We start from the raw sequence: 64,111 nt of genomic DNA on the forward strand, positions 1-64,111 counted from the left end.
ACCCCGCTTCCTACTCTCCAAGTCCTAAACTCTCTCATCGCCGCCAAACCCTCTTTCGTCCCTTCTCTCACCAACTACAACCGCCTCATCGACCAGCTTTCCTCGGATTCCCACCCTTCCGAAGCACGGGACCTCATGGTCTCCATGAAAACCCGTGGCCGTCTCCCGAATGCCGTCACTTTCACCGCTCTCATCAATGGTTTCTCTCGATGCGGAGAAATGGATCATGCCCGACACCTGTTCGACGAAATGCTTACGAGTGGCGTTTCACCCAATTCTCTGACATACAGTGTTTTGTTGAAAGGTGTTTTGAAGCAGCGACGAGTTGAACAAGCTGATGAGTTGATGCGCGAGCTCTGGTCAAGGATGGCAATGGAGAAAGACTCTTCTATCAATAGTGCCGCGTTTGCCAACTTAGTTGATGCATTGTGCCGAGAAGGGTTCTTCCATGAGGTGTTTAGGATTGCAGAAGAGATGCCACAAGGGAAGTTCGTATGCGAGGAATTCGCATACAGCCAGATGATTGATTCTCTCTGTGGAGCTGGAAAGCATCACGGAGCATCGAGGATTGTGTATATAATGAGAAAGAGAGGATTTTTTCCAAGCATTGTATCATACAGCTGTATAATTCATGGATTAAGCAAGGAAGGGGAGGGAGGTTGTATGAGGGCCTACCAGTTGTTCAAAGAAGGGATTGGATTTGGGTATTCACTACCAGAGCCTACTTACAAAGCCCTCATTGAAGGCCTTTGCCGACAAAAGGATCTCGATAAGGCTAAGGAGGTGCTTGAATTCATGTTACAGAAGGACGGGGTAGATAACACAAGGATTTACAACATGTTTCTCAGTTCTTTACATCTTGTTGATAATCCTAGTGAGCAGCTGAATGTCCTTGTTTTGATGCTTCAAAAGCAATGCCAACCGGATGTGGTCACTCTAAATATTGTTATTCATGGCTTCTGTAAGATTGGGAGAGTTAATGAAGCTATCAAGATTTTAGATGATATGTTATCAGGGACTTTTGCTGGTCCGGATGTTGTCACGTTTACTGCCATTATCGGAGGCTTGCTAGAAATTGCTAAGCCAAAAGAAGCAGTTGATTTATTGCGTAGAAAAATGGCTGAATGTCAGTGTACTCCGAATGTTGTGACATACAATGTTGTCATTGGCGGGTTGTGTAAACTTAAGATGATCGATGAAGCAATGGAGATTTTCAATGAAATGGTGGCTAAAGGAGTCATTGCTGATTGCACCACCTACACTGTGATCATAGATGGATTATTCAATGCCAGTAGATTAGAGGATGCAAAGAAGTTCTGGGATGAAACAGTATGGCCTTCAAAGTTGCACAATGATTATGTTTACGCTGCAATCTTCAGGGGGCTTTGCCATTTAGGCGAACTGAATGAAGCTTGTGACTTTCTATATGAACTAGTGAATTGTGGTGTTACTCCTGGCATTGTGAGTTACAACATCCTCATTGATAATGCCTGTAAGCAGGGTTTGAAGAGAGAGGCTTACCAGATTATGAGTGAGATAAGAAAGAATGGGCTGGAACCTGATGCTGTGACATGGAGGATATTAGGTAAGTTTCATGAGAAGGAAAGGAAGGCAGAGGATTCAGGTTCAGAATCCTCCTCAACAATGCGTGAAGATGAGGAATGTGACAATAAGAACGAACAATGTGCAGATACTTTGGAAGGATTAGTGGATCCATCCTTATCCAATGCCCTGTTTGAAGATAACATTGAGGATGAGAATTGTAAAGCTAGTGAGGGAATTAGACAACAGACTCATTCCAACCAAGAACAAAGAGAACCTCTGTCAAGAATTGCCAGAAGAGTGTTTGGTTTGTTGTAAGATATGAAAGCTGGTGTGCTGATTAATTAGAAAGGGCCCTTTGATATTCATTATTCATTTGCAATAACCTTGCAATTTTTTTGTAGATTGTTCTGATTGAGACTTGTATTGGTATCAAGAAACAGTTAACACTACAAAACAGTTTTTTTTTTTTTCGCTTCTTAAGACGAGATCTCTGTATGATGCTTGACTTTCTTAACTCGAATTTGAATGACGTCAATGCTGATGGTGTAAATGTTATCCAATTGTTGTAACAGTTGACTTTATTTATCACTATGAAAGCACAAGATGTCATTTTATATATCTTTTTCCTGTCGAAACTCGTCCATCTATATATATATATATTGTCATTCTATTTACTTGATAATGTGGGTTTGAATATCTGTAGCAAGTCTTAATGACAAGGAGGTTTTATTTACATGATGAATGGATTATTTACTCTTTTTCTCATAGGCAACCTACTCTGTATATACTTTATTGGAATATCAAATTGAAGTGCACCACTAGACAATCAAGTGGATCACTCATCACTCATAAAAATAAAAATTAAAAAAAGAAAGAAAAAAAAAATTTAACCTTCAAAAGATCCTTTCAAAGATGAAGCCAGATAGCAGCCATATCTTATATTATAACCTTCATGGCTGAAAATGGAAGCATACTTAGCTATCAAAAATAGACTCAGTGCTTTCATTCTAATTAATCTCATTTCTTATCCTTAAGTCATTGTTATTCCTATATCACTCCACAAAGACTTTGTCACTCACCTCCATTAGCACAAGATCAGGATGAATTGAGACCAGATCATCAAGATAAGGTTTTCACTGAAACATAGTATCTTTCATTGCTTTTCTTTTCCTTTTCTCAACAAGAAAAGAGAAAGAAAAGAGAAAGATAACCTTGAAGTTGAACACACTATCTTACATGCATGTGTTAGTATATAATCAAAACAGGAAGATCTAAAAACTCTGCCAACTTTTTATCTCAGAAAAAATCATGATTTTCTTCAGGAATGCTTTCTAAAGTTGGCTTCCAACTCATGCATCTCTCTTTCTCAATACCATCTCTTCTTTTTGTTATTCTCTGAAGCTGAGACATCATGTCATCAAGTGAGACTATTCCTCCATTCTTTATCAACTCTTTCAACTCCTGTTTGCTCAAGACCAACTTAATTCTAAGCACATCATCTGCATGTCCTGTTTGAGCTAATGGTTTTGTCTCAGGTGGAATGAGATAGTAGAGTTGTCCTGCTGACAAGTATGTCTCTTGATCAAGATGGCAAATGACAGGGAATGCACTGGAGGAGATTGCATATCCAGGGAAATCTAAGAGCACTTGCTGAACTTTTAATGGTGGTTGATAACTCAGGATCTTCCCATCTTTGCTCATAATCTTGATCTCCTTCTTCTCAAGAATCAAACAGTTTCCCATTTTTTTTTTTTCTCTTGTGGAATAGAACTGAGGATATAGGCAGACAGGCATGGAGAGTGCAATGTAATATGAGGGAAGGGTACTTAAAGGAAAAATTTTAAGATATTGACCCTCTTTTTCTTAGAAACTTCAAAAATACCCTTATAGGATACATTTCTCTGTTGTAAACTTTAGTACTTAAATGAATTGGAGTTTATTATTATCTTGAATTAATAATAGTCTCTCTTCATTGCGCTGAAGCCAAATATCTATTGAGAATTTGAAAACTATCAGATATGTTTGACTAAGTATACTATCAGACGTATTCGGAAAAATTCAAATGATGTTGACTGCTATAATGATCAACATTGCTAGTACTTAAATATGATTAATTTTATAATAGTAGGCTTTTACTCTCTTTTTACCAGCGGTGTAAAAGTACCCATAAAGAGAGCAGGATGAAAAAACATGTGTGATTATGAATAACAAATTTTTACTTTCTTTTTACCAGACGTGTAAAGATAATAATAATAAACTACTTTCCAATATTTTACATAATAAAAGAAAAGTCACCTAACTCAAATATTAGAGGTGAAAAAACATGAGTGACCTGTAAAGATTGATTCATATGCTAAAAATTTGGGTTAGTAAGACAAATAGTTTCAAGTTCAAATTTTTATGTACATAAAAAATACTTATTAATTATATGACTCTACACTTCGTCTATAATGATTTAGAGCTCGTAGCTCCTAAAAAACTAATGGATCAACGACCTAATAACAAACATTAGTAAAAAAAATAAAACTTAATATAACTAATATATTAAAATACATGAAAAAACTACATGTTAAGCTAATTTACCTTCTCCTACAAGAGATATATAATTAATTAACCTAATAAGAAATGTAAAACTTTTATTATTATTATTTTTTTGTTAATTTATTTAGGTTATGTTTGAGGTTGGTAAAGGAAGGAGGATAGCATGGAAGGTGAGATCATGAGGTTGCTTTATATGAGACAGGCATGATTCATTGGAGAATTTTGGAAGGATGGAGCTTGGTGGGTGGTAGAATTATGTTGTCAACTCATTCAACACGCATGCTGTCTCATAGCTTCTTTCTCTCTCTCTCTCTCTCTCTCTCTTCCTTCCAGAGTGGATGAAGAAAGCGATTCTTTTGGTTTAACTTATTCTCTTTTGTTCTCCTAATTTTTCTCATTGGTGATCATCTCTAAATGCTAGTGGGATCTTCCATTAACCCAACCAAATTCCCAAAGGCCATTTGAATTTTTCTTCAATTACCATAAAATGCTTGTTTGTGGAATTATATATATCATAGGCAAACCACCAGAAACATTCATGCTATTTAAGTGCAATGGATTATTACTTGAATGATGAATGAGTAGACCCAAAATCGAATTTTTGGATCGACAGTAATTTATAATATTATAATAGTATTGTTTATTCAATGTTCATTGAATCCTTTGCAGAAGGATATTGTTTTTGTCATTTTTAAGACTGTATGGAAGAGAATTTATTGATTTGATTTAGTTCCTGAAAATCATCTGGATGTGCACATAATAAGACTTCAATCGTCTGCATCACCATACATATCTGCCTCTTGATAACTTTTTTTATAGGATGGCACATGTCACCTTTATTTAAAAAAACATTCATACTATTTATACTTCAATTATGTGTTGAGAGGGATTTTAACCGTTCAACCATTGAGATTTTTATAAGTATCATCTTGGCTTATATGATCAAACCCCAATGAGTAAAACATTGGATTGTTTTTAATGTAATTATGAATTCAAGAGGAAAAACTAACAATATATATATATATATATTTACTTTTGATCAGGGACAAGTAATGTTGTGTTTAACTCGTTTTGTTTACCAAATTACCCGTGTTACTTACACAATGCTCTTGTGTATAATTTTGTCTCTCCCTTCACTAAAATCTCCATTTCTCATTTTATTTGATTCTCCACTAGTTCATGAGTTGGTGAGAAAAACAAGTGACATTAAAAATGGGGTGCTGTGGTGCTAAGATGTTGATACAATGCAATTCAATGGAGTAAAGTGTCACAAAAAAAAGAAAATTGTGGAAAAGCACATCACCTTTCAAATAGAGTTGAAGTAAAAAAGTAATAACACCTTGGAAAATGAGTAGATGAACACCATGGCAATTGGCAATTGGCAATTGGCAACAGGCGACACTGAATTGGGACATTGGAACTAAATAATTTGTTGCCCATGTGACATTATATGATTGGACAATTAATTTGGAGAGTTTAGTGGGCGGCTCCGTCAGATAATGTTTCTTAACTTGGTAGGGATCTCTGATTAGTTGATGAGATTTACCATGGTCTGTTTCCGATTTTCCGTTTTCAGTTTTGACAAATAAAAAAATACTCCACTAAGTAGTTCATGATAGATTAAAGAAGTCACTCTTGTAATTGTTCAGCAGTTAAAGATAATTGACTGAGTTTACTATAAAAATAAAATAAAATTTAAAGATAGTGTGTTGAATTGTAATAATATTCTTACTGTAAAATTTTCTTGTTTATTTTTTTAATAAAAATGTTACACATTCTTGTAAGTGTAAAAGCTCTAAGTTTAAAAAATTGTAGTTCATTATCTCATGTTTGTTAGTCAATTTTGTAGTTCATACTTTATTATTTTTTCAATAAATTATAGTTTATCCACTTTCTATTGAAGAGATTATCAAAAAGATAAACAAATTTAAATATGCACTAGTTATGGTGGCTTACGAATCTCCTAAGAAAATTCTCTATTTTACAACTCTTGAGAGGTGAAACCACTGTTTCTCCCACAGAAGACCCCTACACTCAGATTAAGAATAGACTTATGCTTAATATTGGACCTGAGTGTACAATGCATGAATATTACAGACATAGTACTATCGGGAAAAATTTGAATTATTGCTTTTTCTCTTAGCACTTTTGTGTCATACCATTAAACTATCCAATAATTGGCATAATTTTATTTTATTTTAATAGATATCATTATTTATTTTTAAATAATAACAATAATAAATTAATAAGGGTTTAAAAAATGATTTGAATTTAAGTTGATTAATTATATTTATTGGAAGCGAGAGAGAAAACAAGAAATGTGGATGTGGTATTTGAATTACTAGATATATTCTTCTTTTACCAACCCATTTGCTCTAGAAACAAAATAAAAGCAAAAGATTCTTCATCTAATCAAAATGTTAGTAAAGTTTCGTAGAAGGCAAAGAGAATTTTGTGGCCAATTCACTGCCATTTTTGGGCCTTTACCTCTCTTGACTCTCCCTCACGTTGTCAAACACAAACACGCCTTCACACTGCTCTACCCTCAGCCTCAATGGGTTAGGCCATGCCACACCATTCATCTCTTTTACCTCATTGTTGTTACCCACTCAATTAGTGTGTGTATATATAGTAAAATAATCAAACAATCAAATTCTTTGGGTAAAACAAATGCTTTTAATTTTAAAAAAATAATAATAAATTACGGTTAATTAAAAAAAAATTTAAAAAAAAAGTAGAAATGAACAAATATAACAAATAAAAAAAATATATAAAAACAAATACCGACAAACAACTGAACACAATCCACTAGAGGTGGATCTAAACAACAAACAAAAACACAAAACCCATGACATGTATTTTTAATTATAACAATATTGTCGGTCATATATTTAGCATGATATACTGAATTATAAAAAATTACCTTGTCAATGAGTGGAACAAGCAATTGGTGATGACAAAATAACTGATTTGTTCTTGTTTTGTGGCTTGCAATACTCTCATTATGTACCTCTACTTATTTCTTTAATATTTTGTTATTTTATTTTAAAATATAAAAATAAATTAATAAATCTGACTTAAAAAAAAAAAACCTTACACATGTGATATTTAATATTTTATATAGAATTACCGTTGCAATAAACAAGTGATAGTACTATTATCTCACATGTGAAAGATCGAGAGTTTAACTCTTTTGTAAACATAATTAAGTATTTGAAAGTGATGAGTAGAGTAGCTTGTTTATATTGTAAAATAAATAAATAAAATAATAGTAACATGTATAATATTAGACTTTATGTTGTTTTGTCTTTTATTTTTTAATAAATTATGATTTATTTATTTTTTATAAAAATATGTATGTATATATATTAAGCTTTATATTACAATGTTGCTGCATTTTTAAACTCAACAAAATTCAAAAGCTTATATCTATGACCTAGTCCTGTTTTAAAATACTACAGTTTATGTTTTTTATCCTAGTATTGTATATCATCATTTGGAGAGAAGCCAGCCCATTTGTCAATTTTTTATTATAATTAATTGAAAAGAAACTTATTTCACTAATAAAACTCTTTCTACTATTTTTTGTCTGTAATGTATTTGTGATTTATTTATGCACAATATATATATCTGGAAATGAACAAAAAATCCCTCCAAAATTCGGTGATTCACAAAAATTCCAAATGACTTTTGAGTATTCTAAAGATCCTTCTTTTTCCGATGAGTTATTTTTCGACCTTTCCGACATAAAAGTGATTGACGTTGACATAAAGGTAACGTATATATTAACCCGGGCCGACTCTCGCTTTTTAAGTCGAAAATACCAAATTTTGAATCGATGAACCCATAATTTTAAGCGGAAAAGTCAAATTTTAAACGTAAATGTAGTTATATGTTAAGTGAAAACTTATGTGAGTTAAGCGAAAAACACCAAATTTTAAACTGAACTAATAATTTTAAGCGGAAAAAGTCAAATTTTAAATGCAAATGTGTTATATGTTAAGTGAAAATTTATGTAGTTAAAACCAAAAATACGAATGTTAAATGGAAATTATATATTTTTAAGCGGGAAGACGTATGTCAGAAATAGAATAAACTAATAGAGTAAGCTGCATTAATTGAAAAGTACACTATTAGGATTGAAAAATAAGCTGTCATCGAAGAGGGATTGTCTAGCAAATCTAAACGTCGGAGGGTCATGCGGGATGCTTTTGAAACTTTCAAGAACTACAAAATAATTTTCCCTATATATATATATATATGAAACATATCAATAATATATTGTTTAGATTTTCTATTTTCTATCATGGATGATGGATCTTCTGATGCTTCTTTAAAAGCCCAAAACTAATCAACATGCAGGCCAAAAACCAACATGGGCTTTATTTCAATTTAGTTTGCTTCTGATCAATAATAAGGAATGTGATAGCTACCTACAAGATTAATGAGAACAATTCAACCTTCAAAATCATTCCTTGTTAGCCAATTTTTGAGGATTCATTCCATAAATTAATCAATCACAATGAAACACACACACACACCCAGATATAATTCAAACCAATGACACAGAGAGGAAAACAGAGTTCCCAAAAAAAAAAAAAAGACTTGAAGCTTCTAGTATATCCCTACATTCACTTTTAAGAGTGAAGGAAAAACATGGTTCACTAGTAGTGCTTTGAAAGTTATGGTGCTCTTTTTTCCATTAAAAAGGAAAAGTGAGGTTATGGTCCCTACAAGGTGGATATCACACTTGATTCCTTGAGTTGACAAATAAAACAAGCATGTCATGCTTACATTCCCTCACACTTGTTCAGCTGCTTCTGGGGAAGGTCTATATATATAGATAGTATATATATTATATAGAGTTGACATAGATACTATATATAGAGTTGACAAATAAAAAAAAGCATGCCATGCTAATATTACCTCTCACACTTGTTCAGCTGCTTCTGGGGAAGGTGTATATATATATGGATAGTATATAGACAGACAGATAGATATATGCACAACTTTTTGCTTATCATTGAGAGTTTGTGTGGCGCTTTGAAATGAATGAATTCTAGTGTTTGAATATGTATATGTCCTCTTGTTTATTAAGTTTGGCTCTTTATATCATCAAAAGATTTTGAACTTGTTTTCTTATCTTAAATGAAGGTATGTATATTATATTTATATATTATATTTATAGTATAGTACATTATTTTCGACCCAAAATCTGTCCATTCATCATTTTCATGACATTCCACAACACCCAAATTATAATATTATCGTGAAACTCATTGGCATAGCTTTGTTGCTTGTTCTATTTTTCTGCCCATCATTGGAAGACTAATTCAAATCATATTATTTTCAAATGAATCCAAACATCTTGTGGTCTTCATGTTGGAGCATTCAAAGGTTTCTTTTTAACTTTTGTCATTCTCTTTAGATAGGAGATTGAGGATAAGGAATGAAAAAGGAAAAAAATCATATCATTTTCTATCAATCAATCAAATACAAAGTTAATAATTTCCACTTTTTATTTTAGCTTTTATTTCGTGTGGTTTTCAGCACTCCCAACACAACCTTCTTTGGACCTATACCCATTAATCTAACTTGCTTATTTCTAAAATCCTTGAATTTAATATTACTCATGATTAACATAACATAAAATCAAAGTTAATGAAATGTGATAATTTTCCTCTGAATCTGTCTTATATATAATAAAGTTATGGTTTATTCACCCTCTCAAAAAATAAATAAATAAATAAATAAAAATTATGATTATTTAAAATTTTTTTTTTTTATTTGTCTTCACAGATGCTTACCCTATATCATCATGCTTAACAACATATAACCTGCTGGAATTCACAATGATCTTATTGTTCATTGTGATCGACGGCATTATATAAAGTACAAACACTAGAAGCAAGAGTGTGTATTAATCAATGTGGAATATATGTCCTATTTCAATCACATAATCCAAACCTAAGAAGACTATATATGTAGAACATTGATGCATGTTTTTTTAATACGAAATTTACAGTTAACCACCATCTTTATTTTGGCCATACCAAAGTTATCATACAAGAAAAAAACTTCATTTGGTTGACTTAATCAACGTATTATGCCATTTGCTGCTGTTTACTGCATCTGAAGATCAGTTTCATTCTGTACATATATACATCTGTGAAGTATATATATATTTTAACTTAATTATTGTGAAACTGTGATGGATAATGTGCAACATCATTATGATAATCTTCCATGTTTTGTGGGGATAATTAAACATTGCATATATATATATTTTAGAGTTTCCATAAAGTTATGGCTATAAATAATGGCTACAAAACTGCAAACCTGCAGAACTGCAAACTCTTGTGAGTAATATACAGACTCATTCTGAAGAGGTAGAGATAACAACATTGAGAAAATGAAGGCAATAGCTGCTTTTGGAAACATCGTCTCTTTGTTCATAATACCATTGCTTCTTCCTGATCTTACCGCCGCATGTGGCTACACCGGGGAAGAAGGTGAGTGAATTGCCTTCATCTTCTTAATTTCTAATTCTCAGAGAAACAAAGTTGGTTCTGATACTTTTGTTCTGCAATGATGTTTTGAAGGTGTGATATTCAGTTATAGTGGAGCAACAGGGCCTGACAAATGGGGAACTCTAAGTCCACAATTCAGAGCGTGCTCAAATGGGAAGCATCAATCTCCAATCAACATTGTGAGGAAACAAGCAATCTGGAATTCAAACTTGAGACCTTTGGAGATAGATTATACTCCCACTAATGCAACACTTGTCAACAATGTTTACAACATCATGGTCTGTTTTATTTCTGAACATAGGACTAGTTAGTTCACAGAGTTGATTACAGTTTGATCAACTTTGAACTTCTTTTCTGCAGATACAGTACAACCAAAGTGTGGGAACAATGGTTGTGAATGAGAAGAAGTACCACCTCAAACAAATGCACTGGCATTCACCTGCTGAGCATACAATTGATGGTGTTAGGTATGCAGATGGCCTTCATTTTTTTATTATTATTATTCAGTGAATCAGTGTTTTCAATTAGATTAATCATGAATTGCCTATTGACCATTGGAAAAGAACAGACATCCAGTGGAACTTCATCTGGTACACTACAGTGATGATGGAAACATCACTGTGATTTCAGTCTTGTATAAGTATGGTGATGAAGATAAGCTTCTTCATAAGGTAGTGTAGTGTGTTCTTTATTTTTTTTTTTAATTTCTAGTTATCAAACAATTCATATATCACTAAGAAAGATACACTGGATTTTCAGATCAAAGACAAAGTTGCTGAGTTAGCTAAGGGAACTTGCTCGATAACAGGCGAAAAGGCGACACATATCCCACTTGGAGTCATCAACCCAAAGTACTTGAAGCATGGAAATCACAAGTACTACCAATATGTTGGCTCTCTTACAACACCTCCATGCACTGAGAATGTGATTTGGAACATTGCCTACAAGGTGTTTTATTTGTTTGAGAACAGTTTGATTTCAATTCCAAAGAGTAATTTTTTTTTTGGCACACAAGATTGAAACTTATTATATTGTGTAGGTGAGGGAGATGTCTGAAGAACAGGCAACTGCACTTAGAGGACCACTTGATATCAAGTATAAGCATAACTCCAGGCCTCTTCAGCCATTGAATGGAAGGACTGTGGAGTTTTTTTCACAGAAAAGAGGCTAACTGATACCAATTGAACATTGATTGAGATGCTTTGTATAATCAAAGCTATCGTTGTTGTGTTTTTTGTTTTTTTTTGGCTTTTTTTTGTTATGATTTTGTTTATGAGTAAATTCCTTGCTTGAATGTGTAATTGCTGAACTGCTGCACTTCTTTCCTTTTAATAAATGTGAGGTTTATCCTTTGTATGTCTTATTGCTTGTTGTGAATATCATATCTAATACCACCTACTCACAATTTTATGAATATTATTATATAATACCATCTTCCTTTATTCATAGGGTAACTAACTAATATGATTCTGGTGTTTTCACCATGTTTTATGGGTACAGCATTGCATATATTTTAAGTTTATGAATAGGCTTTTTATGGTTTTGTTTTGGTTATATAAATAGCTGCTGCAAGCCACTAACCAGCATAAAACCAGCATAAAAGAAAGCCTCTAGCCTTTTTCTTCCTCTCTTTTTTTAAGGCCAAAGAGATAAATATAGGTATATAGAAAAGTATATATATCCCAGCATTGGGAGACATAGAACCCACCAAAGAGAAAAATTCAATAACTCTTGGCTTATCGGCATCTGGCCCTTGTGTAGGCTAATCATATCCTGCCAAAAAAGCAAGTTCAAATCTTAGCTTACACAAGATGAGAGCGCGGGTGTTTTGTGGTATTAACTCTACACTTGTGCGCGCCCCTCTTATGCCTCAGGCCACTATGTTAAAAGAAAAATCCAGGCAATGGCTGCTTTCCACAACAACCTCTCTTTGTTCTTAATTGTATTGCTTCTTTCTCTTCTTACTGCTTCCAATGGCAGCAACAAAAACAATAATGGTGAAGAAAGTGAGTATGAATTGTTTTCATCTTCTTTAATCTTTAATTTCTGTTTTATGATAAACCAAATTCTGATACTTTGCTCTGTATTTTTGTTACTGCAATTCTGTTTTGAAGAGGTGGAATTCACTTATAGTGGAGAAAGAGGGCCTGACAAATGGGGAACTCTAAGTCCAGACTTGAGAGTATGCTCAGAAGGAAAACATCAATCTCCAATCAACATTGTCAGGAAAGATGCAGTCTGGAATTCAAACTTGAAACCTCTGAAAAGGAATTACATTCCTGCCAATGCAACCCTTGTAAACAATGTTGTCAACATCATGGTCTGTTTTATTTCTGAACTTTGGACTAGTTAGTTCACAGAGTTGATTAAAGTTTGATCAACTTTGAACTTCTTTTCTGCAGATGAAATACAACCAAAATGTGGGAACAGTGGTTGTGAATGAGAAGAAGTACCACCTCAAACAAATGCACTGGCATTCACCTGCTGAACATACCATTGATGGTGTTAGGTATGCTGATGAACTTAATAAAAATTTGTAGTCATTCAGTTAATTGTTTTCATTTAGATTAATCATGAATTGCCATCCACAGACACCCAGTGGAGCTTCATCTTGTTCACTTCAATGATGATGGAAACATCACTGTAGTTTCAATCCTGTATAAGTATGGCAATGAAGATGAACTTCTTCTTAAGGTAGTGTACTTAAGTGTGCTCTTTCCTTTACTTCAACTTTTGTCAAAAAAATCACATATCATTAAGAAAGGAAGACTTGATCATCAGATCAAAGACAAGGTGGATGAGTTAGCCAAGGATAAGAATGCAACACATATCCCAGTTGGAGTCATCAACACAAAGGCCTTGAAGCAAGGAAGCCAGAAGTATTACCGATATATCGGTTCTCTTACAGCACCTCCATGCACTGAGAATGCCATCGGGAACATTGCTGTCAAGGTATTTTTACCTGTTTGAGAGCATTTTGATTTCAATTTCAAAGAGTAATTTTTTTACACAAGATTGAAATATATTATATTGTTGTAGGTGAGGGAGATGTCTGAAGAGCAGGCAGCTTCAGTTAGAACACCACTTGATGTCAAGTATAAGCAAAACGCAAGGCCAATTCAGGCATTGAATGGAAGGACTGTTGAGGTTTTTGACATAAAGAGGCTGACTAAACACACTGAATATTGAGAAGATGGTTGTTCACCACTGCAAATTGTATAATAAGAAAAAAGGCTCTAAGATATTTGTAAAAGTTAACTGCTTCTATATAAAAGTATGCCATTGCCTGGTTTTTCTGAATTTTCTTCTTGTTGTGTTCCTCAATCTGATAAACTACTCATGCCTCTTTATATGCCTACAATTGCATGATGAGTCAGAGATCCATGAGGAGTGGGTATTACTTTTCCGGGTCTATATATATAAATCCAACAAACTAGGTCCATAAAGGAGTATTATAAACGCACCACTCTCTTCCAAATGACAATATCATGAAGGAAAGAGAAAAAATTTATTGATTCCTAAAGCATTTAATTGATAATGACAGACAAATCATAAAAGACAGAGACCCCAGAACAAATGTGTTCAGGATAATCAAGTTTGAGTAGTAAATCTGCCATTGTCCAATATTGTCCCAGTCTTTTGATTCTGCCAGCATTTCAATACCAGGACATGAAGAAGCAACTTGACACTGGGTTTGCAACCCCTCAGATCAATATTTTTATCACAAGATCCATTCTGGATCCTCTATCAACATGATCAAGTGATCTATTGTTAGCTAGGTTCATGTTAAAACCCTTTTGTTCTTATTCGTTGTCAGTATCTCTATTTTCACTTTTGAGAAATATTAGTCCCTCCTCATATGATTGTCTCTTTTCCAAGACGCTGATGATGTGGCTCCGCTCACTTCTCAAATTATAATAAAAAAAAGCATTGACTATAATAATAAAATCTTATTTAACTTTGAAGGAGGAGGACTGACATTTTCTAAATAAGAGAGCTGACATTTTCCAAATAAGAGAGATTTGACAGTGTACAAATTATATTATGGAGACTAAAGTGATAAATTGACTATAATAAAATGCCTAAATAGGATATTAAACCAAAAAAATAATTAATATCAATAATTATAGTAATAATAAAAAATAAAAACCTTTTTGATCAATCAATTGTTTCTATTCTAATATATGTCAAAAGAGAATTATATCACACAAAAGAGTCAAGAGGATGTCAATATGCAAACTCTAATAAGCTGTAAATTTGAGAAAGAGGGAGACAACCACGGATTATCTCTATACGCAAGTTTTAGCTACAAAAAAGGTCCTTATTTTGGATATAACAGACCAATTCCAAGGCCTTTATTTAGCATATAAAAACTTAAAAACAAACCACACTTTCTAATATAGCACAAGAGGGAAAACAATATAAAGAGAGAAACAAACCATGGCAGCAAGACATAAATCAACACCCAAGACGACAGCAATGGCTTCTCAGGGTGTCATTTTTGCATTCGGAGTAGCATTGCTCTTTGCCACTCATGCCGTAGCACAAGTTAAAGGTATGTTTAAATATATATATATATATATGATGTTATCTTATGTATTTCTAAAATCTAATATAATTCTTCTTCTTTGTGTATGTGAATGATATAGTGATTAATTTCGGGTATAGTGGAAACTCCGGGCCGGACAAATGGGGTAGTTTGAGCCCGGATTTTGCCACATGCTCACAAGGAAAAAATCAATCTCCGGTGAACATTATCAAAGAAAACAAAGGCTCGGTGGCGTATAAGAAAATGGTGCCGGTCCAAGGCGATTACATTGATCCTAATGCTACGCTTGTCAACAATGGCTTCAACATTGCGGTTTGTTATATAATTCTTTCTATTATATATTAGCTCTGATAACATGTTAGATGATTTTTATTTTTTCCTTATCAGCTTCGATTCGATAAGCCAGTGGGTTCCATCTTCGTGAACCAAAAGAAGCACAACTTAGTCCAAATGGTTTGGCACACACCTTCTGAACACACCATTGATGATGAAAGGCATGCTTCATCTGCATTCTCTTATTTCATTATTAAACAAATTAACTGATATAAATATATACTGAATAATTAGAAGTTGTTAATAATAGATTCCCTGCGGAGCTTCATTTAATCCACTTCAGTGATGATGGGGACATAGCCATAGTGGCCATCCTTTATAAGTATGGAGATGAAGACAAGGTACTCCTTCAGTTTAAGGACCAATTGTCCCAATTGGCTCAGCACACATGCTCTGCAGATCAAGAGACCCACATTCCCATTGGCGTTCTCAACACCAAATCCTTGAGACGCCAATACACCAAGTATTGGAGCTATTCAGGCTCTCTTACCACCCCTCCCTGCATCGAAAACGTTACTTGGTTCATTATCGGCAAGGTATTATTTATTATTATTATTATTATCTAATAATAATCTTTAATTACTTATTTATTTATTTGAATAATTTATAATAATTATATGTATATAATTTCAGATAAGGGAAATTTCCGAGGATCAAGTAGCTGTACTAAAAGCACCACTTGGAGCTGATTACAAAAATAACTCAAGGCCAGTGCAGGCGATTAATAAAAGAAGTGTGTTCCGTTTTAATCTTGAAAAAGAAAAAAGGATCGCTAATGGCTTCTACGATGATGACTAATTTTTTTTTTATTAATGCATGATGCACAGATAGATGAAAGAAAGAATGAATGACTTTGTATCTTCTCATTTGTTTGTGTATTCTTATTGCTATAATTAATGAATGGGAAAAAAAAGTAATGTATAAATTATATATAATGTATAATTCTCGCAATTTCACTCTAGAATACAAACAAAGTACAAAGCAAAGAAGAAAAAAAAAAGGAATTTCAACCCTGTAGTTTTTACACAAAGCGTTAAAAAAGAGGAACAAAAAGTCTACGTATCAGCCTCGCGATTCGCGTCATCGATCGACCCAACTGAACGGCGGATCCGAAACCCATCCTCATCGAACGGTCCAGACCACTCCACGTGTCCATCTTCGTCTCCACCCCACGACGCGGACCTTCTCCCCGATTCGAACCTCTTCATTCCCGCGAGCCCCGGCGCCGGCGCCGCCGCCGCCATCGTCGTCGGCAAAGAAGACGGTTTCCTCCACGACGAGGCCGAGTGTTTCTCCTCAAGGAACTCAGCCGACGACCCCCGATCCCCGCCGGCGCAGCAGAAGAACGACATCCAGAACCCTCTTCCGCCGCCTCGCTGCGGGATGGTGCCCCGCTGCCTCTCCCTCTCCGAGCGTACTTTCCCGAAGCACGAGACCTTGGGCGATCCCGGCTCCCGCTCCGCCTCGCCAGCTCTCCGACCCTTTTTGATGAAGGTCCGACCACTGGCCGGGCGGCGTGAACTCCTTCCGAGATAACCCGAGTGTTGGATCTTGTTAGGAAGAGCGATGATGGGGGCCTTGGGTTTGAGATTCCCGGAGAATCGTTTGGAATTGGAGATCCGGTGATCGGTGGTGGCGGTGACGTTGGAGTGCTGAGCTTTAGGATTGGTGTTGCCCTTGGTGGAGTCATCGCGTTCGTACACAGCGTTGAGATCCACCCACTCGATCTCGTCTCCGAAAGGGATCGTGAATGACTCCGGCGGGAAGTCTGGGTCCTCCGCCATCACTGCCGCCGTCGTGTCCGGTGGCGCTCCGGCTATCACGGTCTCGCACGCGACGCGCCCGCTGCCGCCGCGGACGAGGGTTTCAAGGTCCATTTGTAGCATTTGATACAAGAGAAATGATGGCGTGCGAACGAGGGAGTGGTTATCTTATATAGGAATTTATAGGGGTATTTTGGGAATAACACTGAGTGGTATTTTTTTTTTTTCCTAAAACATGGGAACTAATTAAATTGATCTGGAGTAGTTCTTCTCTATTTGCTGCTGGACAGGCTTATATCTTCAGCCGATCGGGCTATTACTTTATATAGGTGATTAATTAAATTGATCGGTAGCCTTTGCCGATCTAGCCTATTACTTTATTCTTGTTGTCCCTCTCTACGTTTTTATTGTTCTGTTCGTTGTTAACCTCATCTATTTAATACCGTTTTTATTTCTAGTTCTTCTTGTTGTTTCAGACCGCTGTATTTCTCTGTACTCTTCTTATTTTAATAAATTTGTGATTTATCCACTTTATTAAAAATAATAATAATAATAATTAATATTAATGAAAAAAATTGAGAATATTAATTTCATATGATTGAATTAGAAAGTGTGGTGCAAGGAAATGTTATGAAAATGATGAATTAGTAGATTTATGGTTAAATTTTTAGATTAGTAGTACTATTACAATTATAATATTATTCATTTATATATTATGAGTCCTTTGTAAAAGTATGTTATTTTTTTTCTTATGATTATATGGTATTTGTATTTATTAATTTAGTTTGGTGTATGAAATATCTTCTGTGCACATAATAGGATTTTAATGGCTTTATATGACATTTGACCAAATTAAAAAAAAATTAAGTATGAAATTGGTGCATCATTGTATCTACATGATCTTTGATATCTTTTTGTGGGGTGATGTTAGCTTGTTGTATTTGTAAAAAGTATTTGTAAAAAGAAAAAAAAAAAATACTAGTGCATATGCATGATGAATTAAGAAAGTGATTAAGAGGAGTGAAGTAATTAAGAATAGTGATTTGCTTTTGATGAAAGAAAAAGAATGGGAGCAATACAAGTCATGAGGTTGAGCACGTTAGTAAGCGCCCACGGAATTGGTCCAAGGCTGGAACAGAGCATACAACCGGGAGACGCCATTGGTGACCTATTACACTTATCTTTAATTCTTTATATAATATATATATAAGAAAGAATCTTGAAGTCACATCGTACACTTTGATAAATATTAAATAAGGGTCTACATTTGAAAACGCCATCGACTTGGTTTTTCTCTCAATGGGCCTTGTGATGTGACTTGGTTAGACTTGACCTTCCCCACAAAGTTACTGTGGGGTAGATGGGGATCAAGGGATTAAATCCAGGAGTGAATTAATTGCTTAAAAAAAGTTTTCCCATTAATATTTTTCTTTATATATATTTTATAAATAGATAAATCACATAGTTGACTTGGAGTCGGAGATAAGGTTACAAATCCTCTTTCATAGCTGTAGACTTTTGATATTAATACATTCGACGCATTTCAAATTGAATAATAAAAGACCCCAAATCAAGTTTTAGACAGTATAACTAGTACCGTTGCACCAAATTCTCTTTGATTTCCATATTCTCATTATGTATAGAGATTTTTAATATATATATATATATATATAATATTTTATTTATAATTATTTTGATAATAAGTTTATTTATACAATTATTATATTTATAATACTAGAAAATTTTAATATAAATAATAAAAAAAATTAATCTAATAATTTATGATTAATTACCAAAGTATAATATTGGCAAAAATTTTAGTTCTTCAAAATATAAAAAAATAAAATCTTTATAACATCAACGGTAGAGGAGTTATCCAAACAATAAAGACTTGGGTCATTTAATTAAATATTTTTGAGTCATAGGATGAATGAAAAAAATCAATTATTGAACAACATGTTGATTTTATTTATTCTAATTATATAAAAAAATTCAGATGTGAACTTCATATATTTTTTATATTAATTATATTATTTTCAATCTAATTTGTTTGTAATTATTGATTCCTGAGATAACACCACCTCTTCCCAAGCTTGTATTAATGTGAGACAACACTGTATCTACTAGCACTATTATTAATGAGAGTTTCATCTTCTTATCGCCCACTTTCCCACGTCTCTCTTTTAATATAAACAATACTTTACTTGGGAGTGGATTAATTGACAAAAATCAAGTCAACCAATTTTTCGTAACAGAGTAATCAATCAAGAACCAAACAAAAGAAGCATCATGAACTTCACATGGATATATGTACACACACACGCATACATATCCATTCAAATAAATGAGAAAGTTAGTCAAAAAAGAAAAAGAAAAAGAAAAAGAAAAACACTAAATTAAGAAGCAAATGGAAGACTCTTTTCCTATCCCACTACACTGCGCAGCCATTGCCTTTGGACTTGTGCACAAAATCTAGAACGTTTTTCTTATTTTTTTTATATTTGTGAAGAGAAAAAACTATGACTTGTCACTGTCTTCTTCTAGAACATTTTAATCAAGTGCCCAGAAAAAACTTGTATTCTTATTCTTAATATTGTTTATTATTATTATTATTATTGTTTATTATATATAGATATATATATATATATATATATCATTTTTGATAATTCTAGATTGAGTGTTGCCTATTTGATTGGCATGGATGTTTTCTAGCTTAGAATTCTTTGAAAATGGGGAGGAGAAGATGTTATGCAAATCAAAATATATATAGATTAGTCTTTGGTTTTTGTGTCTTAATGGTGGAAAATTGTTAAATAATAAGTTGGTGAAACATTTCCATCAAACACAAAACCACACATAGGACTTTGTGTCTTGTTGAATGCTGTTGTTGTTGTTTTTTTTTTTTTAATTAATTGATTGGGTAGACCAAATTTGTCTCCGTTTAACTCTGGTTATTCCTGATTGGGTGAAATTGATTCAAAATTCAGAGAATCCTACTTTTCTTTTTGTTTGTTTAAAAGTTTATTGATTTAATTAGATAGTTATTGACTGAAACTCCAAGTGAATAAAATAATGTTTATGTGCCATTATAAGTCAGTGCAACCACTCAATTCAATTTATATATATATATATATATATATATATATATGGTGGTTAAGTGTTCATTATTGAAGACTTCCACCTTACTAATTAGAGATTATGACCAAACTATTAATAGCACATGATTAGAAGTTTTATAATTCAAATATAATTGCATTTCTGAGATCCTTATAATTTATATAAAAGGAAGAACGACTGACGGACGGAATATATTTAACATAAATACAAAAATTAATTAAATGGACAGTGAAATTTATTGTTAAGAATGACATATATTAAACGTGATTAATGTTTTATTGTTAATACTTTTCACACTATATTTTTTTTTAAAAAAGGAATCCGTGTTTGTTTTAATCAAATTCAAATTTTGCTAAATAATTATCCGTTCATAACTATGGCGTTTTAAAAGTTTTAAGTGTTTTTTTAAAGAAAAACTTAAGTTTAATTATAGGCGGTGCATCAATATTCAAACTAAACTAAGTTTTATTTATTTTTTTGATAAAATCGATAAGCGTTAAAACGAAAATAAACAGGTATTAAGGGGGCACCAATTACAGTGGCGGTGGTTTAACTAATATCTTAGGGATAAACCCCGTCATGCAATTCTGGAGGGAATATATGCTAAAAAAAATTTGGTTTTTTTAATAAAATAGATGACAAGTGCCCCATTTAAGAGAAGTCAGGGAATAGTAAAAAATGTTAAATTTAACAGTCGCATATGAAAAACTTCATATTCTCAAATCTCTCGTTTTTTTTCTCCGGCAGCGCGGCTGTGCCCAAAGCGACTACTGAGTATTGCTCAAGGGAGCTTGGGCCTGGGTGCCCAAAGCAGCAGCAAGGGGGCTTGGGCTTAGTCTTGGGCTTGATCTTGGGCTTAGAATCAACTTGTGGGCCAAGGGTGGAAATGGACAAGAGCCACCACGGCAACAAGCCCAACGAACGTGGCCAGCTTAGCTGGACAAGCCATGTTGAAGGGTGCACCAATACTGTACTGAAACCATATGTTAACATGGGTTATGTATTTATTGTGGACATGTAACATGTATATATAAAAATGAATCAAAATCTTATCTTCAATTTTGGACCTGATCCAAAATGATTTCCTCTTTTTCATACTTTATTAAATAATAGAAATTCTCCAAATTTTACTCTGGTAGGTAACTAATCTCTAATCCTTAACATCTAATTTTTTTTTTCCATTTAAGTAATTTAACAATTCTTAACATTTAAAAAATTAACTTCTATCTAATAAAAGAAAGAATTAATTAAGATCCGGAGTTACTTTTGTGCCCCCCCTTCCCCAAATTTTTCGACCGTTACTCCACTCAGACATAACCGTTGCAATTCAAAAAACCACTACCCACCAACTGCTATACAACCAAAATCATTGAACAACAACAACATCAACAACAAGAAGAAGCAACAACAAGAAGAAGTAAGTAGATCATGGGGTGTATCTCCTCCAAGCTCTTAGCCACCACTGATCTTGACAACGGCTTCCTCTTCGGCGATCGCCGCACCTCCGGCGAGGCCCCAAACCACATCGTTTCCCTCACTTCCACCACTTATGGTGTCTTGAATCTAGATGAACCCAAATCCAAAGAACAAGACAAGGAAACCAAACCATGGAGGAAATCTCCTCCAACTCCACTTATCATCCCTTCTCATTTCAAGAACAAAGTCACTTGTGAAGAAGAGCAACCAGAGATCATCAATGTGAGGGATCTCATGGAGGATTTGGATGATGGCACACCCTTTTGGACTCCATTGAAGAGGCTTGATAGAACTATGACTCCTAAACAACGTATGCCCACTCCTGGAACCATCCCGTCGCCGAGGAAGAACAGGAGGAGGTTGTTCTCCGGCAAGGAGAACAACAAGGAGAACAACAACTCACCCAAACCAGAAAGGTCAGTTCTTGATCCAAATAGAGTTGTTTTAAAACCATTTAATTCTTCAGAAAAGGTAAAGAAGTGGATAGGCCCAATCCCATCCATTCATAGCAAGAGCACTCCAGTTGATGCTAAAGTTCAGAAATTGAAAGAAAGTTCAGGGAGTTGTAGCTCAAGAAGAAGTTTAAGCCCTTTTTTTGATCCAGAACTTGTGGATTCATTTGAGAGGGAGTTATGTGAAGAAGGAGAGCAGATAAAGAAGATGGTAAACCCCCATCCAAGAATAAAGAAAGCTCGAGATTCTTCGGCTTTGTTGCTTGAGTCTTTTGAAGAGAAGTGCCCTCCAGGAGGTGCCAATGCTGTTGTTCTTTATACAACAACTCTGAGAGGGATTCGGAAAACTTTCGAGGATTGTAATGCCGTTCGATCTGCGATTGAGATCAATGAAGTGCAGGTGATTGAGAGGGATATATCAATGGACTCTGGGTATAGAGAGGAACTAAGAGAGTTGATGGGGAGGAAGGAAGTGAAAGTTCCAATGGTGTTTGTGAAGGGGAAGCTGATTGGTGGTGCTGATGAGGTGTTGAGGCTAGAAGAGGAAGGGAAACTGAGGTTGTTGTTGGATGGAATACCGAAAGCCGAATTATGGTGTGAAGGGTGTGGAGGAATGAGGTTTGTGATGTGCATGGAGTGCAGTGGGAGTTGCAAAGTGTTGGATGAGGAGCAGAAGAAGATGGTTAAATGTGGACAATGCAATGAGAATGGTTTGATACATTGCCCCATTTGCTGTTGATCTCTTGTGGATTATATACACTACTTCACTTCTTGTCTGATTATTTGATGTTTATTTCCACAGTTTTTGTTTTCTTTTTTTTTATGTTGGATGATATCTCAGACTGATACACTGCTAGTTATCAAAGAGATTTGTGACTATCTCTCCCTCTCTGTTTGATGAGAAATACAGAGGGTTGTGTACTCTGAAATTGCTGTGAAATTTTATTTAATTTGTATTTCAACATTTCTTTTTCTAGCAGCATTTCTATGATTTTGGCTTCTAATAAGAGAAAAGTAATATGTTAAGGTTATATCAGTATTAATTCACAAAATAGAAACGATTATATTGCCATTGTTTTCATAATTCATAGATTTATCAAATTTATTTTTCTAATACCGTTCCCATTTTCCTCAATGTGCCTGGGAGAATGACTGCTGACAAAGTCACATTTTATTAATATATATATATATAAATAAATTACTGCTTTATTTAAAATAGCAAAATAAGAACAGGAAAAACAAATAGCTATTGAAAACAGGAAAGCAAACATACAGACAAGTTAGATGATTATCACTAGAGATGATGAAACACCCAAAACTTGTTTACAACCAAACTCGTAAATAGAACAACAACAAACAATAAATAGAATCACAACTAAGGAAGACGAAGATCATCAGAAAATGATAAAGATCTTCACCAACTAACAAGAATAGATGAAAAAGGAGGTAAAGTCAGATCTTTTAAAATCATTAAATGTTATTATAATTTTTTTTTTTTTTTGAATAAAGTGGATAAACCACTGATTTATTAGGAAAACAAAGCACCAAACAACAAACAGACAACAAAAGAAACAGTCAGAAAAACAGAACGAAAACAAAGATAAAAAGGACGCTACACCAGCGGTGTGACAGTCCACAACAAACGACAAAAGAAAAAGAAAACGGAAGCATCTAACACCAACTGAAACCCCCAGCCTAAAACTGAGAAGATGAAGTATACCAAGGGGCAACAAAGGTCAACTCAGTCAGACTAAGAAGGTTCACTCCTGAAGATGGGCTAGATCGAGTTGCTGGCGAGGTCCGCTGATCTGGCGCTCAGGAAGTCGAGAAAATGCTTGACGGATTGTATGAAATCACTGGAAACATGCAAAGTAGGATCCCTAGCTGCAGAACACCAATCAACCTATTATTAATTATTATAATTTAATAATTAATGTGAATTATTTTAAGAAAATAATTTAAAAAATATTAAAATAAACACTTACCAATGATTTTAAGGTGAATTAGCATTTGAGTCCTCTGTGAGGTCCTTTCGTAGAGTTGATGAGGGATTGATTCTGCGGAGTGAAGGCATAGATAGGTGGAGGTAAAATCACTCAGTGATTCTAACCGCATATTATTAACTACCTTTTCCATCCACCATCCACAGAGTGTTATATGCATTGTATTACTACCAAATTAGTATTAAATTAATAATCAGCCTTAATCCAAAGCACTGTGAAAAGTGACATAGGCCCATATCGGATCCTTATGATTCGGGTTTAGATCCGCTCCCAAATCCGATCCGCTATCCACCCTTGTATGTACCCCATTGTCTCTCTCTCTCTCTCTCTCCAATCCCCAGAATCCTCGACGATCTCCTCCGATCCCATCCCTCAATGGCGGTGAGGGCCACGCTCTCGCGCTTCCCTTCGGACCCTGATGTCCAGGAGTCTTGTGGTCTTCCATGGGGTGTGATTGTCACCCCCTTCGCCCCCGCCGACGAGCTCGGGAACCCGCCGGCGATCGGATCCGACGGGGATCTCCTCCCGCGATGCGAGAATTGCTGGGCCTACTTCAACACACACTGCGAGCTCGACCAGTGGTCCTGGAGCTGCATCCTCTGTGGATCCCTCAATGGCCTTACCTCCCGCTCCATCGAGCGATACTCCCATTCCCAACAGGCCTGCCCCGAGATGTGCTCTTCCTTCATTGATCTTGAGATCCCAGGTTGGTTCAGCGTCCTTAGCCCCAGGGTTTTTGCTGAGCTGATATAATCTTGTCCTTGAATTATTTGTTAAGTTTTGGTTGATTCAATCTGACGAATTGGTATGTTCTGTGGATCATAGTGGAAGGATCTGGGGGAGAGGCGACGCTAGCTATGCCCGTCTATGTTGCGGCTGTGGATTTATCTTGTAAGATTAGTGATTGTTATCTAGCAATTGAACTCTTTATGAATTACCTATTTATGGTTTCTATTAGCATTTTAGAGCTTGTTTGGTTTGGGGATCATATGATGGTGTTGTACTTCACGTTTCCTGTATCTATGTTGTAATAGTTCATCCAGTCCAGTGTTGAAACTTATAGTGTAATATTCTGATATGAATACTATAGGCAGATAGTTTTCATTGTTCTATGGTTTGATTAGTCCTTTCGTAACTAGTGTATTGAACCACATGAATGAGATACAAATTCATGATGGTGATTCATTGTAGGATAGCAAACGATTTAGTAAAGTATTATCCTTATAAAAATTTGTACAACCTGATGATGCTCCATCAGTCACATGTCTGATTTAATTTGAATTGTTGCTTGTCAATTGTGACTGTCTTCCTGTTCTGCATTATCAAAGTTTACTGTGAAAATCACTGAGAGAGAATGTGCTTCCGAACTCTTCACAATGTGGATCAGATCTAAAATTCATTGTCTAGTTTTAAGCCACTAGAATTAATTTGATATTTGGTGCTTTTGCAGTGTTTGTATGCGACTAAATAACTTCTGCCTATTTTTTTCATTGCATTTTCCTGCAGCCTCAGAGGAGTTTTTAGAGCTGATCAAAAGTGCCCTTTTGGCAGCTCTTGAAGGTCAGCTTTAAAATCTATCTGAATCTTGTGAAGTTAATCATTGATATCTTGGTTTTCCTAGCCTTTTGTCTCTTTAATGTTTTTGTGTTATTATTTATGCAGCTCTAGCACCAGGATCTTTGTTTGGTATTATGACATTCAGTCACAAGATAGGGCTATATGATATTCAAGGCCCTATACCGGTTGTGAAAAATGTTTTCATTCCTCCTGATTCTGATGGTGCATTACCAGTTGATCTTGAAGATGCCATGCCATTACTTTCATTCTTAGCTCCTGTATGTTACTACAGTTGCCAGATGTGGCATTGTGTTTTGAACAATATCTACTAGCATTTTCATAAATATTCTAAATTTGTTCTTTATCATTACTGTTATGCTAGATTCCTAGATGTTTCTTTTTTTCTTCTTTTTTTATTTTTGTACTGAGATTTTTGTTTATTGTTGCTAACAAGGTTGAATCATTTGTGAACAGGTTGATGAATACAAGGATCGAATAGCTGCAGCTCTTGAAACATTGAAGCCAACAACCTCCTGGGAAAGAACCACAGCTGCTGGACAAGGGTTGGATGGTATCCTGTTAGGAGGCCGTGGTTTTGGAGTGGCAATGGAGGCTCTTGTTAAATACTTGAGTTCAGAATATGGGAATACATTTGCTTTGGGTATGGTAAAGTCTACTTCATACCTCAGTAGAAATGGTTTGCTACTTATGTTTGGAATTTGTTATGTTTTTATGGAACTGTCTACTTGTTAACATTGATTGGCAGCTAGGGTATTTGCCTTTCTCTCTGGTCCTCCTGATTATGGAGCAGGCCAGTTAGACACAAGAAGGTATGGGGAACAATATGCAAGCAAAGGGGAGGATGCTGACCTTGCATTGCTACCTGAACAGACACCATTCTACAAAGATCTTGTAAGTTCAATCTGTAATATTTAGTGGTAAAATTTCCTGTTTTTATGTATAGTCATTTGACAAAATTTTGCAGGCTGATGTCGCTGTTCGATCAGGTGTCTGTGTCGATATCTTTGCTGTTACAAATGAATACACAGATTTGGCTTCCCTAAAGTTTCTAAGTATTGAAAGCGGTGGTTCTTTGTTTTTATATTCAAATACTGATGACTCAACACTTCCTCAAGACATGTAAGTCCAGCATTCAGATTTTCATGTATATATATTTGGCCTAACTTAGTTTTTAAACCAAACAAATCTTCCCCGAAATTAGCCTTATATTCCTATGATCACCCACATATTGATCTTCAGTTTAATTCTTTGATAATGATTTATGATTAGAAGTGATTGATTGATTCCCCATATTATTATTTCCTCTGCTAGAAAGGAGGGATTAAATCTAAGCAAAAATCTCTTACAGTTACCGAATGCTGATTCGGCCGTATGCATTTGGGTGTATTCTGCGTTTGAGGACATCTTCGGAGTTCAAACCTAGTCATTCTGTATGAAATCTGTACTGATGCTTTTATGCTACTTCTTTTTCTAAATATATTATGACATAACTTCATAATCCCTGTGGATGACTTTTTTTGTTTTTCACTTTTGAACAGTATGGCCATTTCTTTCCAGATCCTCAATATGAAAATGTTCAACACGTCATTTGCTGTGATTCTTTTGCTACATATGCTTATGACTTCGAATTTTCCAGTAATGATGGTCTTTCCAGGTATAATGCTTTTGATTGCAGTGGACATGCAAATATGACACTTAATCAATTGAATTGTGAAGTGGTTGGTTTGAACTTGTCACCTAACTTCTTCGAATTTAGTTTGCTTAACTGATTTTGATATTAATATTTTGAATTTCTCTATTTGAGAGGATTTCCTTTACAAGACTCTTACCTCTTTCTATTTAGTTGTTTTTTACATAAAAATAGTGAGGAATATTAATATCAAATGTGCCACTGGATTTGAATGTGGCTATTAGCATTAGATTTAGTGTATAATTTCCTCTTGACATATTTTTGTACATGTTCTCAATCTTGTGGAAGAAGCTTGTTCACTTCTGATGAAATCTAAACTAAACACTAAAGCTTGTGCAGGCCTATTATCTGTTCCTTGATGACTGTTATTTGATGTTCTTTGACCTCCATTATGCTTTTTCTGATTGTTATTGGTGATTAAAGTATCTGCAACTGAGTATTTTTTGTTGTGCTTTTCATTACTTATGATTTTTTATGCTTTTCCTCATGTGGGCTTCTTGCTTGTGAAGCATTGACCCCCTTTTAGTAGAAGGATGCCTGACAAATTACTGAATAAATTTTATTTGCCTGATTTCTCTTGCAGACATTCAGACCCTCCTATTCTACAAATTGCGTTTCAATATTCTATTATGGTGCCTCAGGAAGGGCCATTGAATGCTCAATCAGAGTCTAATAATAGGTAATAAGCCCAAACTAACATTGTTTTTTTCTGTGAGATTGAAAACCAGCATTGTTTTTATTTATGACCAATCGTGTTTATTAATTTCCCTGATTCATTTGTATAATATGATTTAGTTGGAAGTGAATTACTTGTGTGTTCTGACTAAAAATTCTGACTGATCATTAATTTACTTTTTTTGCCTGGGGTATGTTAATGCATTGTCTGTCTTATAATTCCACAATTTTCCTTGTATGAGACCAAGCAGTAATGAGGTTTAATGAGGGCTCCACGATATTCTTGGGGAGTCAGATCTGGCCTTCAAACTGTTCTTATTGAAGATATGAAATAATGAGTCTTTAAAAAAAGTGATGTTCAGTCATTGCAAATTTAGCCAAGGTTAAAGAGCTATTGTACACTTATTAGTTTGTTTGACTTGGTGTAGGCCCAAGTATTTTGTCCAGAGAAGGTTAAGAATTCGCACCTTACAGTACACTGTGGCTGCAAACATTAATGAACTTTATGATAATGTTGATTCAGAGAGTATTCTGTCCATCCTTGTCCATAAGGTATTCCTTTCTCACAATATCTTTTTAAGTCATTACGATGTTATTTGCTAAATACTTAACACCTGTCCTTTCAGGTTATTTTAGCATCCTTGGAGCAAGGAGTCAGAGAAGGCAGAATGCTGCTTCATGATTGGCTAGTTATTCTCACTGCACAATACAATGATGCATATAAACTTGCTCAACATGAAATTGGAAGTGTGATTTCCAGTGTTGATGTTACATTTACCCAATGCCCACAGTTGCAGCCCCTACCTAGGCTTGTTTTCGCTTTACTTAGGAGCCCCCTTCTCCGCTTTCATGAAGAAGGTGTTCATCCTGATTACAGGATATACTTGCAGTGCCTTTTCAGGTAATTCCATCTTGCTAATCACTTTTATACCTAACATCTTATTTTTTTAGATATTCTTAGATGAGAAGAATTAATTGAATCAGAGCACTGTGAATATATACATACATACATATAACTTACTCTTTTGGATGCAGTGCACTGGAACCGACCTCACTCCAGAGAGCAATATATCCCGTATTAACTTCATATTCTTCCCCTGATAAACAAGCTTATCCTCGGCATTCTTTGAGTCGTGCAGCTCTAATCACCAGTGGAAGCCCCATATTTTTTCTTGATGCCTTCACAGATCTTATTGTTTATTATTCATCGACTGCAGACCCATCACTTCCCTTTCCTCCTCCCCAAGATTGTGAGTATTCTCTTAAAACATACTTCAATACCTTAATTGGCAGCATCCATTCAGAAAATATTTCACGCATACATACCTTGGTTTTATTATGATATGAATGAACATGTGAATGCAACCTGTGCTGAACCTAATATGCCTCTACAGGCCTCTTGAGATCTACAATCAATAGATTGAAGCAGGAGAGGAGCATCACTCCAAAGCTTAAGTTCATCCGGGGAGGACAGGATGATGCCTATTTATTCGAAAGCCATCTGATTGAGGAACAGGATGTTGATGGCAATGGAATTCCCAGCATCGTGGGCTTCGTTTCTTTCCTTGAAGAGGTCACACGGGACGTAATGGAGTACATGAAATAAGATTCTGATTTTCAATCATAGAGAATGAATGATATTCTGGATAATGATAACGGAACTTAGATATTTTGAACTTTTTTTTTCATTTGTAACATGATGTAGTCCTATCTTCATCAACTTTGGAGGTTATCATAGTATTATTGATCAGATACTTGCAGTTGGCGGCAAATAGTAATTCAATCGTTGTAATATGAAAGAGTCAAACGGAAAGGATGTAGTTTTGAGGCTTTTCTGGTTATTCAGGGAATGGAGGATTAAGCACTCTTTCAACTCCGTTATAATAAAATTTAATTATTTAAATAAATATATTTAGTAACTACTAAAAAAACATTCCTAATAATAAAATTTCATTTATTAATCTTGATATGTATATATTGATTGATATTACTTTGAAATATTTCCTTAAGATCCCTGCTAACTTACTCCTTTTATTTCGGTCACCTAGTTTTAAAAAATTACGATTTAGTCTTTTACTTTTAATTTGATTTGGTCACCTGAGCATACTTCAGCAATTACATGTGACATATGCCAAATCAAATGCAAATTCTGAGCAAAATATGTCACATATGATCGTCGTTAACGGCGTATACTGGGTTAACCAAATCATAACAAAACTAAAGGTAAAGGACCAAATCGTAACTTTTTAAAACTGGGTGACCAAAATAAAAATACACGAAAAGATAAAAACCATTTAAGTTGTTTACCCTCTCAGTGTAATACAACCCAATTTATAATCACATTCTCTGAGTTAAATTGATATCTGGCAGCAGAATTTTGCATGGAGAGTGATGGGATGACAATAAACAAAACTATATTTAAATATACCACAAATTTATTTATAACAAACTCAGGACAATCAGCGAGCTCTTGGCAGGTCATATGATGAGCTTACTAAGTTCGGGAGATGCTTGTTTACCATCTTTAGGAAGAAGAGATGACTTGGGCACCACCTTCAACTTACCACCACTCAAAAGAAAAACTCTATCTGCCATCAAAATTGTCTCAAGCCGGTGTGCGATGACAAGAACCTGTGACGCATACACCCAATATTCACATAACAAATGTAAAGAAAAAGAACAATCAGCTCTAGCATATGATCAAATCAACACCATGTTTGTATTATTTTCCAAGGATTTACAGAACAATGACTCGACTATAAAATCAGTAAAAAGGCAAAACAAGAAAAATCAATTTCACTTACGGTGTGATTAGCCATTAAATGCTCCAATGCTTGTCTCACCAACAATTCAGATCTGCTGTCCAAAGCTGAAGTTGCTTCATCCAGAATCAATACTGATGGTTTCTGATATAATGCTCTAGCAATAGCTAACCTGTGTTTGGATCAAAGAAGATCAGATATGTCAAAATAGAAGATTAGTTATCGACAAACTATTTCTTGTCAAAAGGAACCAAAATCCACAAAAAAAGCACATTTCAAAAAGTAATCCTGCTTGTTGGAACAAGTTGTGGGATATTATATCACCTCTGCTTTTGGCCTCCACTTAAAAGAGAGCCCCTCTGTCCAATGTTTGTTTCATACCCTCGGGGTAGGGTTCTAATGAATTCATCAGCATTAGCAACTCTAGCAGCTTTCTCAACTTGATCCATATCTATTGTTCCAGTTAAATGTCTATAAGCGATATTTTCGGCAACAGTACCTGAAAACAACATCTTCCACACAGAGAAAAGGTTATTATTGGTGGCACAGAATCATCACCTGGAAAATATTGGTATTATTTTCTCACAAAAATTTGAGAAGCCTTGCTTTAAAATGATTTATTAATGTTGACAATAACCCCCTACTACCTTCCATGGTAAACTTCATCCTTGTAGAACAGAATATGGGAAAGAAAATTTAGATAAGAACTTGCACATACTGTGTCTTGTGAAATTAGAACTATTTGGTCCCTAAGACTTTGCAGACGGATGTCCTGAATATCATGATTGTCCACGAGTATAGTCCCTGTAATAAGAGTAGCAACACAAAATTATGCCTCAACCCCACCATCAATAAAGACATGCATCAGAAATCACAAAATAGGAAATGCCGATTGGAACCTAAATACACAACATGGATAGTTCATAAAAGATGAAATCTCTTTTCACAACATTAATAAAGAAATGACTTACCATATGTAGGATCATAGAGGCGAAGAAGCAACTTTGCCAGACTAGTTTTCCCACCTCCTGAGGGTCCAATAAAAGCAACTGTTTCCCCAGCTTTGATATGCAGATCTAATTCATTTAGAACAAGAGGCATGTTTTCTGCATATTTGAATGTGACACCAGAAAATTTTATATCTCCTGAGACACGATCTAAGTCAACAACATTTGGTTTTTCAATTACCTAAATAGAAGAAAATAAAAGCGTCCATAAGCTACATATAGCATAAACCTCAAACAAATGGTACCATAAAGTATGTTTTGAGTATAAACTAGGTCCTTATATTGACCATGCTTGGATCACAATAAAGTGAAAGAAAGCTCCCTCCAGTCAAACCAAAACTTCAACTATGACAGTTATCAGGTAAATACAAAGCTAATTAGCAATGAACTGTATTAACTCCCATAACATGCCCCATTATTTTTCAAATATGTCAAGAAATCAACCAGAAGTTACCTTCCAAACAGAGCTAAATTACCTTGGTGCTGAATCTAGTTAGATCAAACAATCGTTCTATGGCAGGCTCTCCTTGCTTCAATTCATTGTATGCTTTTCCAACACCCTGTGCAGTTCAAAATTTTTAAAGACTATAATAATGCAAATGAAGAAATAAATGTACCAAAGTCAAAAGAAAAAAGGCACTCTACAAACTCACCAAATGATAAATTCAACAGTAGCAAAAAATTGGGCATTATGTATAGGATCAACCAAAACTAAAATAGGAGAAAAAAAAAGAGAGAGAAAAAAAATCACCTGTATAGGCTCAATAAGCAAAGCCAATGATGTTACAAATGAAAAGAACTTTGACATATCAAAAGAGGTTCTTGACAACGCCAGAGTAGAACTACACAACACAAGCAACCCAGTTATATATATTACTTGTATGATTTGAGGAATTAATGCTTTCATCTTCTTCTTTCCCAAACGTCCCATGAGATCATCATGTGCAAGCCTTTGAAAACGAAAGCCTTCAATCAATCTACCATTATTGGCCTTTACAAAAAGCATTGATGGAAGTACCTAAAAATAATAATAGATAACTAAGATGTACTGCTTAACCATATAATAGTAACTAACTTGGAAAACCAACCACAATGTCGAAAGAAAAGAAGCACCTCATTTAGGTAGGCAGCAAGCATAGCGCCAGTTAATTGTGCTTTGTTTGATACTCTACGGAGCCAATCACCAAGATATGTCATGATGAGCAACATGCACGGAAATGCCTACCATTACAACATTCAAATCTAACTCCAATACAAACTTGTGACATGAAAGATGTAAAAAATTTGTTTCCATGAACTCACCATTCCTGAAGCAAGAGAAAGAACTGGACTGATATTTATCATCTGAGAAGCCATTGCAATCAACTGCAAAGTATTTGGCACTGTACTCTGCACTAAAAGGTTTAGCCTAAATCAAAACGAACAATTTGTACGCGAAAGTTGGATTAAATTTTATTATCAAACTAAGAAATTGAGATCCTGCTCATTGTTTGCAAAATCATCCATACCAAAAAATAACATGATCTTGCTTCAATAACAACACCAACAATGAGCAACATAAATTCAGAAACTACATGACAAACTTCAACACAAGAAATAAAAATGAGTAAATATAATGAAACTAAAAAAGAGCAGTGGAAAACCAAGCTTACATTCAAGAGAGCATGCACAGTTTCCGCAATGTCCGATGCCTCAGTGGTGATACGATTCGCAACATCCCCAGATGGAATACCACCATTACCTTCGAAAAACCCCATATCCTGTTCAAGCACGCGATCAAACACATGAACCCTGATACGATAAGCGGCTCCGAGAGCAGCCTCCCAAAGGAAAGCTTGCTGGAGATAACACGCAACCGAACGAAGAGAGAGGAGAAAAGCGAGGCGGAGTCCGTCGCGGACGATGCGATCGGGACTCGCAGCAGCGAGGGCGGAGGGGACTCGGCCGAGACAAGGGACAGCAGTGGAAAGGCAGCAAACGGAGATGGCGGAGCAGAGCCATCCAGAGAGGATGGGGCGGTACTCGGATCGAAGGAATGGCGAGATGTCAAAGAGCGGAGAGGGAGAGCAGGAGGAGGGGATCGTGGACGCAGAGAGGGAGAAGGAGCGGGAGGATCTAGAGGGCAAAGTTAGGGTTAGGGTTAGGGTTTGGAAGGAGGAGGAGGAGGAGGTGGAGGAAATGAGATTGTGAGAGCTGGGGATGGAAAGCAGCAACGGAGCTCGGTGGAGAAGCATGGTGATGGCCATGGCTTTCGAGTTTTGAATTGGAAGCAGCTCGTGATCGTTTATATAGAAGCCGGGAAGAGATTAAAAAACGGAGCTCCGAAATCAGTAAGTCAGCTTATCGGATTCGGATCCAATAGGATAAACCTTTATTCAAGGTAATCTAATGGATTATTTTTAGAGCTCTTGTGGATCTTTGTACTGCTGATTTACAAAGGTGTGTATAGAGTATAAAAACCATCCAAACTAACAAAATGAAGCCATTACCTTGAAAGGCAAGAGGGAATTTTTGTACATCAAAATATATATATATATATATATGAATTTAATTCTATGAATGTTGGTGCTGAAACGTTGAATTTCATTTGAATGATCTTCACCATTGCACTAGCAATTGCATATATAGTGCTTTTTTTTAATTTTTTGCTCAAGTATGCATGCGGTTCCAGGCTTCCAGCCATCAAACTTGATTATTACTAACAACTTTGTTGAAAAATTATAAAATCCCAACAACACCCAACTACCAGTTTTAAAAGCCAATATAACCTTTAACCACCATTAAAGATACTGTTAATATACCAATTTCTCTGTATCTCGCACTACCTCTTGCGTTTCTCCTATCCCAAGGAATCTCAATATTATGATAGATGGATAAGCTCATTTTTGGTCTTTTCTTTCGTTTTAGCCGTGTAGCTCTTCTCAGGGGAAAAAACTAGGGCCACACTAAACTAAGCAATTGCCCAAACTTTAATTTCACTGTTTTTGATCTTATAAATTATAAAACGATTAAAAATTAATCTTTCGTACAAACTAAAATCAATGATATCAAACCAACACTATAACATGCCATGATCAACAGTTAAATTAAAAAAAACTCTTGAATAAAAACCTCATCGCAAACTTTTAAATGAGTTTTCTTTAGTCATAGTTTCAAAATAATAAATTATTATTCAATAACTACGATGAAATAATTAAAAAGAAAAAGGGCAGCACCTCATAAGTCACACCTATCAAAAGCCATCAAGCCACAATACAATCTAAACATTGATGCACACGTATCCACTCTAAAATAAAACAATTCAATATATCAGTCACAAACATGATTTGAAGCCACAATCCATTTGAAAATTGGTTCTTACCACATAACTGACATTATGTAAAAATCCAAACGGAAATAGAGTTCAAAGTAAGCTTTTCTAATAAACAGCACAGATTGCTTCATAAAATGGTGTTGTCCATAAACAAAGCATTACCAGTAATTTCCTCAGAAGAGCAAAATGGAACACCAAAGCAAACAAAACTTTGGAAATTCTCTAGGTATTGGTTGCCCTAGTGTAAATCTGCTGACTGGCATGAGCTGCGACCATCCTAATAGCACCCCTAGCCATTAAATCCTTGATTGCCCTCCGTGCAAGAGAACCATTGATCTGAGAAAAACAAACCAAGAATTAAATCTATCAGATATAATCCATTAAGAGAGGCATATCTTCTACACCTTTAAGTGAACATAGATTATAGATTTAGGAGAAAAAAATTTAAAAGTAGAAAACTAAAAGAAAAATATAACTTATACATTATCTTCCAAAATTGGATTACATTAAAAAAAAAATTTAAGCAAAGATTATACTGGTATCATACCTTGAGATCATACAACAGAACTTAATCAATAATGAGACAAGGATATAGTATTCAGAAATCAACATATATTATTTTGCAATGGCTTAAGAGTAAAACATAAGCTGAACTCCTAAAGCTCTAAATCAAACTAAAGAGGAACATAAAACAAGTAAATTTGAATAACAAACAAAATTCATTAAGAGAGGCATCCATACACCTTTAAGTGAACATAGATTATAGATATAAGAGGAAAAATTTCGTCGTAGAAAACTAAAACAAAAATATAACTTATACATTATCTTTCAAAATTGGAGTACATAACAAAATAAAATAAAATAAAATAAAATAAAATAACTTAAGCCAAGGTTTTACTGGTATCATACCATGAGACCATACAACAGAACTTAAATCAATAATGAGACAAGGATATAGTATTCAGAAATAAACATATATTATTCTGCGATAGCTTAAGAGTAAAACATAAGCTGAACTCCTAAACCTCTAAATCAAACTAAAGAGGAACATGAAACAAAGAAATTTGAATAACAAATAAATCAGTGCAAAAATCGATAACAAGCTTCATCTGAATATTTGTAAAGGCTTTGGACAATAAATCAAGAAAAAACAGATGAAACAAGACGGAAGCAAGACACACACCCACATCAACCATAATTGCATCGCAAGTCTTGTGGATATTCCAATCACAACAAGCATCTAGCCTAGGAAGTGAATAAATTTTTAACAAAATAACTTCAACTAGAAACAAAGGTCATATACTATATGAAAATCCAGAAGCAACGAAGATATTTCAAGACAACATATCCTTGGGAAGATTTATAACAATAAGCTTTTACATGTATCAATGAAACATTGACAAAACTAAAATTGATAATAAAAGAAGTCATAGGACAGCAAACATCATGATGTCCAATACGAAAACAATAACACAAACAAACCGTAAAACAGGCACTAAATCTTCAGGATCATCATGCATTTGCAGTAAAGTCACACCTTAATTAGACACCACACAAGAATATACCAAATGAATAACACATCAAGTTTTCTCAATAAAATATCTGACATCCTATATATATACATTGATGAATTTAATACCTCATAAGACATTCACACATGTGAGGATGAAGAAGGGTGTTTTTCTTCAAAATCATCTTTGAATAACTAAATTGAGGCCTTGATCAGTTACTGTATAAGAAAATTGACAAATCATATTTTCCTCTAAAACAGACTAGCAGCAAAAAGATATTCCATGGAACCCTTCTTCAGACAACATGTAATAAAAATAACAAATCATATTCTCTCCATAAATGACTAGCAATCAAAAGATATATCATACACACAAATTCACACATTTAAGGAAAACATACAAATAATCACAGATTTATATATCAAATTGAGAGAGGATTAACAAGTATAAGAATCATACCCTCAACCGCTCGGAGAGAACCGACGGAGTGATCTGCTTAAACTTGGGGACTTCGGTGAGCATCTTATCATAGCTCGCTTGATCAAACAGCACGGCATTGTTCACCTTCTCCTTCTGCTTCCCCTTGCTCCACTTCTGCAAACCAAAACCAACCACTTAAGAAAAAAGCGCATCGAAGATCAAAGAGAAATTCCTAAGAGAAACCCTAACGAACCTTCTTCTTTTGCTTTCCTCCACCGGACTTGGCCGGCTTTGATGATGGCGGTGGGGCCTTATCCTTCTTCGGCGCCTGTGATCATCGACCAAAGAGAGATTCAGAAGTAGAGAAACAATAAGAAGATACAAAGATCAAGATTTTCGGAGCACCATACCATTTTCGAAGACGAGAAGCAGGAGGGCGTCTAGGGTTTCGCTGCGGCTTGCGGAGGATGACCTCGCAAGAACGTGAGATTGAAGAAATAGGGTTTATTGCGAAAAGGTTTCGCTGATGATCTGAGCCGTTAGATCTCTTCACCTTATAATCATGCCCAGTACTTCGTTGACACCTCAAATTTGAAGATGCGTGTCATAAACGCACATCTTAAGGCAAAATAAACGGTCGAGATATAGTCTCGTGATAAGATTTCGCTGATGAGCTCTACGGCCTTACGGCCGTAGATTTTTCTTGTGATTCATTATAGTGCCTTAATCTGCTGACACTTCAAATATCAAGATACGTGACGGATCATATCTCGAGGCAAAATGAACGATCCGTTCGTCGCCTTGATCCGCAAGCCATTGAAGCTGTGACTATTTGAGCGCAGCTGCATTCACTGAGAAAGAGAGAGAGAGAGAGAGAGCTTGAAACTCTAGAATCGGAGCACCATGGCGGCAAGGCATCAGAGCACCATGGCGGCAAGGTACGTGGCGCGGAGGCTGTTCAGCGGGAAGGTCCTCAGCGAGGAGGAGAAGGCCGCGGAGAACGTTTACATCAAGGTGTTTCTCTGCTTCCTTCCTCGTCTTTCTTGATTTGATTAAGACTCCTCTGTAGCATCGATGGATCCATGTTTAGCGATGTTTTTATTGACTGTTTACGCTAATGCTAGGGTTTTATCTTTTGTTTTTTTCTCTTTTGAAATTTTTAACATGATTACTTGATGTTTACTGGTTTTGATCTATCTCGTCTTAGAGTTACTCTTTGATTTGCAATTTATTTTCATGCATTTAGATCTATTTTTCATAGTGATTTTAAGATATCAAAACTAATTTTCAGGATCTTGTTTCAATACTTTTACAATGGTTGAAAACATTTTGTAGCCATTATCAATTACTATTTCTTGATTTATATCTTGTGTAGTGTAGTAGTTTCTCATGGTATGAATTGCATTGATATTAAATTGGCAGCATGCTTGACCTAGAAGAATGGGCGGTACTGGAGACCAAATTGTTTTTCCATATATTGTTTTGAATCTTAATTTGGTGTTGAAAAACATTAGTTTCCATCAAGCATTTGCACCAGAGTAATCCTTTTTGTGTTTCTGTCTTGATTTCACAGAAAATGGAGCAAGAGAAGCTGGAGAAGCTTGCTCGCAAGGTAAACTCTAATTTATTAGTTTGATTTGTTAGCAACCCTTAGTTTGATTTTGTAAATTTGCAACCATGTTGTGTTGGTGTTTCTATTCTTTTTTCATAAGCTTTTGTAATTGCAGAAGTTCATGATACTAGTTATCATGTTGTATGAATTGATTAAATTGAGTTTGAGTTGTATAAGGTATTGAACTCATTGAAAGCATATAGCATGCTTTGCTACTGCTACATTATCTCTTATCTCTTAGGCATGGTTCTTTATCCAGTTTTATGGAGTTTGTGAACTGAAAAGGATAGAATTGAAATACTATGTAGGGAGTAAACAATCCCGGAGATCAGGCTTCGGCAACTGCAGCAGGTGATGCAAAAGCAAGTGGGTCGACAGCTTCATCGACTGCTGGTGTCTCAACTGATAAGAATCGCAACTATGCTGTGCTTGCCGGCGCGATTGCCGGTCTTTCTGCGCTTGGCTGGTACTTGTTGTCGAAACCCAAGAAAACTGAAGAGACCACTGACTGAGAACTCCTGATCACAGAGAGAATTTGTCGTCTACTTTTACATTTCCGGGTTCGTAAACATGTAATAAGATTACATTCTGCTTATCAGCTTCCATGGATTCTGGCACACTGTGAAGCATGATTTTGTAATGAGAAATTTTCTCCTGTTAGAGGAGTTGTTACTCTATTCCTGTTTCTGGCAATGACTTGACTTGACTACTACATTTTGCTTGTCAGTGCATCTGTTCATCAACAACAGAATGTTACATCCTTGTGAATTCAATCCAGGTAGCATTCTCAAGGATTATCTAAAAAGGTTAATGTGTCAATCCAGGCCTTTCTGTTTTTCAAGAGCTTTCTTATTCAGAATTGGTTTTGATTCCTCCCAAACAAGAAAAAGGGGGAGAGGAAAAGGTGGTAAACATTTGGAATGAAAAAGAGAAGCTAGTTTTTGTGCTTATCCTGAGGATATATATAACACATGTAAAAGATGCCTCAAAGTTCAATTCTAAATTTGAAGCTACTGACCGCATTCCCTCAAGCACACTACATCCCTCTAACAATCCAAATTTCAATTAGAGGTTGGGTATAACAAATCCCAAGTTAGGTTTTAAACCAATAGTAACAATAATATTAATGACAACACCACTACTAACGCATGAATTTACATTTGGCAATGAAGGAAATTGGAGAAATAAATAGCTGCCCGTTGAAAATTATTTAGTTTGGTTGAGATGCTCAAACACAAGTTCATGCAAGTCGAGCTAATGCCGCAAAAAACAACACTAGGAACCTTTACATCGGACCGCAGCAAATGGGCAGACCGTTGTGAAAATGAAAACTATCCTCAAGCAATATAAGTTCGGAACAACATCAAATTAAGGAGGCCCTATGTTCCTCTCTAGCTCTTTGATCCAAAACCACGAGGACTAGGCCGTGCCACCCCTGAATCCACAAATTGCTTCCTCGTTCCTGATCTCCTTTTCCTCCTAGCGGTACCAGGAGGTGCCTGGTAGTCAGGGAGAGATTAGATATCAGAGCATACATTGTGGTACACAAGACAGAAAAAAGGTACCTTCTGTTCGGCTTTCAGTGATTCCTCAAGGTTGTTTAAAGCAGGAATAGATCCGCCTTCCATTAACCCCATTAGATTCTTCATACGGACTCGCATTTGGAAAAGTTGAGCAACAAGTTGACTTACCTGAAAAGAATAAATCCTAGTTCATATCCAACATTCGATGCAAGAGAAGGTGTCCTGATTTGGTGTATTTCACGGAAAATGCTATCTAAGTTTTAGCTACATTTTCGGCTAGATTAGAAGAACAAAACCTGCTGCTCTGTTTTGCCGGATTCAGTAGAAATTCTCTTCCTCCTAGCTTGTGATTCAGCTAACAATTCCGGCTTCTCCCTTTCCTCTGCCAATTGGGGGGAAAAAAAGGAACAGAATTATACTCAGCAAATGTATAAGCAATTCATTTGGCAGACTTCTTTTTCCAAATATAGAGAGATGCAATCTTGATCCTACTGAGTAAAGAGTCGAAATGGCTTCAGGTTTATACATAGTACAAATAGATAAGGACCAAGCATAAAGCAAATCAAGGCTTGTATACAAAATAGCCAATGTAACTTTGTTTTCTCATATGAACGGAAGTATAATTCATACCTGGGGTCATTACTTCGATCATTGATTCCATAAGCTTCAAGCTTTTTTCAGCTTCTCGAATTTGTGCCGGAGTAACCTTTTCATCATAATAAATACCCAATTTCCAATTTCAGTAAGCTACTGACATTTATACAAAAATTCGAAATTCCAATTAACTGATGCCAATAATGGGAACACAAAACACTTGAATGATTAAAGGGGAAAAACTAACTGCAAGGAATATGATAACAACAATAATTACCTTCCCCATTCCTGGGATCATTCCAATGACACGACTCATTGACCCCATTTGTGCAACAGCACGTGTTTGCTTTAAAAAGTCATTGAAGTCAAACTTTGCACTCATGATCTTCTTCTGCAGTTCTTCGGCATCTTCTTGTTTCATCTACTCGTGCATACAGTTAACAGCACAGTTATTGAGCTTATTCTATTATTCTACAATAATTGAAGGGAAAAGTGAACAGGAAAGATTGTGGAATACTCACTACTTCCTGTGCCTTCTCCACAAATGAAAGAACGTCTCCCATTCCTAAGATGCGGCCAGCCATGCGTTCAGGATAGAACGGCTCAAGGTCTTCCAAGCGTTCACCACGTCCTACAAGTTTAATCGGCCTACCTGAAACCTGTCAAGTTCCAAGTATCAAATACTTAGATTGGCAAACATTGCAACTATAATACGTGGAGTATCAAGCAATGAATAAATTCAACAAAACAATTATTTTCACAGCACATGAAAACTAAATACTTTTCAACAACCATAAACTTGCGTATATTTTTTTGTTTCAGTCTGAGATCAATGTCTCAAAAAGGGGAAAAAGAAAAGTAACATATATGTCACAAAAGAGTAATTATAGCACATAAATGCAAAGGCCAGTATTATGCAATAAACATGTATAATAACACCTTAAGGCAATGAAAAATGAATAACCTCTCTAACACTCAAAGCTGCTCCACCTCGAGAATCACCATCCAACTTTGTTAGTATGGCACCCGTAATACCAATCTCAATATTGAATGTTGTCACCAAGGCTGAGAGTAAAAAAAAAAAAAAAGAATTCACTATAAGATGAAAATAGAACACAAGTTCGCCATGTGTTTAGGTGCATTCACACATAAATATTGTTTATAAAAACTATCAATTTAAATAGCCAGATTACATAGCTATAACAATTGACAAGAGATATATGACTTCCTAATAAAAGCAAGACAATGCTGTAACCTTATGACACTATAATGACCAGATATTAACTGCTGACAGTGAAAGCCCTTGCACATATGTAAGAGGTATGTCCATCACCAGAGAGCAAAAATCAAAGATGTCTCACTGGACCTCAACTGAAGCAATTAACGATTTTGTAATGCATAAAGTTAAAGTTCTCATACCTGCAGCTTCCTGGCCAGTCATTGCATCAACCACTAGCAAAACTTCTGTAGGATTCAAGGCTTTCTTTACTTCCTTCAACTCATCCATCATTGTCTTATCTATCTGGAATTGGAAAATTGGCAATCAGCAAATTTATACTATTATATGTTGATGCCCCCAACCCAGACCATATAAACATATTCCAATATGATCTTCTATATGTACAAACACCTAAGCAGAAGGAAACATGTGAAGGAAAAATGCTCTCATGAGACCTGAAGTCTTCCAGCTGTATCCACAATTACTACATCAACTGATTTCTTTTTGGCTTCATTCAATCCACGTTTTGCTATTTCTGCAGGCTTTATATCCGTTCCTTCAGAATAGACTGGCACTCCCACCTAAAGGTTACAGCAAAGCATCAGAATGTGTGAAATAATTTGAACACCCGGAAATGGCTGAACAAACATAGTTAGTTGATTTGATGTTCTACAAACTAGCTTCCTTCACAAAAGTAAAATATACTCGAACAACCTGTTTGCCCAAAATTTTGAGCTGGTCAATAGCAGCAGGCCTATAAACATCTCCTGCAACCAACATGCAACTCTTCCCCTGTTATCTGTGCCACATCTGTTAGTATCAATAGGTTACACAAACATTCTGCTGATAAATCAATATCAGAGATTTCTTCCAGAAAATTGATATTCTTTAGAGAGTGGAACTTGGTTCGCACCAGCTTCTTAAGATAAAATGCAAGTTTTGCACAAACAGTAGTCTTCCCAACACCTTGCAGACCTGCTAGTAATATCACTGTCGGTCCAGATTTTGCAAATTCTAAATCAGAGACTTCTCCACCCATAAGCTTAACAAGCTCGTCATTCACAATCTTCACTAATTGTTGGTCAGGTCTCACCCCACGAATCAAACCCACACCAACAGCCTGATCACTGACAGCCTGCACAAACCTTCGAACAACTGTCAAGCTCACCTGTACAGAAATGATAAGTTAAGTTTTATACAAGATATATATATATATATAACCATAAAAAAGAGCTCACGTCTGCTTCCAAAAGAGCTCTCCGGATGTCCCGCATAGGTTCAACAATATTCTCTTTAGTCAGAACCTCTGAGATGAAATACAAGCATACTCAGATGTCAGATGGCATACATAATAGAAAACAAAATGGTAGATGCCACAGTATATAAGATAGCACTAATTGATAAATATCATGTTTGTGTTTCTACTGCTCTTTTTTCTTCCGGTAATGCAGGTCAGGAAGTGTTTCATGGAATTAAATTAAAGCTCAATGGCAGATCAAGACACCAAGAGAAAATTGAAGAAGGACCTAACCCTTCTTTGCTCCTGTGTTACTCTTAACTAGCACAAGAAGAGACTATAGAAAGAACATCAAGCCACATATTAATAGAAAAGTGCAAACTAGAGAATAAGGCTTCATTCAGGCTCTGAAATTCTCAAATAGAGAAAGTTAACATTGGAGAAAACAAGTAGTGAAAGGGAGATGCATACCTTCTCCCTTGAGTTTGTTCCATGCCGCTTCAAGACCACTTGTCAACTGCCCAAACATCTCAGCTCTCACCACAAACTGATTTCTTCTACCAATATAGCTTGATTCGGAATTAATCCAACTCCAAACTTCTCTCTGGAGTTTGATACATAAAAAATCAAATTTTCCACAATTAAAACTCCAAATATTACATTTTTTGTGCAAAAATCAAGTCTAAAAGACAATAATGTAAAAATTTAAGTGAAAATATCAACTGAAAAACGAATAAATCGAACTGATTCCCACGAAAACAGAATCCTAGAATCAAGGAAAGCTTACAGTGAAGAGATTCCTGGAGGGGTTTCCAAGAGAGAAGCCTGAGGAGCCTATCCATGGGGAGGCGGATCTGGAGGAAAAGCACGTTCTTCCAGCGTATCTCTGGCCGCGGGTAGCGAGGAAGGAGGTCGGAGAAGCGGAGAAATGCCGAGAAGCAACGGATGAGAAGCCGATCGTTTCCATGGCGGGAGGGAAAGAAAGAAAAAGATAAGGTTTTCACTTTTCATAATAACATTGCTCGCTTATGTTATGTATACACTATACAGCACACTGCACAGTGGTGGTTTTTCTTATTTATTTATTTATTTATTTGTATTTATTTATTTATTGGGAAATTTTATTTTGAATATATATATATATAATCAAGATAGAAATTATTATTTTTTTAAATAAATGCGATGAGCATAGTTAGTTAAAGAAATTGATGAATGGACAAATTAGGAATTGATCATTCAACTTGTCCATTCTTTTTTTTTTTTTGAATAATAGACGACAAGTGCCTTTTTTATATGAATATAAACAGTACTGAACATGTACAGTGTATGTACAGTATGAAAATAGTATAAGAATCTCGAGTAAACAGTGTATAACAGTAAATTGAACAGTACTGTTGGGGAAGGGATTTGAACCCATAACCTCCCCCTTATACTTTGGTGTCATACCATTGGGCTATCCAGTGGTTGACAACTTGTGCATTCTTACCTGATGATATGGGGTTTATATTGTAAATTCTAACCCACACCAAAGATATATTATTATTATTAGTTTACAAAGGCAACAAACGTCACCCACAAAAGGATGTTAAGAGACAGACGGGTAAACGACCCTTTAAAGATTTATTAACTCAGTCAGACATCATATGATACAATTGGATTTCTGCCACATGTATGCCTAGAAAATATTTCAGAAATTAAATCTCCCATCATGCAACTTTGGAAGGTAGGTAAATAAAAACATATTTCTAACACGACATTTAGCAAACTTAAATTAGAGTTATTTAACAATTTTACGCTTTTTTTTTTGCAGTGGAACAAATACTGTGAGCTATTAACTCTTATTAATCATACTTAAAATTTTACATTTTTATGTGTTTTTTTCCTTGCATGTATGCCAACAGTGATGAAGTACTATTTTAAGGCAGATATCTATGCCTAAAAATGTTGATAATTTCATTGAATATTCCAAAGTGATTACCAAATTCTTTTTTTTTTATTAATATTTGAAACTGATATGATTATATACTGATGCCAAAAGTGAAAGCAATTATAAAAAGCTTGAATAAATAAATAATTGTGTTCCCTTCTAAATTTCTAATCCATGTTATCAGTGTTCCTGAAAACTTTATCTCAGTTCGTACCTAACGGTCACATAACTTATATCAAATAAACCAAAGAGAAAAATTTAAATCTACTAATCTTATTATCTTCATTAAACCAAAACACAAGAATTTCACAGTTAAAAAACACAAGGTTGTAGCATTGAACAAATATTATGAAAACAAGCAAATCTCATAACACAAACCGTTAGAGACAAGTGCACAACAAAGAATGAACACACTACAGTTAGAAATGAAAAGTCTGAAACACTTGATGCAAATTGCACATGATCAAATTTAAGCTTGTTTTGCTGATGCTGCATTTCACCTCCATGCTTCAATTCGCTTCACCTTAGAATTTATACTACTCACTACACTAATACCCAATGTTTTTTCGGCCGGCATTCCTCGAACAGCAGGCTGTGAATTCATTTTTCTTGTTACTTTCTTATTGTTTACAGTACTTGGTTGGCCTTTCTTCCTCCGAGAACTCATTCGATGTCCCGATCCCTTAGTCGGATTCTCAATTGGTACCGAGACTTCGCATGAGCATTCATCAGTAGATTGTGATGTTGTTTGAGATACAGCGTTTTCAGAAGAAGTTTGAGAATTATCAATGGAGCCTTCTGCAGCTAAGCTTTGTCTGTTGAGATGTGTTGGATTGTCTAGTACTGGCTCCTTGGCGACGAAAACATGCTCGGTGTCTTCTACATTGTGAGAAACCATTGGATTTGGGAGACAAAGACTGTGATGACTATTTCCATCAGATGGATCTGGATGAGGAACTGAAGCATTGTCCTCCAGGAAAGGTTCTTGCCGATCTTTCAGTGTCTTTAGGATGAGCATCTTCAAAAAATTCATCACTTGCACTGCATACATCAATGCAGTCAAAGGATCTGCCATCTGCAAAATGAATGTGAGAATGAAACTGATGAAAGCAATGGAGCATGATTGCCTGAGTTGAGCTCATGTTACCTGAGTCATGTTGGGAGCAAAAACCATTGCAACATTGCGAGCATTCATCTTGTTTTGTTGTTCTTCTTGGACTACATCGGCCATTAAATTTATCGCCCAATCCAGTAGAGCAGCCTCTGATGGTGGAAGAAGTTTCACAAGCTGAGCACACTCATCTTCTGATTGGCATTGTGCTACCTGCTCAGGTGTGAGACAGTCGAGCACCGCGGTTGGAAGCTCCCTAAACCAGGCCTACAGAAGCACCAATTGAACAAACATCTCATGAAAAGTACACTCATAGGTCTCAGATAAATGAAGCTGGATAACAAAGTGATCAGAAACAGACTGAAAGAACAAGCAGCAATGGATCTGCTACCTTGATTAAACCAGCAAGACAATGCACATCAATTCCATCAGGTACAATACCGTTATTCAGCTGATCTCTGACAAATTCCTCCTGGCTATTTTCTGCATTAATTCTGAATATGCCTTCTGCCTGTTTAGTAAAATGGTGATGGAGATTTAGAAATAAGTATGTGCTTGATCAACTGAGATTCATAATGAGTGAGGGGGCATTACCTGAAGGCCTCCTTGTTCATAGAGGCGTTGTTGCATGAGCAATAGAATAGTTGGGACACTGTTCCCTCTAGAATCATAAGCACATTGCATAGATTGTGTTGAAACACCAAAGGCATTCGTGCTGAATGGAGAAAACATTGTAAGAGTTGATAAACAATATCAAGGTCCTCCGCACAATGAAAATAAGAACTCAAAAGGATAATTCTGAATATATATTACAGTATATAACATGGTTCTATCACCATCTAAAGCCACCTTTAAGATGGTTAACACAAAAGAGAACCATCATCAGGTAAAGACATCACCTTTGAATGACACAGGATCTACAAACCCAAAAATAGCAGCTTGGACAAGGATTTTTTTTATTATGGCATTCAGAGTAACAAGGTCCAAGTTATAGTCAATGAAGACTAGTTGTTATTTATTTTTTTTCTAGAGTCAAATAAAGATAGAATAAATGCCTTGCACATTAAATAGGACACCATATTAATTTTACTTGAAACAAGTACAAAATTTGAAGAATTACACGCTATCCGACCATGTATGCAGTGAATTATGTTGCAGAGAATTAGCATCAGGAGCTGCTTTGCCTTTGTGAATAAGCAGCATTCAACTCTATAATCAAACATAAGCCTAATAATCAATTCAGCTACAAAACATTATTAACAGAAATCCAAACTCCATCAATGCTACACAGTAATCACACACGTCAACTTTATATAATATCAAAATCTCTAAGAATCAATGCAAATGAAACTATTTTCTAACAAATAACCAGAAATAGTAAGATTTGCAAAGTTATCATCAGAAGACATCATCATCAAAAGCTCAAAGCTTTGAAGAAGAAGAACAAGAGACCTGGCGCTGGGTACTCTGCGGGGAACCTCAGGCTCAAACTCCACAGGGAGGCCGAGAAACCCATGGAACCGGTCGAAGGTGACATGGGCAACGTGTCGCACGTTCGTCGGCCAGCCAATCTCCATTGAGCGAAGCTCCTCTTCAACTCCCTCCGTCCTACACCCGGCCAGCGACTTCCTCAGCACTGTCAACACAAAGGTCAACAAAGAGAGCTGGTCCTCCTGCCCCTTCCTCTCCTCCTTCCTCTCTACTCCATCCTCAACACGTCTCCTCCTTAAAAGGCCTCGTCCATCATCAGTGGGGCTGCAAGAAAGTGGAGAGCTTGAAGGTGAAGGGATGTGGGTTGGTGACCTTAACACGGCTGTCATTGTAGGTGTATTCCTGGAATACACTTCCCACTACGGACCAATCCAACAGGAAATTCCAAAAAAAAAAAAAGAAAGGATTTTGAGATTAGGAACAGTTTTCCCTTGCTGAAGAGAGATCCAAAGGTTGAAACTTTGATTAATTCCTGGAGTTTGTTTGAAGCAATGGGGTTGGATTTGCGTGGTGGGACTTGGGAAAAATCATATCTTTCTTCTCCTTTTCTCCTCCACTTCTCTTCGTGGCTAGCTACGAGACGTCGAAGAAGCTAAAAAGGAGAAGAAGTAGAGAAGAAGCAGAGAGGTTGGAGAGAGTACTCTTTTTCTTTCTTTCTTTTTTTTTTTTATGTGTTTGTATTCTAATGAAGATCAAAAACCAAGTGTGTTGTGCTGTATAGAAGAAGGAAAAAGGTGGGTATTTTGGGAAGAAGGTTGTGGGGGAGGATTTGGAGGAGAAGATAGTGGAAGTGGGCAACGTGAGTTCTACGCTTTGCTTTCCTTATCTTTTATTTTAGATAATATCTCTGATCTTTTAATGCTGGGCAAGAAGAGAGATTGCTTGTTGGTGTTTTGTGAATGCATTTGTCTCTTTATTTATGTTTCGCTTTCAACTGTTCATGAATTTATGATGGAATTAATTTTATTTTAACACATAACAACGTTGAAGTCCATTGGATATAATAATATATTTATTAGTTTTGGTTGTTATTTCATGCATGTCTGCAACCTTGATAACTGCATTGATTGTGGGGAAATAACAACCACCAAGAGACAGTAACAAAAGGGAAAAGGATCATTTTGTTCCTTTTTTTTTATTTATGTATTTGGTTTTTAGATAAAGGAAAAGTGATGGGAATGATTCAAATTCAAACTCGGAATGGGCGGGATAAGAACGAGGAGAACGGGTGAGCCGTTAAAAAAGTAGTGTTGTTGTTTTTTTTTTTTTTAACTTTTCTTTTTTAATTAAAAAATAATTAAAAAAAGGGCAAAACCTGGGGGCGTTGCGAGAATCGAACTCGCGACCTCTCGCACCCGAAGCGAGAATCATACCACTAGACCAAACGCCCTTCACATCGGAATTTTGACTAGTTTATTATATTGACTTATATTAATATTTGTTAAAATTAAATGATAGTTATATTTTATTGTTTTATTGGAAATATCTCTGGTTTTTTATACTAAAGATAATGCTTTGAATCTTGAACATTTGTAGAACCCCATATATATTTTTTTAATTAAATATGAAAGGTAAATTTTTTTATTGAATATATTAATTATTTTTTAATAGAAAAAATGGAGGTCATGATTGATTTTAGTTTGGAGAAGGTTATTTATCTATTTATTTATTTATTTATTTATTTTTAAAGTTATTCCAAAGAAGTTCAGTGAAAAGAAAGAGGAGGGGGACGAATATCAAGTCTATAACATATCATTAGTAATAGATATCATTCGAAATAGATGCGTAATGTGTTTTCTAACTTGCAAGGGGTGTAACAATCTCATTTTTTATGTTTTTTTAAATTTTTTAAATTTTAAAAAATATGGATAAATTACACATATTAAACAAAACGAAGTAGAGAGACAGACCAACTTTAGAAGCTAGTATAAGAAAAAATAACATAGCACCAACAACAGAAGTACTGGCATTAGGCGTGGTATAACTACACAAACAAGTGATAAAAAAAACATGAACAACAACCAGAAGGAACGTAGGTGAATCCCTATAAGGGAAGAAGAGCATAAGCTCAAAGACTAGCCATCGTGGTGGAAGAAGTCTGCTCTTCTGGTACCATCACCTTAGCTCGTGAAGTCAAAAACTCCAAGCTTCGTCTAACCGATCCAATAGCATAATTCAAGTTTGCCTTCTTTAACTCTAGCACTTTAGCAGGTGAGCTTATATATATAAAAATATATATTAGTGCCAGTGCTAATTATATGAAAAGAATTTCTTGGTCTTCCTAAACGTTTATATATCAAAAACATTTTTTTATTTTCTTATATCATAACATTTTTCTGATTTTTACAAACTTTTTTTCAATACATATATATTTGAGGTTTTGTCATTCGAAACCCTCCTAAATCAGATAACTTATTTTTTCTTGTCTCTCATTTTTCTTAGGGTAGGTCATGTTTAATTTCGTTTCTTATTTTTTTTCTTAAATCAGATGATCTTATTTTTTTTCTCTCTTTTTTCTCCGATTTTGAGTTTTTTAAAGATTAAACGAGTTCATGTGTGTGTGTTTTTTTTTAAAATTTAATAAGTATTATTTTTTTTAAATAATGTGAATAAATCACAAATTTATTGAAAGAATTAAACATACGGATGCGTGTATGATTAATAATACATGCATCCGTAACGCATCTGTACTATTAATTATACGAATGCGGGTATGAATTGAGAATTAAACATGAATTGTTAATCAAATGGGCGCGCACATTGTTATTAGAACAATTGTTATTCATCTTTGTTTTTTTTTTTAAAAAAAAAACTATTGCATGAAATTGAAAGCTAGCATCATGGGCATTGATGAATTGATGAAGCTAGCATCTAACGCGTTGTGTTGAGCCCTTCACTACAGGGAGAGTCCAAGGGCTGTGACAGCAGCGTCGCACGTGATCCTTTTTGTTATGGTACTCCTCGGAGCTGGTTAATTGTTATCATGTACCACTTGTCTAGGGTTTTCGCGCGCGCGCTTCCCGACTGAGGAGAGCTGTGGCCATTGGAGCCTTGGATCCTTGGAGGATGGGGTATGCTCCACTGCCGAAATGGGCGTCCGAGCCCTGCATCATGGGCATTGATGAAGCTGGGAGGGGTCCCGTTCTAGGTAGGTCTTCTCTTTTGGATGGTTATCTATATCTTTTTTTTTCCCCTTGATTTTTGAGGTTTTATTTTGAATTTTTTGGTTGGAGATTTCTGATTTATGAATTTCAGGTCCTATGGTGTATGGATGCTTGTATTGTCCTCTATCTTACCAGAAGACACTTGCTTCCTTGGATTTTGCAGGTATGGATTGGATCTCCCTTGTTCTTGTTTCTTTTTCTTTTTATCTGAAATGTAGTTCCTGTTTCATTTTTGTTGTTATATTTGAGTTTATGCAAGTGTTATGAGTAATCCATTTGGTTCAAAGTGTGATTTTTTTTTTCTTTGGTAAATTCTTCTGTCAAGAAGCTCTGGATATCTTGATTAGCTATGGGTATTCAGTATGATTTATACATCAATTAAATTGAATTGGTGGAGTCATGTTAGATATTTTCTTGCCCTCTCCTAAAACAAAAAACAAAAAGTATATATATATATATATATATAAAAATAAAATAAAAATTGTACTATTTCTGTGTAGTTTTCAGAGTGGCCATTTTTGAAGGTTGCTGAGTATGAGCATTGATAAAGTGGTAAACTTTACACAATCGTTTTCCTTTTGGAGTTGATTTTGGAAAGATTTGGTTATTTCACCTTGATAACTCTGAATTGAATGCATCTTATGGAAAATACATTTGATAGATGCTAATTGAACTTACTATTCCTTTGTCAATTGCCTCAACTGAACATTAACCAATGGTACTGGAGCAAAGTGTTGGGAAGATTTATTGTAGTATATTGACATATGACCCATTTTTCCTGGTAAAATGATGTGCAATGAGACATTATATTCAACTTTAAAAAAAAACTACCTCTATGCATGTTATGTTTGTCTCTCAAACTCACTTTCTTTTTCTCCCCTTTATTTCTGGCACTATTTGCTAATGATCAGCTCTGCATCATTACTTCATTGTGCTAATATGTTTCATCTTGTACACTAGCAATGGGGGGTTATGCATTGTCTTGATTTGTTCTGTTATCATCAAATGAAACTGGCATCATATTTATAATCAAATTCATGAAGTTAGTGATATTCGATTATTTCCTTCTCTGTTTCTCTGTGCTTAACAGATTCAAAGACTCTTAAAGAGGAAAAGAGGGAGGAGTTATTTGAAAAGCTTAAAGCTAATGATTCCATTGGTTGGGAAGTTGATATTATAGATCCTAAGGACCTTTCTGCCAAAATGCTGAAAAGGTTAGTACCCTTCAACCTACATTTGAGTGCCTTTCTTATGCTTAATCAGATCTCTTAAATCAATATGCTTGTTTGTTTGCATCAAGGGTTAAAATCAATCTGAATGAAATATCCCATAATTCAGCTATGGGCCTTGTCAGTCGAGTTCTTGATATGGGTGTTTTATTAACTGAGGTAAATTTTTTTTATTATTTTTTTACTTATCATTCTTTTGATCAATCCACTAATATTATTCTATAATTCCTCACAAAGGTTTATCTAGATACAGTTGGAGACGCAGAGAAGTATAGAATTAAATTGTCTGAGAGGTTTCCGAGTGTCAAATTTGTGGTTTCAAAGAAGGCTGATAGTATTTATCCTGTTGTTAGTGGAGCTAGTATAGTTGCAAAGGTAATTTCCACGGCATCAGAGAGACATGATTTCTTTTACAAAGAAATAAATAAATAAGGGTTGTGAAATATAATGACTCGTTTCATTCATTTATGACAGGCTGTACTTCGTGTTGTTATGTTATTATCTTTAAATACTGAAAGTGCTGGAATTACTTAATTGTTTTAGGTAACTAGAGACCGAACTTTGCGTAACTGGGTACTTGATGAAACTGCTGAGAATATGCATAGGAACTTTGGATCTGGATATCCAGGAGGTATGTACATTTGGGTTCTTTGAATCGATCATTCATATGTTAAGAATCAGTCTATATTGTTCACCTCCTTACAATCCTGATCAGATCCAGTTACTAAAGCATGGTTGGATCATCACAAGCATCCAGTGTTTGGATTCCCGTCATTAGTCCGCTTCAGTTGGGGGACTTGCGCTTCATACTCGAAGGATATGGTAGAAGTCATATGGTGGGTTCCATGCAGACATTTTCTATTTCAATTGTGCTTTCATGGTTCAATTTTTAACTAAAATGGGTGACTCAGGGAGTCCGATAAACTTGATGAAGATGGTTCGGGCAGCGGAAGTAGCAGTGGCAAACACCAACTGAAATTGTCAAAATTTGGCTTCTCTGGTTCGAAGAGGAAAAGCGAAGATGTGGAATCCACCGGTAAAGGTCGGTCGAAATTCTTCCAGGCTCGGAAACTTGAGTTGCTCTCTGAATTCTGACAACGATTCTGAGTTCACATAGTACTAGAACATCTGTTTCTGTATTGAGCTTGATTCAAGTTCAGAAAGATGTAAAACTTTTTGGACCTTCATGCAAAAAATATTCAATCTCAATCACCCCAATTTTAAAGCTTTTGTAATTGTTAATGATCTCAAATGAAATGAATTGTTATTGTATTTATCAGATCTTCATTAAAGTAATCAAAGCTTATCCACATTTGTTTTTATAATATGAAAGCCATGACTATCCAGACAAGATTCACTACAAACAAGTACTTATTAAGTACATAATATTTGTATGATGCTTTACAATGAGATTTGGACAAGAACCTCATCAATTATCTTCATAGACTACAAATGCCGTATGGATTATTATGCTACCAAACAAGTCATTGAGAAGGACAAGAAGTTGTACTTGAATTTCTTAAAATTTTTAAAGAAAATTTGTACTGATCAACTGAGCATTTCACACGTTCATTTAAAACCGACAGACAAAATCTGTGTCTCCACAAAACATTATTTACTGAAAAACATAACTATCTTTCATTGGCAGGTGTGAAAATGTCTCAATTAGAAGCTTTAATTCAATGCCATTAACCTTAAACCAAAAGTCAATTTAAACAACTTACTTGTTTACTGCAAAAGAGTGGTCAATTTCAGCTTACCAAGTCATTGCTCTAAAGGCAATAAATCTGATTGGATTAGACCATTGGATCAGTAAAACCAGTATTAGTCTACACTTGGTTTAATCCCCCCAAACGGCAATCAATTCAAATGAAATGACACCCATATTTCATAGATAAAGACATCTTCTTCACTACCATATAAACAAAGCCTTGTCCTTGTTTTATAATCACTTGTTATCAAGATACTAGCAGTGTAAACTCACTCATTTTTGCTCTGAAGATGAAGATGGTTTCAACTATGAGACTAGCAAGGATAGCCAAGATACTCGGTGCTCATAAGCAGTTTCGTCACCAGAGGTTGATCGGAAATTCTCATGAGCATCACCAGGGTATCATCACGCCGGTTGGGTTTCTGCCGGTATATGTGGGAGAAGAGAAGGAGAGGTTTGTGATTCCTACTGCCTTCTTGGCACATCCATTGTTCAAGATGTTGTTAGAGAAGGCTTACATGGAGTATGGATTTGATCAGACAAGTGGATTATCTCTTCCTTGCACTGTCTCAATTTTCCAACAGGTTGTTTCTGCAGTTAAGTGTCACCATGGGCAGTTTGATCTTGAAAATTTGGTGCAGGAATTAGAGAATTGAACTCAAAGAATCCTCTGTTTTTCTTCTTTTGATTTTTTCCCCCAACTTAGTATTTGTATATTGAATTTCACGCTTAGAGTTGTATACCTATACTAGTCTATTGTTAGAAATGATTGTCAACACATTGCTTGATTGATGTTATAGACTTTGATTAATCTTTGATGGTGTTATACTAAATTAGTTTCTGAAAAACTATATAACAAAAGGTTTTCCTTCTGTTGTGACTGTTGTTCTTTGGCTTCAACATCTCTGTGACAAAGAAAGAGAGGAAAAAAGCCAAAAACAGAGACTAATATTCAGTATTAGCACAAACGATCGCACAAAATGCAAATATATTTTATGACCTATGTGTAACAAAATCAAACATTTTGATTGCCAATTTTGTTAATTCAGAAGAATGGACACTCAACTTCTGCAGAAATGAACAAAAGGTTCCATCATTCCCCCACACTCCAACCACTTGAAATATCATGGGGATCAACAAGTAAACCATCAGAGCTTTAGTTGCAGAAAATTCACAAATGTCCTTGTTTTCCAAAAAAGAAAGCAAGTCAGATTAGATTATAAGATTCACTAACAGACACGTTAAGGCATTCCTGTCTAACTGCTATTCAAATCAAACACAAGACTAAATGAATTCTAAGCATGAAACAAATTAGTGTTCAAACGCAATCCACTAAATTAAACATCAGTACTAATACGAAAATACGAACATGGCAAATCAAGTTCTATTAATATGAACATATCCATAAAATCCAAATTGAGTTCTTGATCGTAAAGAAACTATATGGACCGCAGAGCTCAAACTTCAAACACCAAAGACAATTTACCAATATACCTGAACACACACACACACACTGAAGTTCAAACAAAGAGCAGGATTGCAACACCAAGCATTGCAGCTACCAATGGGATGTAGATTGGCTGCGCATGGCTAATTGTCGCCGCATTGTGCTTCCTTGCACCATGCCTGGCATTTGCAGCACCAGCTCCTCCGACCACCACGGCAGGTATTACTCCTGAAGGTGTCCTAGAACCTTCGCCATTGCCACCACCACCTTCATTTGACCCTCCAGCTTCACTTCCCCCACCACCATGTGCACCACTGCCACCGCCACCATGCGCACCACCGCCACCATGACCACCACCGGCAGCCGCTTTCACAACAGCAGTTATCTTTCTTTCTTCCACCAAACTGATAGCTACAAGAGCACATGAAGTACATACACACATATATATATATATACATATATATATGGATCAAGAAATGTAGTAATAATTACAAGCAATGAGTTACTACTCAATTGTTCAAAATTCCTAGCATCATCCTATATTTAAACCAGAGTTTTAACAGCAACACAGAAGTAATATTTTCTCCAAAGACATTGGACCTGTTTCTCATGCTCAGTTTGTATGAAATTCCACTCATGAAGAGGATCATTAAACCATTAATGATAAAGGAGGTGTTCAACAGAAGAAAAAAACACATATCCTACAAGAACATGCAAGTTTGACTAATCCAAATAAAACTTCCATAGCATCAAAGAAAAGCTCTGGAACTGATAAACTTACTACTTCTTTAAAGACACTGTCCTTGTTTCTAATCCACATGTTTCAATATTTAAATTGCCAGCAATTTTTTTTTTAAAATAAAAAAATTATTTCTGATTGTAATGGAAGAAAGCAGAGATTAATGAATATATATATATATACCTGATATGCAGGATGACAAGAACAGAACCAAGAGAAACAACACAAAAGACCTCTTCACAGAACTCATCTTTACAACTTGTTTAAGTTATGCCTGGTTTCTGTAATTGTGATATAGAAGTTATATGTAACTAAAAAACAAGGTGTTCAGGGTTTGGCCTCAAAAAGCAGAGAGATCACTTTCCCTTTTGCTGCCTTCCTTCTGCTTCGAATCTCTTGGTTCTTTAATTGAGGGAATAACTGCCTTTTTTTATTTTTCTTTAATAATATTTAAATTTGATATTCTGATAAGTATTCCATCATATATATGGTATAGTATGGATAATTGATATGAAGACTATTTATGTATTGTAATGTTTATAGTTTTAAAATTATAAACAATTTTGATATAATTGATTATCCATATGCACATGAAGATATTATTAATTATGTATGTACCATTAATATATATTATAATATAGATGTGGACAATTAAAAACTAAAAAATAGTTCAAATACATGTGTCTTGTTGTGAGCAGAATACATTGAAAATAAATTCATTTCTTTTTTTTTTTAATTAAGAAGGAAATGAAGCATAAAATAAATGTTGGTAGCAGCAGCCTGGCTCACAGATTTTGTGCCAAAACTGCATAAATCACGTGTGTAGGCTCATGTGATTTTTATTTTTTTTCAGTTTTTTTAGTTGTTAGCTTTTTTTTTTTGTTTGTTTGTTTGTTTGCACCAGTTTTTTCTTTTAATAAATTAATAATTTATTTATTTTACTTGAAAATAAAAAACATGTGTAGGCACATGCGATTCGTGCTACGTGTCCCATTTATATTTTTAAATTATATGAGAAAAAATAAATGTGACTGATTAAATAATGCCGAAACTTAAGTAGCATTTATTAATAAAACCAATGAAGAGTAAAACGTTTTAAGGAAAAACAAATTTTAAATACTACTGCTTTATTTGCTAAAATGAATAAGAGTGTAATTGTTGAGGGTTTGTGACTTGTCCAAATTTATTAAAAAAATTTAAAAAAAAAAATAAGAATGTTGAGTTGATATACGGTAGTTCATTTTATGCAAAGAATCTCCGTTTTAGAACTGTATGTTTCATATAGCTCCTCCCTTCAGTGCATAGTACTAAGATTCTAAGAAGTCATATAAAAATCAACTAAAAATATTATAGAAATTTAAAATATAATTTTTCAAAATAAAGACGATAATTGGTGCCATTCAGATATGAATTGTTAAAATGTATCTTAAATTAGAACATAATATTCAGTAAACCCAACAAAAAAAAAAAGGAATATTCCTATTGGCTTGAATTCTTTTTAAAAATAAAAAAAAGAAATAAATAATAATAATAATAATAATAATAAAATTTAAAGTATATGTTATTGAGATATTACAAAAATTACAAAGATATCTCTAGATGATTTCATTGATTTTGTTCAAATTTGATTTTAGTGTGTTGATTTTGTTCAAATTGATTTCTATAGATAGCGAACGCCTAATTTTAAGAGATTTGTCGTTAGCTCTAATTTCAAGCGATTATAATATTTAATGGCATCAAACTTATCTTTTTAAATTTTTTATTATCTATTTTCAAAAGTACAATCATTTTTAAATAAATTCAATAAAAATCTTGAATAAATTTATTGAACAGGATAATTTTGATTATCATTATTATAATAAGTAATAAAAAGACAATTCTCAGATAGAACAATAAGATTGTTGATAAGCTAATTATTAACATATAGACCAACAAACCAAACAAGAAAACCAAATCATTAAGTAAAGAAAAGCTAATACTGATGTGCACCAGAACAATTAACATGTTGGACTGTTCCTTTAGTTTTTTCTTCAGAAACCTTCAAACTTCAAACACAAACCAAATTAAACATCATTATTAGTATGAAACCATGAAAATCAAGCTTCATTGATCTGAAGGCATTGATAAAATCCAAATTAAACTCTTAATCTTTAAGAAAATTTAAGATTTTCCAAGTTAGAAGAAAGAGCTGGATTGCAACACAACACTAAGCATAACAATTGTCAATAATTGATTCAAACAGTAAACTAGTTCAATCTTTACCCACAATTCAACAACTTGGAATATCAATGGGATTAACAAGTAGGCAATTTTTAGCCTTTAGTTGCAGAAAACTCTCAAAATGTTCTTATTCTCATCTTTCCTTCAGAAATATGTACCAAATTAAGCATCTAAATTGAACTCTTGATCCTAAAGAAAGTAGTTGAACTACAAAACTTAAAGCTTTGAACAATGAAAATTGAGAGAACTTCACAAAGTGCTACACCTACAAACTGAAACAATTCATAGATCAGTTGTGGTCTCCCTGAGATTTGCTGAATTCAAACAAAGAGCAGGATTGTAAAACACAGAATTGCAGTTGCCAATGAGATGTGAGTGAGTTGTGCATGGCCAATTGCATTGTTCTTCCTCTCATTTGATCTGGCATGTGCAGAACCAGCACTTCCGGCCACTACTGCAGGTATCATCTTTCCTGAACTTGTTCTGTGACCATTGCCTGAACTCCGAGGAACACTGGCACCACCACCTCTAGCTGATCCACCACTGGATCCACCACCACCTCTAGATCCTCCAAAACCACCTCTAAATCCTCCAAACAATTTCTCAACAGCAGTTATCTTCCTTTCTTCCTCAGAACTGATAACTACAACAGCACATGAAGTATATATATATACATGCATACAGAAAGAATATCAATTAGATTAATGTTACAAAGGGGCATAACAATAACAATAACAATAACAATAACAATCAAAGAGTTACTACTCTCTTGTTCACACATTCTATAGCAATTCACAGACACTCTACATTTTTTCCTTTAATTATATTTCAACCAGTGCTTAAACATCCTGGAACTGGCACAAGCATAATATCTTTTTTCTCCAAAGATCTCGGAAGTGTTTATCATTGTCAGTTCATAATAAAATTCCTCCATGAAGATGATTAAACCATTAGTAAGAGAGGAGAAGTCTATGCCATCCTGCTGTTCATGACATGTTTGAATTTTCAACAGTCTCCCAACCTTTATTTTTTATTTTTTATTTTATTTTTTTTGAGTAAACACAATCTTCCACTTAGAAAACATATTCTACAAGAATATCCTGACGAAACAATAATTTTTTTTAATTCTGATTTCAAAACAAGAAAGAAACTAAAAAAATACCTGAAATGCAGGAAGACATGAACACGACCAAGAGAAGCAATATAAAAGTCTTCCTTCGGAAACTCATCTATGAAACTTGAGTTCTTCTCCACTTGATAATATTTATAAAGGTATTCTATCTTCTTCTTTGCAAGCTGGATGAGCAGCTATAAATCCTTTGACGGAGATAGAGAGAGCACTGGCACTTTCCTCTTTATTGCGTGTCTGTTTCGAGGAATTTATTGGGCTTACACGGTTTGATCGCCGTGTCACATATTGGCCCTTACAGGATTTGTTGGGGTAAATTTTTTAGTGAGTCACTAAACTTTGGCTCATTTTCACTTTGATCACTGAATTTCAATTTGTATTAATTTAGTCACTCAACTTTAATTTGATTTCAACTAGTAATAAATCAAGGATTTTAACCCCCAATTGATTACATGGTTGTCTAAAAATTTAAGTCAATCCTCATATTGACACATTATTAAGTCTATTAGAGATGTCTACGTCATCGAAAAACAGCCACATCATTCATTTGGAGGTTGAAATATTTTGATTTACTACGAAGTGAAATGAAATTAAAATTGAGTAACCAAATTGATACAAATTGAAGTTCGGTGATCAAAGTGAAAATGAACCAAAGTTTAGTGACTTACTAAAAAATTTACCCGAATTTGTGGCCAAGACTGACCTGTGAAAGGGCTATTTTTAAGTAAATTTTATCCTTAAACTGACTGTTTTTTATTATTTAAAATTTAAAATAAAAATTTAAGTTAGGGAATATTACCAATTACCTCGCTTGTAAAAGGTGTTTGTGTTTTGCTGAAGAGATTGGTTCAGACATCAGGTCACGCAAGGTGAAGCTATAAGTGTGATTAGGTGTTAGCTCCACATTAATGTAAAATTTTTTATATGATTTTTTTATTTTATTAAAAAATTTAAAAAAAATTCTTGATAATTTTATTATCTGAAAATCTATATAATTTTAACTTTCTTTTTGTTTTGTTAATGTTAAAATATAATATTTATTTTATTGTATTATTAAGAGTTGACATTATTTACTGCATATTTAATTGAGTAGATTTGAGGGAGGTGAGAAGTGATTTTCTTATTATATGGTTATTAGAGCTCATTTAGTTGATGAGAGCTAAATTGTGAGTACATCGATTAATTAATTTATTGGAGAATGAAGTTACACTCAGAAGTTAACTATGGAGATTGTTTAGTGACTTAATTGAATGTTATTTTTGAGTGGAGCTATATAAGGAGGGTGGAATTTGAATTAATTGAAACTATACTTGGAACCGTGAAGATTACATTGGAAATGATTTAAAGTGATTTTGGGTTAATTAAAGAAATACCAAGTTTGGGCATTCGAGTGAAGAAAGTTTAGATCTTGCTAATATAATTGATGAGGACAATAGTTTGTAGGTTTGCAGAGATCGATTGGAAATTTAGCTGAGTTTGAGTGTGAGCTCAACCGGAAGGATTAGTATATGTTGTGTTGTAACTTGAAACTGTGACTCAACCATTTTCAGCAGGTATTTAAGCTAAGTTATAACTATTAGTTCTGCCGATGTGGTTTGTAGTTTTAGGAAAACACTCAAACACTCATGCAATCTCATACAAACCAAACAAGAAAAGAGATACATAAAATTGGTAACCTAGTTAGGCGTCCACTCATCTATGTCTGGGGGGCCAAGCCCGGAGATAAACAATCCACTAAAAGATGTGAAAATAGATGAGTACAAACACTTGTCACTCACTATCTCCACAATAAAATTCACTACCCTCTCTAGATTGTCTAGTGCTCCCACACTCTTTTACACAAGTGACACTCCCAATTTCAGAGTAAGGTAGCTTATATAAACGCCTCAACATTCCAAATATAGCACATACCTCTTTTAGAATCTCCGATGCTACTAATTTAAAAACTTTCCAAAATTAGCTGTTACAACATGAATTGCAACATGGTCCTGACTACTGACTTGACTGAGTTCTGGTTACGTTGCGGACGACCTCATGACCCATCAATCTCCCGGTCATGCTTAGTCCGAGTCAGTGCAGTTAAATCTCCAGATCCCGACTGCCGGCAACTGGCCTACCTCCTCAGTTCCTCATCACGCAGTCCCCTTGCAAGGGGCGCACGTCCTTGTGTGTCTTCCACGAAACTTACCAAACTTGATCTTCAATTCACCCAAGTTTGGCCTTCAAATCTTCCCAAGAAAGATCTTCAATCAATCATTTCAATCATGCCAACAATAGGCATATCTTCAAATCTTACCCTTAATAATCTTCAATCATCCTCATTAAAGTTTCTTCAAATCATACCATCAATAGTCTTCAATCATATTATTGATAGGTATTTCTTCAGTTAAGCTTCATCCATATTTAGTCTTTAATCAAATCACCCTAAATATGGTTTTGATATGATCTTGTCTTTAAGTTGTAATACATTGCTAAAAATAACTCCACCAAGATCTTCAAGATATTTGCCTCCAAGTCAAGACTCCTTGTTATGTCATCAATTATGCCATGTTACACAAGTTGCCATGTCACTTTGACTATATGTCAATTTATACCAATTATAGTGTGGTTGCACTAACAATAACTTATGTTATAAAAAAAGTTATGACACTACATTTCAAATGGGTGGAGAATAAGATAAAAAAAAGGCATATTTAAGAGGTGGTTCATGTATGGTTTATGATGCAAGAGGCTTGAGGGAAGAGTGTGAGAAAATTAGTTGATTTTGAGAGAGAGAGAGAGAGAGAGAGCGCGAGCGCTTCTAGTCATTTAGAAACCTTGGCGTGCCGTGTCAATTGTGATTGAGGTTGATAGGAGATTAGTTAAAACAAAGCTTCTAGTCATTTAGAGATTTTTGATAAATGAAGAAGACCTTTGTTATTTTCTAGTGGTCTTTGTCTTCTTAATTGTGTTTTTTTTTTTTTTCTATTTATTTTAGTTCTAGTTTGTAAATTTTACGTGGGGCATCACTCCTAATGAGATGGCTTTTATTTTAATAAATTCATAATTTATCTAATTTTTTTTAATATATATATATAAATTCTTGTTAGAGATTAAAAAAACAGATATGCAGTGTCAAACTGTGTTACCGATTTTTGTATCTCTTATTTTAGATTTTTGCTTTTTGTGATTGATAACTTAAAAATTTGATACTTCAAAAAGACAAGAAAAATTAATATTTTAATTAATTAAAAGTAACCACACAAATAGACAGGACCATGGCCGGATACTAGTAGCTTCATCATTTTGACTTATTAACTGCCGCATAATCAGCTTTTATGTGGGTTTCATAAGTAAATCTTATCAACACCTCCAAACTAGAACGTATAATGGTAATATTCATGCTTTCTCAAACATGGTAGACCTGGATCATAGTAAGATTATTCATTATAAATATGTTTAGAAAATAGAATATTTGAATTTATGATTAAAATATTAATAGCGAGAGCTGCATAACTTGTTTTATGTAGCTCTTGTGGAACAAAATCAAGACTCACGAGTAATCTTAATGGTCATCACTGGTAGATATAGTGATAATAATCATCATGTCTTCTCAAAGATAATAATTTAGATTAATTAATTAATTAATTAATTAATTAATTAATTAATTAAAATAATATAATTTATTGAAAAAAAAAAGATCAATATAAGACTAGAATCAAGACTTGTATGATCAACTAACAAACTACGTTAGTGCAAGACTAGCAAAACAGAAGAAACCTGTAAGGCGTATGTATCTTATTATCAAATTAATTATAAAATTAATAACACAAATCATATAAATTTTTAAAATTTTTATAATTTAAATCATTTCAAATAAATTGTTTCTTTTTATAAATTGCATCAAGGGGTTTTTTTTCCTTTAAATTATGTAATTCTTTTCCAAACCAATTATCATTGTTTACCCACGGCCACAAGTGTGATATATGGGCCACACGAAGTACATAAATTCATAAGTCAGTGAAGACCCTGATTTAAAAAAAAAAAAAAATAGATAAACGACCATATATTTCTCACTGATTTTTTCCTCTTCTCTCATTGTCACAATAAAAATCTTAATTAATGTGGTGGGGTTTTTTTAAGACACTTTTGACTTATCTTTGTCCGTGCAAGACATTATTATTATTATTATTATTATATCTAAGAAACTATATAAGATAGCTTGATGTGCCTATTTTAAAATTTATATATATATATATATATAGATACACAGAAAAAAAAATCATTTTGGTCCTTTGCTTTAGATATTTATTTTGATTCAACGATTAAAACATGGTTTTAAATATCAAGAATCACTCTATAATTTTGTCAGCAATCTTATTATCTTATAATCAAAATTAATATGTTTCGAGTTGATGAATTATATCATGTAAATCATAGTTGATATAGATATGTAGTAGTGCCATTAACTCTTATATAAAAAATCAAGAGTTTGCTTTCAAAAGATGACTGAG

At 34.8% G+C, this 64,111-nt stretch overlaps 16 protein-coding genes and 1 non-coding gene across 18 annotated transcripts in view; 8 read left to right on the top strand and 9 right to left on the bottom strand.

The window, feature by feature from the left end:
• Positions 1–2,107, top strand: part of LOC120260346 (pentatricopeptide repeat-containing protein At3g18020) — a 2,576-nt gene extending 469 nt beyond the window's left edge. Inside the window, exon 1 of the mRNA XM_039267793.1 lies at positions 1–2,107. This exon is cut by the window's left edge and continues 469 nt beyond it. Coding sequence (XP_039123727.1) covers positions 1–1,860 — 1,860 coding nt within the window. The 3' untranslated portion in view covers positions 1,861–2,107.
• A 710-nt stretch (positions 2,108–2,817) lies between these two features.
• Positions 2,818–3,421, bottom strand: LOC120262080. The gene has a single exon (XM_039270135.1). The coding sequence runs from the start codon at positions 3,337–3,339 to the stop codon at positions 2,842–2,844; it is 498 nt and encodes a 165-aa protein (XP_039126069.1). The 5' UTR covers positions 3,340–3,421; the 3' UTR covers positions 2,818–2,841.
• A 6,988-nt stretch (positions 3,422–10,409) lies between these two features.
• Positions 10,410–11,967, top strand: LOC120261860 (alpha carbonic anhydrase 1, chloroplastic-like). Its single transcript, XM_039269868.1, has 6 exons — positions 10,410–10,598; positions 10,689–10,894; positions 10,977–11,083; positions 11,185–11,287; positions 11,376–11,564; positions 11,656–11,967. Exons 1-6 carry the CDS (start codon positions 10,499–10,501, stop codon positions 11,785–11,787), a joined length of 837 nt encoding a protein of 278 aa, XP_039125802.1. The 5' UTR covers positions 10,410–10,498; the 3' UTR covers positions 11,788–11,967.
• A 552-nt stretch (positions 11,968–12,519) lies between these two features.
• Positions 12,520–13,898, top strand: LOC120261525 (alpha carbonic anhydrase 1, chloroplastic-like). Its single transcript, XM_039269444.1, has 5 exons — positions 12,520–12,622; positions 12,731–12,936; positions 13,019–13,125; positions 13,208–13,568; positions 13,656–13,898. The coding sequence occupies exons 1-5, from the start codon at positions 12,520–12,522 to the stop codon at positions 13,803–13,805; spliced, it is 927 nt and encodes a 308-aa protein (XP_039125378.1). The 3' UTR covers positions 13,806–13,898.
• Positions 13,899–16,446: 2,548 nt separating this feature from the next.
• LOC120261903 lies at positions 16,447–17,384 on the bottom strand. The gene has a single exon (XM_039269922.1). It carries the CDS (start codon positions 17,382–17,384, stop codon positions 16,554–16,556), a length of 831 nt encoding a protein of 276 aa, XP_039125856.1. The 3' UTR covers positions 16,447–16,553.
• Positions 17,385–21,757: 4,373 nt separating this feature from the next.
• Positions 21,758–23,268, top strand: LOC120260838 (uncharacterized protein At3g28850). Its single transcript, XM_039268408.1, has one exon. The coding sequence runs from the start codon at positions 21,807–21,809 to the stop codon at positions 23,043–23,045; it is 1,239 nt and encodes a 412-aa protein (XP_039124342.1). The 5' UTR covers positions 21,758–21,806; the 3' UTR covers positions 23,046–23,268.
• A 1,354-nt stretch (positions 23,269–24,622) lies between these two features.
• Positions 24,623–30,125, top strand: LOC120261489 (protein transport protein Sec24-like At3g07100). Its single transcript, XM_039269402.1, has 14 exons — positions 24,623–25,015; positions 25,135–25,200; positions 25,816–25,869; positions 25,972–26,144; positions 26,341–26,527; positions 26,633–26,778; positions 26,852–27,006; positions 27,236–27,317; positions 27,426–27,541; positions 28,161–28,256; positions 28,681–28,804; positions 28,879–29,153; positions 29,288–29,502; positions 29,647–30,125. Exons 1-14 carry the CDS (start codon positions 24,685–24,687, stop codon positions 29,856–29,858), a joined length of 2,232 nt encoding a protein of 743 aa, XP_039125336.1. The 5' UTR covers positions 24,623–24,684; the 3' UTR covers positions 29,859–30,125.
• Positions 30,126–30,524: 399 nt separating this feature from the next.
• LOC120260463 (ABC transporter B family member 29, chloroplastic) lies at positions 30,525–34,330 on the bottom strand. 2 transcript variants are annotated; one of them, XM_039267945.1, is made up of 10 exons: positions 33,674–34,330; positions 33,324–33,410; positions 33,135–33,242; positions 32,899–33,039; positions 32,498–32,581; positions 31,986–32,202; positions 31,733–31,818; positions 31,339–31,526; positions 31,057–31,186; positions 30,525–30,883 (listed from the first exon to the last, which is right to left on the bottom strand). In XM_039267945.1, exons 1-10 carry the CDS (start codon positions 34,265–34,267, stop codon positions 30,731–30,733), a joined length of 1,788 nt encoding a protein of 595 aa, XP_039123879.1. In that variant the 5' UTR covers positions 34,268–34,330; the 3' UTR covers positions 30,525–30,730. The 2 variants fall into 2 exon arrangements, with proteins under 2 accessions (XP_039123879.1, XP_039123878.1); XM_039267944.1 differs by having other exon boundaries at positions 32,773–33,039.
• Positions 34,331–35,301: 971 nt separating this feature from the next.
• LOC120260389 (40S ribosomal protein S25-4) lies at positions 35,302–37,790 on the bottom strand. Its single transcript, XM_039267863.1, has 4 exons — positions 37,676–37,790; positions 37,519–37,593; positions 37,305–37,439; positions 35,302–35,670 (listed from the first exon to the last, which is right to left on the bottom strand). Exons 1-4 carry the CDS (start codon positions 37,676–37,678, stop codon positions 35,557–35,559), a joined length of 327 nt encoding a protein of 108 aa, XP_039123797.1. The 5' UTR covers positions 37,679–37,790; the 3' UTR covers positions 35,302–35,556.
• A 319-nt stretch (positions 37,791–38,109) lies between these two features.
• Positions 38,110–39,589, top strand: LOC120261646 (uncharacterized protein At2g27730, mitochondrial). Its single transcript, XM_039269610.1, has 3 exons — positions 38,110–38,279; positions 38,839–38,877; positions 39,186–39,589. Exons 1-3 carry the CDS (start codon positions 38,169–38,171, stop codon positions 39,387–39,389), a joined length of 354 nt encoding a protein of 117 aa, XP_039125544.1. The 5' UTR covers positions 38,110–38,168; the 3' UTR covers positions 39,390–39,589.
• Positions 39,590–40,053: 464 nt separating this feature from the next.
• Positions 40,054–44,471, bottom strand: LOC120262182 (signal recognition particle 54 kDa protein, chloroplastic). Its single transcript, XM_039270258.1, has 14 exons — positions 44,238–44,471; positions 43,922–44,054; positions 43,452–43,519; positions 43,127–43,381; positions 42,928–43,005; positions 42,669–42,794; positions 42,414–42,516; positions 41,959–42,059; positions 41,516–41,653; positions 41,272–41,415; positions 41,031–41,106; positions 40,697–40,782; positions 40,443–40,568; positions 40,054–40,376 (listed from the first exon to the last, which is right to left on the bottom strand). The coding sequence occupies exons 1-14, from the start codon at positions 44,415–44,417 to the stop codon at positions 40,269–40,271; spliced, it is 1,722 nt and encodes a 573-aa protein (XP_039126192.1). The 5' UTR covers positions 44,418–44,471; the 3' UTR covers positions 40,054–40,268.
• Positions 44,472–45,689: 1,218 nt separating this feature from the next.
• Positions 45,690–48,722, bottom strand: LOC120261816 (rho GTPase-activating protein 1-like). The gene is made up of 5 exons (XM_039269809.1): positions 47,941–48,722; positions 47,083–47,203; positions 46,880–46,999; positions 46,525–46,755; positions 45,690–46,452 (listed from the first exon to the last, which is right to left on the bottom strand). The coding sequence occupies exons 1-5, from the start codon at positions 48,306–48,308 to the stop codon at positions 45,874–45,876; spliced, it is 1,419 nt and encodes a 472-aa protein (XP_039125743.1). The 5' UTR covers positions 48,309–48,722; the 3' UTR covers positions 45,690–45,873.
• Positions 48,723–49,297: 575 nt separating this feature from the next.
• On the bottom strand, positions 49,298–49,369 carry TRNAP-CGG. The gene has a single exon. It is a non-coding gene; the product is annotated as a tRNA-Pro (tRNA).
• A 1,562-nt stretch (positions 49,370–50,931) lies between these two features.
• LOC120260676 (ribonuclease H2 subunit A) lies at positions 50,932–53,632 on the top strand. Its single transcript, XM_039268214.1, has 8 exons — positions 50,932–51,127; positions 51,235–51,306; positions 52,234–52,357; positions 52,444–52,531; positions 52,610–52,747; positions 52,916–53,003; positions 53,088–53,208; positions 53,284–53,632. Exons 1-8 carry the CDS (start codon positions 51,046–51,048, stop codon positions 53,465–53,467), a joined length of 897 nt encoding a protein of 298 aa, XP_039124148.1. The 5' UTR covers positions 50,932–51,045; the 3' UTR covers positions 53,468–53,632.
• A 741-nt stretch (positions 53,633–54,373) lies between these two features.
• Positions 54,374–54,739, top strand: LOC120261528 (auxin-responsive protein SAUR50-like). The gene has a single exon (XM_039269447.1). It carries the CDS (start codon positions 54,374–54,376, stop codon positions 54,737–54,739), a length of 366 nt encoding a protein of 121 aa, XP_039125381.1.
• Positions 54,740–55,453: 714 nt separating this feature from the next.
• LOC120261715 (serine, glycine, tyrosine and glutamine-rich protein-like) lies at positions 55,454–56,657 on the bottom strand. Its single transcript, XM_039269697.1, has 2 exons — positions 56,453–56,657; positions 55,454–55,941 (listed from the first exon to the last, which is right to left on the bottom strand). The coding sequence occupies exons 1-2, from the start codon at positions 56,517–56,519 to the stop codon at positions 55,604–55,606; spliced, it is 405 nt and encodes a 134-aa protein (XP_039125631.1). The 5' UTR covers positions 56,520–56,657; the 3' UTR covers positions 55,454–55,603.
• Positions 56,658–58,476: 1,819 nt separating this feature from the next.
• LOC120260548 (keratin, type II cytoskeletal 2 epidermal-like) lies at positions 58,477–59,824 on the bottom strand. The gene is made up of 2 exons (XM_039268041.1): positions 59,652–59,824; positions 58,477–59,132 (listed from the first exon to the last, which is right to left on the bottom strand). Exons 1-2 carry the CDS (start codon positions 59,716–59,718, stop codon positions 58,810–58,812), a joined length of 390 nt encoding a protein of 129 aa, XP_039123975.1. The 5' UTR covers positions 59,719–59,824; the 3' UTR covers positions 58,477–58,809.
• Positions 59,825–64,111: the final 4,287 nt, after the last annotated feature.

Source organism: Dioscorea cayenensis, chromosome 5 (assembly GCF_009730915.1).
Source record: "Dioscorea cayenensis subsp. rotundata cultivar TDr96_F1 chromosome 5, TDr96_F1_v2_PseudoChromosome.rev07_lg8_w22 25.fasta, whole genome shotgun sequence".
In the NCBI taxonomy this organism is placed as follows: domain Eukaryota; kingdom Viridiplantae; phylum Streptophyta; class Magnoliopsida; order Dioscoreales; family Dioscoreaceae; genus Dioscorea; species Dioscorea cayenensis.

What these genes read in the sequence shown, in the direction of transcription:
- LOC120262080 (XM_039270135.1), bottom strand. Translation starts at nt 3,339, where the DNA reads ATGCCTGTCTGCCTATATCCTCAGTTCTATTCCACAAGAGAAAAAAAA.
- LOC120261860 (XM_039269868.1), top strand. Translation starts at nt 10,499, where the DNA reads ATGAAGGCAATAGCTGCTTTTGGAAACATCGTCTCTTTGTTCATAATA. An exon ending in ACAATGTTTACAACATCATG is followed by an intron (nt 10,895 to 10,976) that starts GTCTGTTTTATT and finishes TCTTTTCTGCAG; the next exon opens with ATACAGTACAACCAAAGTGT. An exon ending in TTTGGAACATTGCCTACAAG is followed by an intron (nt 11,565 to 11,655) that starts GTGTTTTATTTG and finishes TATATTGTGTAG; the next exon opens with GTGAGGGAGATGTCTGAAGA.
- LOC120261525 (XM_039269444.1), top strand. Translation starts at nt 12,520, where the DNA reads ATGGCTGCTTTCCACAACAACCTCTCTTTGTTCTTAATTGTATTGCTT. An exon ending in ACAATGTTGTCAACATCATG is followed by an intron (nt 12,937 to 13,018) that starts GTCTGTTTTATT and finishes TCTTTTCTGCAG; the next exon opens with ATGAAATACAACCAAAATGT. An exon ending in CATACCATTGATGGTGTTAG is followed by an intron (nt 13,126 to 13,207) that starts GTATGCTGATGA and finishes TGCCATCCACAG; the next exon opens with ACACCCAGTGGAGCTTCATC.
- LOC120261903 (XM_039269922.1), bottom strand. Translation starts at nt 17,384, where the DNA reads ATGCTACAAATGGACCTTGAAACCCTCGTCCGCGGCGGCAGCGGGCGC.
- LOC120260838 (XM_039268408.1), top strand. Translation starts at nt 21,807, where the DNA reads ATGGGGTGTATCTCCTCCAAGCTCTTAGCCACCACTGATCTTGACAAC.
- LOC120261489 (XM_039269402.1), top strand. Translation starts at nt 24,685, where the DNA reads ATGGCGGTGAGGGCCACGCTCTCGCGCTTCCCTTCGGACCCTGATGTC. An exon ending in CATTGATCTTGAGATCCCAG is followed by an intron (nt 25,016 to 25,134) that starts GTTGGTTCAGCG and finishes TGTGGATCATAG; the next exon opens with TGGAAGGATCTGGGGGAGAG. An exon ending in TCAACACTTCCTCAAGACAT is followed by an intron (nt 27,007 to 27,235) that starts GTAAGTCCAGCA and finishes AATCTCTTACAG; the next exon opens with TTACCGAATGCTGATTCGGC.
- LOC120260463 (XM_039267944.1), bottom strand. Translation starts at nt 34,267, where the DNA reads ATGGCCATCACCATGCTTCTCCACCGAGCTCCGTTGCTGCTTTCCATC. An exon ending in CTGTGCATGCTCTCTTGAAT is followed by an intron (nt 33,411 to 33,673) that starts GTAAGCTTGGTT and finishes CTTTTAGTGCAG; the next exon opens with AGTACAGTGCCAAATACTTT. An exon ending in TAACTAGATTCAGCACCAAG is followed by an intron (nt 32,203 to 32,497) that starts GTAATTTAGCTC and finishes TCTTCTATTTAG; the next exon opens with GTAATTGAAAAACCAAATGT.
- LOC120260389 (XM_039267863.1), bottom strand. An exon ending in GAGGAAAGCAAAAGAAGAAG is followed by an intron (nt 37,440 to 37,518) that starts GTTCGTTAGGGT and finishes TTTGGTTTGCAG; the next exon opens with AAGTGGAGCAAGGGGAAGCA. An exon ending in TTCTCTCCGAGCGGTTGAGG is followed by an intron (nt 35,671 to 37,304) that starts GTATGATTCTTA and finishes TGTTTTTCTCAG; the next exon opens with ATCAATGGTTCTCTTGCACG.
- LOC120261646 (XM_039269610.1), top strand. Translation starts at nt 38,169, where the DNA reads ATGGCGGCAAGGCATCAGAGCACCATGGCGGCAAGGTACGTGGCGCGG. An exon ending in CGGAGAACGTTTACATCAAG is followed by an intron (nt 38,280 to 38,838) that starts GTGTTTCTCTGC and finishes TTGATTTCACAG; the next exon opens with AAAATGGAGCAAGAGAAGCT. An exon ending in TGGAGAAGCTTGCTCGCAAG is followed by an intron (nt 38,878 to 39,185) that starts GTAAACTCTAAT and finishes AATACTATGTAG; the next exon opens with GGAGTAAACAATCCCGGAGA.
- LOC120262182 (XM_039270258.1), bottom strand. Translation starts at nt 44,417, where the DNA reads ATGGAAACGATCGGCTTCTCATCCGTTGCTTCTCGGCATTTCTCCGCT. An exon ending in CCTCCAGGAATCTCTTCACT is followed by an intron (nt 44,055 to 44,237) that starts GTAAGCTTTCCT and finishes ATCAAACTCCAG; the next exon opens with AGAGAAGTTTGGAGTTGGAT. An exon ending in GACTGGCCAGGAAGCTGCAG is followed by an intron (nt 42,060 to 42,413) that starts GTATGAGAACTT and finishes TTTTACTCTCAG; the next exon opens with CCTTGGTGACAACATTCAAT.
- LOC120261816 (XM_039269809.1), bottom strand. Translation starts at nt 48,308, where the DNA reads ATGACAGCCGTGTTAAGGTCACCAACCCACATCCCTTCACCTTCAAGC. An exon ending in CGCAGAGTACCCAGCGCCAG is followed by an intron (nt 47,204 to 47,940) that starts GTCTCTTGTTCT and finishes TTCTCCATTCAG; the next exon opens with CACGAATGCCTTTGGTGTTT. An exon ending in ATGAACAAGGAGGCCTTCAG is followed by an intron (nt 47,000 to 47,082) that starts GTAATGCCCCCT and finishes TTTACTAAACAG; the next exon opens with GCAGAAGGCATATTCAGAAT.
- LOC120260676 (XM_039268214.1), top strand. Translation starts at nt 51,046, where the DNA reads ATGGGGTATGCTCCACTGCCGAAATGGGCGTCCGAGCCCTGCATCATG. An exon ending in TGGGAGGGGTCCCGTTCTAG is followed by an intron (nt 51,128 to 51,234) that starts GTAGGTCTTCTC and finishes TATGAATTTCAG; the next exon opens with GTCCTATGGTGTATGGATGC. An exon ending in GATATGGTAGAAGTCATATG is followed by an intron (nt 53,209 to 53,283) that starts GTGGGTTCCATG and finishes TGGGTGACTCAG; the next exon opens with GGAGTCCGATAAACTTGATG.
- LOC120261528 (XM_039269447.1), top strand. Translation starts at nt 54,374, where the DNA reads ATGAAGATGGTTTCAACTATGAGACTAGCAAGGATAGCCAAGATACTC.
- LOC120261715 (XM_039269697.1), bottom strand. Translation starts at nt 56,519, where the DNA reads ATGAGTTCTGTGAAGAGGTCTTTTGTGTTGTTTCTCTTGGTTCTGTTC. An exon ending in CTTGTCATCCTGCATATCAG is followed by an intron (nt 55,942 to 56,452) that starts GTATATATATAT and finishes GTGCTCTTGTAG; the next exon opens with CTATCAGTTTGGTGGAAGAA.
- LOC120260548 (XM_039268041.1), bottom strand. Translation starts at nt 59,718, where the DNA reads ATGAGTTTCCGAAGGAAGACTTTTATATTGCTTCTCTTGGTCGTGTTC. An exon ending in CATGTCTTCCTGCATTTCAG is followed by an intron (nt 59,133 to 59,651) that starts GTATTTTTTTAG and finishes GTGCTGTTGTAG; the next exon opens with TTATCAGTTCTGAGGAAGAA.